The sequence below is a fragment of the Homo sapiens genome, chromosome 7 (assembly GCF_000001405.40).
Source record: "Homo sapiens chromosome 7, GRCh38.p14 Primary Assembly".
In the NCBI taxonomy this organism is placed as follows: Eukaryota; Metazoa; Chordata; class Mammalia; order Primates; family Hominidae; genus Homo; species Homo sapiens.
The window spans coordinates 85,598,793-85,670,881 of NC_000007.14; the positions used below are offsets into that span (position 1 = coordinate 85,598,793).

The 72,089-nt window shown below is 33.9% G+C and overlaps 1 annotated feature.

Annotated features, from left to right (window-relative positions):
• Positions 31,938-32,479: an enhancer, noted in NCBI's record as "NANOG hESC enhancer chr7:85260046-85260587 (GRCh37/hg19 assembly coordinates)". NCBI's record gives its function as "activates a minimal SCP1, AML or CMV promoter by ChIP-STARR-seq in primed H9 embryonic stem cells {active_cell/tissue: H9 hESC(primed)}" and the evidence as "EXISTENCE:reporter gene assay evidence [ECO:0000049][PMID:30033119]".

Here is a 72,089-nt window from a genome sequence, read left to right on the forward strand (position 1 = left end):
TGTTATTTTGATTTCTTACTGTTTAACTAAGGTGTTTATAAAATTATCTCATTTAAGGCAAATAATGGCAAGAATGTAGACATTATTTTTAATCATATGACTCCAAATTTGTCCTTATTTTTAATATTTCATTTGAATAAAAGTAAAACATTCACAGGTAAAATTAGTTGTGACATACCTTGCAACCATACTCTATGTCTCCTGTATATCATATCATACATTTCTATCATACATATTCATACATTTCTAGACAAGTTGAATCATACTAAAAAGTCAAATATACCCCACCCCAAATAAGCTGGAATAAAAGAGATTTATATTAAGTGACTAAAGATGAATTTGAAATGAGAAAATCTAAAAAAGATATTTTTGAATGGATTGTACTCCATAAATGAACAAGTTAATAAGTAGAAGCTTTCAGAATTCTCTTATGTGCAAAATATATCAATTATGGCTATTTCCTTTTAGATTTTTTACATGTCTCTCTATATAAGATATAAAAGTCACAATAATTGAGTAATGGAGGCATAGCTTTTAATTATGACAATATGTTAAAACATGAATTTCACTATAAAAATATATCTAGCTATTTATTTTGTAAGATGGTAGAGTATAAAAATAGACTGAGTTATAAAATATCTAAATTTTTATCCAGTGTATTAAAATTCACTATCAACCCACTAATCCTACCTTGCGTTTTTGAACTATGAGTTTTCCAACTTAGGTACTGTTTACTTACTGAGTTGTCAGTAACTGCATAACCTTGTATTATACATTTTTCTATTGCAAAAGCTGAATTAACACTCTAATCATGCCTTACTGCATTTTATTGAAACTCTCTAAATTAACCTTAAAGCTTATGTATGTGAATGCTTTTGATCTCATTCCTCTTTATGATTGATCCTACCATTGATTCTCTCACTATAAATCAAAAAGCAACTGGCATAATTCCAGGAGTCTTGAATAACATTTAGTATTCATTTAAGTAGAAAATAAGCTTTATACTTTATCAAGTGGTGAATTACTTCCGCTGCCTCATTGCAATGTACCATTATGCAAATGGCATTTGTGGAGTTGTGTGGTGCACAGCCTGAGCAGCTATACACACAGGCAAAAAGCAACAAAAATAATCTGTGTTGTAGAGACTCAGTGTAAATATATTCATTCCAATTCTTTATTTTTTAAAGGCATTGCTATAACTACAATAAAAACTAATACTGATTAGGACACTTACAATGTGCTTGGCATTATTCTAAGTATCTGCAATTGATTCTCTTAATCCTCATAACAATACTATGAAGCAAATATTATTATCCTAATTTTACAAAAAAGGAAATTGAGGTACAAAGAGGCTAAGCAGCCAAGGTCAAACATCTGGTAAGCGGTAAGTATCCTGAGCCTCTTTAGATTGCCTTCACAAATGGATATCATAGGATTTATATCCTTCACTTTTTTCCCTCAATTTCTTAATTTATCTACATACTTTTAACCAGTACTTGGGTCTACTATTATCTATATATCAGTGGGATATTAAATAAATGAATGAGTGAAATCTGGATCTTTAATAAAAGTATTTCCTCTATGCTAGAGACATATACAAATATCCAGCTGCCTGCATTCTATCTGCACTCCTTACAAACGTCTCAAATTGAACTGCCTCGGTTCTAAATGCATTATCTACCCCATCAGCAATAATGCCTCTAGTCTCTATAGAATTGTGCTGTGTCAGAAACAGGCTCGCCTTTTTTTTTTTTTTTTTTTCAAAGAGCCTCTGTGAAAAATCTGCAAATTGCATTCCTCCTTTCCTAATGGGCTTCCTTGTTATACATCTGTGAGTGGCAACACAGGATTTCTTAACAATCTGTTTGCCATTCCTGTCAGCATCATCCTAGCAGCAGCTGGTTCCAGCATCCTGCTTCTCTTGCACCCACAAAACCAGTAGCAGCCAGTATTCTCACTCAGGGATATAAGTCTCAGACCACAGAACCCCTTCTCTGAGCTTCTAGGTTCTGATAGCAGAAACTGCTTCCATTTATTTCTCTCAGATCTAGGGATAGTAGCGCTTCCTTCAATTATATTCCTAGAATATCCTTTAATTATTCCAGCCTCTAAAACCAGTGTAACTAACTAAATTAAATTCATCAGTTAAAATACCTAATGTGATTTCTGTTTCCTGATCAAACCTCCATCAATATATTCATGTATTAGAATTTCCTCTGACTACCCCAGGAAGTTTTCCTTTTATTATTCCAGGCACTTTCTTTAGCCACTCTCGTTGCTTTTTCTGCCACATTCAACTGACTTCCCAAAACTACCAATTATACTCCAGAATATCTGAAAAATCTGTCTTGTTCTTTTATTGCCAATCAAAATGCAGTAGTAAAGAGCAAGGAGTTTTGATTTAAAAAAAAAAAGGCATGGATTCAAAATAACTACTGTTTTCTAGGTCTAAGCCTGAAAGAGACTTGATAGTTGCCTGGTTTAACATCAATAGCCCTAGGAAGTGCTAGTTTAGGGGAAATACTGTGACTGTAACCTCACAGAACAGGCCACTGAAGGAATTACAATCTTTGCATTTTATTTCAGAATTATTCTTTTGTCCCTTTCTATTTTGCAGAGGCAAAGAGAAGGAAAAAGGGCAAGAAAATGAGGGAAAAAAAATAGAGGAAAAGGAAACAAAGAAACCAGTTAGAGAAAGAAAAAAAATAACAGAAGTAGAGGAAGAATTTTATATATGTATACACACACACACACACACATATACATATGTATTTCTGAATTTATATACCCATATATAAATATATATTCTATGTATAGTTTCATATATAAACACAGATGTGCATATATGCTTTTATATGTTATACATATTATTTTATACTATACATAATTTTAATACATTAGGAATATATCATATATATATATACACACCATTGTGTCATCAGCACTCTTGATCTGAGGCTGTCTTAGCTCTAGTGACAAATTTTGCCATCATCCCTTAAAAATTAGGAAGAACTTATAACAAATGCTATGTTTACTGAAAAATAAGTGTTTTCAATTATTCTGTTTTAAGTGTATTTATCCTCTGTTTTCTTTCCTCTTTTAAATAACTTTTCTAAATCAAATAAACTAAAACTATATTCTAGTAGATAAACTAGTCTTCTCTTAAATATACAAGTTTACCAAAACTCTAAGTGGAGGTCTGTGAAAAGATACCAACATACAATTATGGATATTAACTTAAATTTAGTGTGTGGTATATTTATATTGTAAGATTTTGGAATGTTCATCTGGCAAAATGCAGCATTGTGATTAATAAAATTACTGTAAGTTCTGTGCATATGTAATGATAAAATAAATTCACTTATCTAACTTTTTAGAATATTCTTAAAACGTGTCTGTATAATTAAGTTTGGTAGTTATCATTATGAATTGCAATAAGCTGTAGTTGAATTCTAGTGAGTAGATAATTCTGGCGGGTAGAATGTCAGATACACCATTTTTGCTGCTTTGGGCAACATTTGTTGAGTCTTGGTCTCTCATGCCCAGGCAAATGAAAAGTTCTATAAATGAAAACTCTCCATCTGTTCTATGATCTTTGACTTTCTACCTCACAGTGTTGGCATTATTCCCAGGTCTCTCTAGTTATTCATATAATAACTCTATTGAGCTATGGATAAAAGACATTGATATGTTCTTTTTAAAAATCCAATAAAGGAAGATGCTTTCTCATGTTTAAAAGTTCAAAATTACTTTTCTGTTTCACTGTACTGATACGTTTCCACATCTTAATTATTATAAATAAAGGTAGTAAATTTAAAGCTTTGCTTTTTACTAATAGTGTTTTTGAAAATGTTCAATGCATATGTTTTGTGCAACCAGAACATATGGCATATTTTACTAATGTACAGTTATATTCAGGTGTTTCAAATAACTTCCTGGAGATACAAGCTATATTAAAAGTGCTTTACATGAAAGAATACCACACAACAAAACAAATGTTGAAAAGGTTTTAAAACAGCTGTAGGTATTAAAAATAATACTAAAACAGCCTGTTCAAAGTAGACTACATAAAGGGATTATGGACCCAATTGTAAAATAAATTTTTTTAAAAAAAGAATTTGTGGCCTATGACATAGAGAGCCATGTATTGTATATGTATTTTATTTTCCTTACATATCTGGTTTGGCATTCTACACACACACACAAATTTTATTTACTGACTGACTAAGCCGGTGATAGGTCTCTACAGATGGTAGGACTGTCATTCCATTCAATCAACAGGTACTTATTGATTGTTTCAAACACTCGTGAACTGGGGATACTGTATTGGACAAATAAGCATTATGCATGATTCCATGAGTTTAGTGTCTAATGGGGGAAACAAATTTTAAAATAAATCAATTAAAACAATCTAACAGAATGTACAACAATTACTAACATATTTACCAACATGGATGAATATATTTATATACATATATACACACATACATACACATAAACAATAACAAAGACCTAAAAAATTTAAGTGAAAAGGTACATTAGAAATTATTTACAAAACTTATCATGTCAAATAATCAATTATCAGAATATATAAAATACTCATTGGAATTCATTTCTTTTACAAAGACAAATGGCATCAAATAAATAAAAACAACAACAACAACAGCCTGCATTTTTTTCCTTTTACTCTGTTGACCAGGAAAACACACATTTCTTTATAGAAGAATAAAAATTATAAATTATACCCTTATAGTAATAATTATAGAAATAAAAATGAAGGCTTCAATAAGGTATTTTCTCTTTTTAATTCTTAATTTTTGTGGGTACACAGTAGGTATATATATTTATGTGGCACATGAGATATTTTGAAGCAGACATTCAGTGCATAATAATCACATTATAGAAAATGGGGAATCCATCCCCTCAAGCATTTATCCTTTGTGTTACAGACAATCCAGCTATAATCTTTTTGTTATTTTAAGATGTTACAATTAAATTATTATTGATTATAGTCACCCTGTTTTGCTATCAAATAATAGGTCTTATGTATTCTTTCTAACGAATTTTTTGTACCCATTAACCATCCCCCAGTGTCCCCCACCTTTCCATTACCCTTCCCAGCCTTTGTTAACATCCTTCTACTCTCTGTCTCCATAAGTTCAACTGTTTTGATGTTTAGAACCTACAAATGCATGAGAATATGCATCATTTGTCTCTCTGTGACTGACTTATTTCACTTAACATAATGACCTCCAGTTCTATCCATGCTATTGCAAATGACACGATCTCATTCTTTTTTAATGGCTGAATAGTACTCCATTGTGTAAATAGCACATTTTCCTTATCCATTCATCTGTTAAAGGACACTTAGGTTACATCCAAATCCTGTCTATTGTGAACAGTATTGCAACAAGCATAGGAGTACAGATATCGCTTTGATATACTGATTTTCTTTTTTTGGGTATATACCCAGCAATGAGATGGCTGGATCATATGGTAGTTCAATTTTTAGCTTTTTGAACAAGCTCCAAACTGTTTTCCATAGTGGTTGTATGAGGGTTCTTTTCTCTCCATCCTCACCAGCATTTGTTATCATCTGTCTTTTGGATATAAGCCATCTTAAATGGAGTTAGAAGATAGCTCATTGTAGTTTTGATTTGCATTTCTTTGATAATCAATGATATTGAACACCTTTTCATATGCTTTTTTTCCCTTTTGTATGTCTTCTTTTGAAAAGTGTCTATTCAAGTCTTTTACTCTTTTACCCATTTTTAAATCAGATCATTCTATTTTTTTCCTATAGAGTCGTATGAACTCCTTATATATTCTGGTTATTAATACCTTATCAGATGGGTAGTTTGCAAATATTTTCTCCTACTTTTGGGGTTGTCTCCTCACTTTGCTGGCTTTCCTTTGGTATGCAGAAGTTGTTTATCAATGTGACCCCATTTGTTCATTTTTTCTTTGGTTGTCTGTGCTTGTGGGATATTACTCAAGATATTTTTGCCCAGACCAATGTCCTGAAGACTTTCCCTCAATGTTTTCTTGTAGATATTTCATAGTTTGTGGTCTTAGACTTAAGTAATCCACTTTGATTTGATTTTTGTGTATGATGAGAGATCGGGATCTAGTTTCATTTTTCTGAATATAGATATCCAGTTTTCCCAGCACCATTTACCAAAGATACTCTTATCCCAATGGATGTTCTTGGCACCTTTGTTGAAAATGTGTTCACTATACATATGTGGATTTGTTTCTGGGTTTCCTATTCTGTTTCTTTGGTCTGTATGTCTGTTTTAATGCCAGTACCATGCTGTTTTGGTTATTATATTTTTGTAGTGCAATTTGAAGTAATGTAATGTGATTCCTCCAGTTTTGTTCTTTTTGCTCAGGATAGCTTTGGCTATTCTGGGTGTTTCATGGCTCCATATAATCTTTAAGATTTTTTTTTTCTATTTCTGTGAAGAATGTCATTGGTATTTTGTTGGGGATTTCATTGAATCTGAAGATTGGTTTGGATAAAATGGATATTTTAATCAATATTGACTCTTCCAATCCATGAATATAGAATATCTTTTCATTTTTTGTGTCCTCTTCGGTTTCTTTCCTCGGCATATTTTGGTGTTCATTGTAGAGATCTTTCACTTCTTTGGTTAGTTAATTCCTAGGTATTTAATTTTATTTGCAGCTATTGTAAATGGAATTACTTTTTGATTTCTTTTTCAAGATACTTTCTTAATCCCTCAGGTTGGCAAAAATAGAGTTTTTTGATCATACCAAGTGTTTGCAAGCATGTGAAATAACCAGAATCTACATGAATTGTTGGATTGTAAATTTAGAAAAACCCATATGAACACTAACTTAGTATTATCTTATAAACTAGAAGATGTATAGTCCCTACAATCTCCTTTCAATTGTAAGTATATATATTCTATAGAAACACTCACACATTTAAAGAAACAAAACAAACTATTGAACAGCACCAGACACTGGCAAATTCTCAGCAGATTAATTCAATCTCCAAGCACAAAATATTATCATGGCTGAGCCTGGGATATCTTACAGTATTGTTTAAAATAGCAAAAATGTTAGAAACAACCCAGATAATCCATTGTCAAGATAGTGTACAAATAAGTTATGGTGTATTCACACAGTGTAATATATGCTAGTGAAAAAATGAGCCAGTATTACACCAACAAAGTAAAAAACGTTATAAGTAAGTTTTAAATTAAAAAAAACTCATACATATACATACACAAATTGTAATACTATTTTCACCAAATAAAACATATGTTGTTTAAAAATACATATATTTAAAACCATATAAAAACAAGGAAATGTTTACTAAAAATATGTTAGATAGACATTGGAAGGTAAGGATGAAGAGAATTATAAAAGTAGAGATTCAATTATGTTGGTAATGTTCTAGTAATTTTCTTAGATTTTAGGTATATAGGTATTTCTTTCATTAGTATGTTTTAAAAATTACATGTAATTATATGTATAATATTATGTGTAGAAGATACTACAAAATAAATGTTGTTTAAACTTGAATAGAATAAAGCATTTTTTTTTTTTGAGACAGACTCTCACTCTGTCTCCCAGGCTGCAGTGCAGTGGCACAATATTGACTCACTGCAATCTCTGCCTCCTGGGTTCAAGGGATTCTCCTGCCTCAGCCTCCTGAATAGTTGGGATTACAGGTGCCCACCACCAAGCCTGGCTATTTTTTGTATTTTTAGTAGAGATGGGTTTTCACCATGTTGGTCAGGCTGGTCTCGAACTCCTGACCTTGTGATCTGCCCACCTCAGCTTCCCAAAGTGCTGCGATTACAGGCATGAGCCATCGTGCCCAGCCAGAATAAATCAATTTTGAAGGCCATACTAAATTTGAATTTTCTGGAAAATATGCAGCTATTTGAAAGATGTGGCTAGTTAAAAATGTAGAATTTTAAGTTTTGGAAATATATATATTCTATATGAAATTCTAAGATTTTATATATGTAAATATGTATAGTATTCAGTATATAGCATATATTATATATGCACACATACACATATGTGTATTTAAAGAAGAGAAATTCTGGGTAGAAGCCATGGTTCGCACAGTTAGGTGGAGAAAGAGGGCCAATAAAGAAGTCTGAGAAGGACCAGTAATTTCACTAAGAAGTAAACCAGCAGTCAAAAGGTAGGAATCATTTAACAAGAAGGGAGGTGCAAGTGTATAGATTTTTACCAAGAGGATGAATAAAATAGAACCAGAAAAGATGCATGTCAAATTTTAAAACTGTTTTTCTAAAACGTAGAGTACTAGATGCAGAATCCAAATGAAAGTGAATTAAAGAGTGAATGGCGAATATATTGGAATATCCTGAACAAAACTCCACTGTAAACAACTAAAAATATTAGATGCAATTTAGAAAATATGACTTTCTATGTGTTGTTGAACTGGGAAGAAAGTAAACACTGAGTGTCTATGAACCAAACAAAAGTATGGATTCAGTGAGATGAACTAGCCCCTACCCTAAGAGCAGCTTCAGACTTTGACTTTTAGCTTAAGAGCTTCCTAAACAACAGGAATATATGGGTTAGGGATAGCATTAGGGTTAGGGTTAGCATTAGGGTTAGGGTTGGGGTTAGAGTCCAAGCCCCGCACATGAGTCTGAAGCGAGACATTGGCATGAAGCCTGGACTCCAAAAAGACTATATTCTCCGTGGAAGGTTGAACCACAGAAAAAATTGCTTGCAAAGACAGAAAGAACATGCAATTGTCTTTCTGAAATCTAGCTCTGAGTGGAGAGAACAAAATAATCTCCTTTGAGTATTTGTAACCATGAAATAAAGTCCATGAAGATTTGTGTCCTGACCTCATAGTACCAGAATAACACCTAATCATCCTCAAAATGCTCCGATAGACAACATTTATATTAAAGAATTAAGGTTGACCTGGGCTTGTAATGGTTGTCAGTTACTCAGCAAAAGCTAATGCAGATCCTCTCTAATAGAGGGCACCTTGAACACAGGCCTTAAAGAATCTCCACATACAAAAATTCATATGAACAGGAGCTCTTAATAAAATGGAAAAAGCACATACATAAAGAAAAAGGCACAATGAACAAGAACAGGCACATGAGAAAACACAGAATAAAGACTCACAAATAATTCAGATATTAGAATTATGGGACACAGAATATGAAATATGTTATAAAAAGCAGAAAAAAATAAGAAATCATGAAAATAAGATGAAAATTTAAAAAAAGATAATTTTTAAAGAAAATTATGTATACATAAAAACCGATTGAATGGGTTAAGCTGTAAACTGGCAAATTTCTATCTACTATAAATCTAATTCAGTTCTTGAAAAGTATCCTGTACACTCCTAGGAAACTCTGAGACACTTATTTCAAGGAGTCCTAAAGTTAAAATTAGTTTCATAATAATACTACAGAGTTAATAACCTTTTTCTACTGTATTTATATTCACAAAAACAATAGTGGGTAAAATCGCTGACATCTGTGAATAACCAAGGCAATGGCAACAATATATACTAGTAACTGAATCTGTTATTATTATGTACATGCAGTTAAAAATAAAACATAAAATAAAAGTTCAGTTCATACTTAAGGGCATGAACAGAATAAAAACTACTAATTATTTACAATCTCCTCCCTTACAAAAATATACAATCTTTTTTGTATTTTCTGTAGTTACATGGGGAATATGTATAAAACACTTTGCTGCATAAACTACCATAGTTATTTCAAGGAAAATAACTTGTATGATGTTTGAATTTTTAGCTTAGCCAATCAGTTATTCATGAAACCCGTCATTTCAGTTGAAATAATAACTGACAAACTATGGTTATTCATACTTCAGTATTTGCCAAATAACTTCTTGAAAATGAACAACAAAAGCCTGTCATATCAAGAAAAATAGTTGACAGTATTTGTTGCCAATAGTAAAATTGGATCATGGAGTGAAAATTAAAATTTTGTGTAACTTGTATTCACCACTATAACTTGACAGTTTCCCAATTCTAAAAGATTTGTCTAATGAAATCTGTAGCAATAGTAACAAAACTTATTGTTTGATATGTATTATGACATGTCAAAATTTGGAAAATTTGCATACTCCAATCAAGAAATATTTTCCAAATGATCAACTCATGATGTTGCAAAATCATGCTTTTAGCTAAAGTATATAATTAAATTGCAAGATAAACTGATGGATTTTAATGTAACAGAATATAAAATGTTTACTGATAAGGCTTCACATTTCACATTGGAATCATCCTTTAAGATATTACCTACCACTTGTCAGATTTTAGTGCAGTAGCAAAAAGGAATATTTATAGTTATCTGAAAATGTTACTAAAACCATTCTTCTTTTTTCAGTTACATATCTGTATGAACTTTGGTTTTCTTCATACACTCCAACCAAAATGACATGTAGCAAAATTTTGATAAAAAATATGAAAAACAACTGTTTTCTATTATGGCAGATATTAAAGAGATTTGCAAAAATACCACTCTTCTCACTGGATTCCTTCTGTTTTGGAAATATAGTTATTTTAATAAAATATGATCATTTAATTAAACATAGGGTTTTTTTGTTTTGTTTTGTTTTGTTTTGTTTTTTGACAGTCATGATCTCGGCTCACTGCACTGCAGCCTTGACCTCCTGGGCTCAAGGGATCTTCCCACCTCAGCCTCCCAAGTATCTGGGACTACAGGCACATGCCACCATGTCCAGCTAATTTTTTGTATTTTTGTACAGACAGGGTTTTACTGTTAAAAACAGTGGTCTTGAACTGGGTTTGGCTGGTCTCGAACTCCTGGGCTCAAGCTATCCATTGGCAGCTGCTTCTTAAAGTGATGGGATTATAAGTATGAGACACCATGCCCATCCAAAATATAGGTATTTAAAAAATACTTCCATTTATATTAACAAATAATATTTTTATTTTAAAATTATTTGGAGTCAATTAATAATAGCCTAATTTTTTCAGTTTCAAATATACTCAATATTGACTTTGGTGATTATCAGTAATTTTTAAGTAAGAAAAGAGTTCATGAGACCAAAGTACTTAAGACTGTAGATAGACAAATAAATAAATAGATATATTATATTGGTGCAAAATTAATTGTGGTTTTTGCCATTTAAGAGTAATAGCAAAATTGCAATTACTTTTGCACCAACTTAATATATAGCGTTAACAAGCGCAGTTATCAGGGTCCAGTGGAGAGAGGCCATGGGAGAAAAAAATTAATAACAATAAAGTTATGGAGTATAGAATAAGAATTACTCATATATGTTTTTAAAGATTACTAAAAATAATTAAAAATGAATGTGAGAGAGAGAGTTGGCAATATTACAAAACATGTAGGAGAATATGAGGAACTTCCAGAGTTAAAAACACATAAAATTCCAAATTCAGGAAATATAATGGATCTGTCAAGACAAATAAAAAATAATTGATACTTAAGTCATATTGTAATTAAACACCAATATCATATCAAATATAAAGTGAATATTTAAAATTTTACCAAGAGAAAATTATTAAAAAGGACCTACAAGATTGACATCAGAATTCACAAAATCAACAATGAAAGCGGAGGTATTTATACAAAATAAAATGCCATCTAAAGTTAAATATCCATCTAACTCACATTCAAGTATTAGAGTAAAATTAAGATACATCTAGATAACAAATACCACTTGACCCAGCATCTCATTACTGGGCATATACCCAAAGGAATATAAATTATTCTATTACAAAGATACATGTATGCGTATGTTCATTGCAGCACTATTCACAGTACCAAGGACATGGAATTAACCCAAATGCCCATCAATGATAGACTAGATAAAAAAGAAAATGCAGTACATATACATCAGGGAATACTATGCATCCATAAACAAGAATGAGATCATGTCCTTTGCGGGGATGCTGATGGAGCTGGAGGCCATGATCCTTAGCAAACTAATGCAGGAACAGAAAATAAAAGATAACATGTTCTCACTTATAAGTGGGAGCTGAACAATGTGAACACATGGATTAAGGGGGGAAACAACAAACACTGCAGCCTATCGGGGGTATAGTAGGGGAAGAGAGAGCATTAGGAGAAATAGCTAATGCATGTTGGGCTTAATATTTAGGTGTTGAGTTGATAGGTACAGCAAACCACCATGACACACATTTACCTATGTAACAAACCTGCACATCCTGCACATGTACCCAGAACTACAAATTTAAAAATAAATAAAACAACAAAAAAATTTAATTGAATTGACTTTGCACCTTTGTCAAAAATTAGTTGTTGTTGGCTATATTTCTAGACTCTATTTTTTTCCATTTGTCTATGTGTCTATTCTTTGTCCACTACTACAACAGCTGTATCTTTATAGTAAGTTTTAAAACCAGATAGCCAGAGTTCTCCAACTTTGTTCTTTTTTCCAACTTGCATTGGCTAATCTAGTTTACAAATTTTAGAATTGTTGTTGAGATTGTTTTGAATCTAGAGATCAAATTAAATCTGAAAATTCATTAGCCTACTATGTCTCCCTATTATTTAGGTCTTATTTGATATTCTCATTAATGTTTTGTAGTTTTCAGCAGACAAATTTTGCATGCATTTTGATAGAGTAAAAGTGTTTTCTCAGTAGTGTGATGAAAGTAATATTTTCAAAATATCCAATTGTTAATGATACTAATAAGGAACTCAATAGGCTGGGCATGGTGGCTCACACCTGTAACCCCAGCACTTGGGGAATCCAAGGCGAGTGGATCACCTGAGGCCAGGGGTTTGAGACCTGCCTGGCCAACATGGTGTAACTCTGTCTCTACTAAAATTAGCTGGGTGTGGTTTGGGGGTGCCTGTAATCCCAGCTCCTCAGGAGGCTGAGGCTGGATAATAGCTTGAACGTGGGAGGCAGAGGTTGTATTGAGCCGAGATCACATCACTGCACTCCAGGCTGGGTGACAAAGAGAGACTCTGTCTCAAAAATAAAATAAAATAACTCCAATTGATTATTTTATATTGAATGTGCATCTTATGCCCATGCTTAATTCACATATTTATTTTAATAGCCTTTTAATAGGATTTTTTCAGATTTTCTACATTCACTATTATATTGCCTGCAAATATAGACAGCTTAATTTATTTTTAAAATATGTATGCATGTTATACATTCTTTTTGCTCTGCTGAGTTTACTCCAAACTTCAGTACAATGTTAGATAAGATTATTAAAAGTGACTATCCCAATTGTGTTTTTTATTTTAGGAACATACCTAACCAAGGAAGTGAAAGACCTCTACAAGGAAAGTTATCAAACACTACTTAAGGAAATCATAGACAGGACAAACAAATGGAAACACATCCTATGCTCATGGATAGGTAGAATAAATATTATGAAAATGACCATACTGCCAAAACCAATCTAAGAATTCAATGCAATACTCATCAACATACCACCATCATTCTTCACAGAACTAGAAAAAACAATCCTAAAATTCATATGGAACCAAAAAAGAGCCCCACGTAGACAAAGCAAGACTAAGCAAAAAGAACAAATCTGAAGGCATCACATTACCCAAATTTAAACTACACTATAATGTTGTAGTTACCAAAAAAAAAAAAAAGAATGGTACTTGTATAAAAATAGGCACATAGACCAATGGAAAATATCATAGAGAATTGAGAAATAAAGTCAAATACTTACAGCCAGCTGCTCTTTGACAAAGCAAACAAAAACATAAAATGGAGAAAGGACACTATTCAACAAATGGTGCTGGGATAATTGGCAAGCCACAAATAGAAGAATGAAACTGGATCCTCATCTCTCAATTTACACAAAGATCAACTCAGCATGGATCAAAGACTTAAATCTAAGACCTGAAACATTTTCCAATGTTAGAAGATAACATTGGAAGATAACATTGGAAAAACCCTTCTAGACACTGGCTTAGGCAAAGACTTTATGACCCATAACCCAAAAGCAAATGCAACAAAAACAAAGATAAATAGATGGGACCTAATTAAACTCAGAGGCTTCTGCACAGCAATAGAAATAATCAGCCAACTAAAAAGACAACCCACAGAGTGGGAGAAAACCTTCACAATCTATATATCTAACAAAGGACTGTTATCCGGAATCTACAAAGAATTCAAGCAAATCAACAAGAAAAAAAATCCCATCAAAAAGTGGGTTAAAGACATGAATAGAAAATTCTGAAAATAATATGTACAAATGGCAAACAAACATACGGAAAAGTGCTCAACATCGCTAATTATCAGGGAAATGCAAATCAAAACCACAATGCGATACCACCTTACCAATGCAATACCAAGAATGGCCATAATCGAAAAATTAAAAAAAAAAAAACTAGATGTAGTCACCACTCACTAAATAACATATCCATGTAACAAAACACCACCTGTTCCCCAAAAGCCTACTGAAATAAAACTAGTTTAAAAAATTTAATTAAACTTAATTTGAAAAATACAAATGGCAAACAGGCATATGAAAATATGCTCAACATCATTGATCATCAGATAAATGCAAATCAAAACTACAATACAGTGTCATCTCACCTCAGTTAAAATGGCTTTTATTCAATAACAAATGCAGTAATGTGGAGAAAAGGAAACCCTCATACACTGTTGGAGGAAATGTAAATTGATACAATTACTATGGAGAACACTTGAAGGTCCATCAAAAAAGTAAAAGTAGAGTCACCATACAATCCAGCAATCTCACTGCTGGGTATATGCTCATAAGAATGGAAATCAGTATATCGAAGAGATATCTGCACTGCCATGTTTATTGCAGGAGTGTTCATAATAGCTAAGATTTGGAAGTAACCTAGGTGTCCATCAACAGATGAATGGATAGGGAAAATGCTCTACTTATGCACAAGCACTATTCAGTCATCAAATAGAATAATATCCTCTCATGTGCAACAATATGGATGGAATTGGAGATAATTACGTTAAATGAAATAAGCCAGGAACAGAGAGAGAAACTTTTCATGTTCTCACATACTTGGGGGATCTAGAAATTAGAACAATTGAACTTACGAAGATAGAGAATAGAAGGAGGGTTATCAAAGACTGGGAAGAGTAGTGGAAGGGAAGTTGTGAAGATGGTGAATGGATATAAAAAAAGAATTAGAAAGAATGAATAAGATCTAGCATCTGATAGCATAACACGGTGACTGTAGTCAAAATTATTTAATTGTACATTTTAAAATAACCAAAAATGTATAATTGGATTGTTTGTAAAACAAAAGAAAAATGCTTGAGACTATAGACACTCCATTTTTCATGATGTAATTATTGTACTTTTCTGCATGTATAAAAATATCTCATGTACTCCATAAATGTATACATCTACCATGTACTCACAAAAATTAAAAATAAAAATAAAAAGTTTGAGGTCTCTGGCGAGATAGCCGATAAGACACAGACAAGTGGAACAGCGCTCACAAAGAGACAAGATGACTGCTGATCTTTTAACAGATCTTCAGAGGTAAGGCACGGAGAGTAGACTAAAGGAAGACACAGAAGCTGGGCTGAAGTGGGAGAAAACTGGCAACCCAGCACTGGGCTACCACACACAGGGACTTATTTTTGAACCAAAACATCTCTGAGGTAATGGGTGATTTGAACTGTCAAGGAACAACCTGCTGTCATCATGGGCCTTTGGAACCCCAACAGCAGGAGACCCCTCTACCACCACGGACACTAGAAGATGTAGGGAGAGCTGCTTACAGAAGTGGTGTGGGCAGGAAACCAGCTTATGTGGAGCCCAGAAGGCTTGGGGTGTGGGAGCATCTCTAACAGAGCATGGCCAGGGATGCCCATTCTCCCTAGGTTCAACTTGCTCTCATATGAGATTTTAGCCCCAGGGAAACTGTTAGACCTAATCTCTGCAGGTTGGTCTTGCCTATCAGATGGAGCTAGTTTGACCTGAGCACCCCGTGGTCGGCTGGCCTCTCCCTGAACCCCATCCTGGCCACACCTGCTTGCAGGGCAGCCCTGGGGACTGTGCCAGAGCTTCCATGCTGGTGGGCCATGCCTGAGCAGTGGAAAGTTCCAGGCAGCCAGTCCCTGTGACCACGCACCAGTCCGCATGCTGACTCCCAATACTGCAGCTTCCCCTTGGCCCATGGCAACTCCCCACATCACTTTGCTGTTGCACGGGAGGGCTTTGCTTTGCTTGTCTTGTCAGCACACAGGAGTGCAGTTTGCCCCCATTTCCCCACTGACCACCATTGCAGAAGTAGCTTTGGTGGGCACAGAGCCAAAAAGCCCAGCCTCCACCAGTGCCCTTGCACTAACCCTGCATAGAGAACAGCAAATCCTCCCACACACTGAGCGATCACTCTTGCTTGCAGGGTACAGAGAAGGCACCCAGACCTGCATATCTATGGAACTCTCCACTCCAAAACAACAGAATATACATTCTTCTCATCACCACAAGGCACTTATCTAAAATAAATTACATAATTGGAAGAAAAACACTCCTCAGCAAATGCAAAATAACTGAAATCATAGTCTCTCCAAGCACAGCACAATCAAATTAGAAATCAAGACTAAGAAATTCACTCAAAACCATGCGATTACATGGAAACTGAATAATCTGCTCCTGAATGACTTTTGAGTAAATATTAAAATTAAAGTAGAAATCAAGAAGGTCTTTAAAACTAATGAGAACAAAGATAAAACATGCCAGAATCTCTGGGACACAGCTAAGGCAGTGTTAAGAGGGAAATTTATAGCACTAAACGCCCACATGAAAAAGTTAGAAAGATCTCAAGTTAACAACCTAACATCACAACTGAATGAACTAGAGAACCAAGATCAAACAAATCCCTAAGCTAGCAGAAGACAAGAACAAAACAAAATCAGAGCTGAACTGAACTGAACAAGATTGAAATACAAAAATCATTTAAAAAAATCAACAAATCCGGGAGCTGGATTTTTGAAAAACTTAATAAAATAGATAAACCACTAGCTAGACTAATAAAGAAGAAAAGAGAGAAGATTCAAATAAACATCAGAAACAACAAGGGGGATATTACCACAGACCCCACAGAAATACAAACAACCATCAGAGAATATTATAAATATCTCTATGCATGTAAACTAGAAAATCTAGAAAAAAATGGATAAATTCATGGACACATACACCCACCTGAGACTGAATCAGGAAAAAAATAAATTCCTGAACAGACAAATAATGAGCTCTGAAACTGAGGCAGTAATAAAATGCCTACCAGCCAAAAAAAATTTTTTTTTTAAATTAAAAAGCCCAGGAGTAGGTGGATTCACAGCTGAATTCCACCAGATATGCAAAGAAGAGCTTGTACCATTTCTATTGAAACTATTCCAAAAATTTGAGGAGAAAGAACTCCTCACTAACTCATTCTATGAGGCCAGCATCATCCTGAAACCAAAACCTGACAGAGATACAACAAAAGGAAAAAAAAACAAAACTGCAAGCCAATATCCTTAATCAACATGAAAAAAAAAATTCCACAACAAAATACTGGAAAATTGAATCCAGCAGCACATTAAAAAACTTATCTACTATAATCAAGTAGGCTTTATCCTGAGATGCAAGGTTGTTTCAACATACACTAATCAATAAATGTGGTACATCATATAAACAGAACTAAAGACAACACATGATTATCTCAATAGATGCAGAAAATGGTTTGAAAATGCAGCACCCCTTCATGATAAAAACACTCCATAAACCAGGTATTGAAGGAGCATACCTCAAAATAATAAGAGGCATATATGACAGTCACTGCCAACATCATATTGGATGGGCAAAACCTGGAAGCATTCCCCTTGAAAACTGGCACAAGAGAAGGATGTCCTCTCTCACCATTCCTATTCAATAGAGCATTGAAGTCCTGGCCAGAGCAATTAGGCAAGAGAAAGAAATAAAGGGCATCCAAATAAGAAGAGAGGAAGTCAAACTATCTCTGTTTGCAGATGACATGGTTCTTTATCTAAAAAACCTAATAGTCTCAGCCCAAAAGCTTTCAAGCTGTTAAACAACTTCAGCAAAGTCTCAGGAAAAACAATCAATGTGCAAAAATCACTAGCATACCTATACATCAACAGTCAAGCCGAGAGCCAAATCAGGAAAGTAATCTCATTCATAATTGCCACAAAGAGAATAAAATACTTAAAAATACAGCTAACAAGAGAAGTGAAAGATCTCTACAAGGAGAATTACAAACTACTACTGAAAGAAATCAGAGATGACGCAAACAAATGAAAAAACATTTTATGCTCATGGATAGGAAAAAGCAGTATCATTAAAATGACCATATTGCCCAAAGCAATCGACAGATTCAGTGCTATTTCTATTAAACTACCATTGAGATTCTTCATAGAATTAGAAAGAAGTGTTTTAAAATTTAGGTGGAATCAGAAGAGAGTTCAAATAGCCAAGGCAATCCTAAGCAAAAAAACAAAGCTAGAGGCAACATGCTACCCGACTTCAAGCTATACTACAGGGCTACAGTAACCAAAACAGCAGGTTACTGGTACAAAAACAGACATAGACCAATAGAACAGAACGCAGAACCCCTAAATAAGTCCACACACCTACAACTGTCTGATCTTCGACAAAACTGACAAAAACAAGCAATTGGGAAAGGATTCCCTATTCAGTAAATGGTGCTGAAATAACTGGCTAGAAATATGCAGAAGATTCAAACTGGAACCCTTCCTTACACCATGTACAAAAATTAATTCAAAATAGATTAAAGACTTAAATGCAAAACCCAAAACTATAAAAACCCTGGAAATAACCTAGGCAATATCATTCACGAAATAGGCATGAGCAAAGATTTCACGATGAAGATTGCAAAAGCAATTGTAACAAAAGCAAAAATTGACAAATGGGATCTAATTATACTAAAGAGCTTCTGCACTGAAAAGGAAACTTCCAACAGAGTTAGCAGGTGACCTACAGAATGGGACACAAATTTTGCAAATTTTGCTTCCCTAAGGTCTAATATTTAGCACCTATACAGAACTTAAACAAATTTACAAGAACAAAAGCAATCCCATCAAAAAGAGGGCAGAGGACATGAACAGGCATTTCTCAAAAGGAGACATACATGCAGCCAAGAATCATATGACAAAAGCTCAATATCACTGATCATTAGAGAAAATGCAAATCAAAATCACAGTGTGATACCATCTCACACAAGGCAAAATGGCTATTATTAAAAAGTCAGAAAATAACAGATGTTGGCAAGGTTGTGGATAACCAACACATAATAAGAGAAACAAGAGTATTTTTATTTGTAAAATAAATAATTTTAGTAAAAGAAAAAAGTTTGCATAGTACATGTATTATTTTTCTATGAAATATAAATAATAAATACAATGAAGTTGCTAAGTTTCCAAATATCTTGAGATTTTAAAACTATATTTATTTTACTGATTTTTGGCTTAATTCTGCAGTATTCAGAGCACTTATATAATTTTGCTCATGTTATTCAAGTTTGTTTCATAGCCAAGAATATGATCAATTTTGGCAAATGTTCCACATGTACATACTCTTAAGTGCACATTGGTGGGTATGGTTACTGTTAGTTGGTATTGTATATAAAGACAGGTTAATTAATGATGTTGTTCAGATCTAGCATACCAGGAGTTAGCAAAGATTTTTTGAAGGACTAGATATTAAGTATTTTGATCCCATAGATCATATTGTCTTTATCACAACTACTCAGCTCTGCTGTGGTGATGTGAAAGCCATCATAGACAATATGTGAATGAATAGATGCATCTGTGATTCTGTAAAACTTTATTTACAAAATCCAGTAGTTGCTCCATAGATCATAGGCTACTGAGCCCTGGTTTCAGACCCTTCTGGTGGCTGATTTACTTGTTCTATTGATTACTGTATGGGGCATTGACATCCCCATCTATAACTGTGGATTTGTATTTCTTTTTTCAGTTCCATTAATGTTTGCCTTGTGATTTTTAAAGCTCTGCTCTTATGAGCATACACATTTTTGGATTATTATGTCTTCTTCCTGAATTGATGTTATCATTATGTAATATCATTCTTTTATCTTTGAATTTTTTTTTAATTGACGGAGTCTCACTCGTTGCCCAGGCTGGAATGTAGTGGTGCAATCTTGGCTCACTGCAACTTCTGCCTCCCGGGTTCAAGTGATTCTCCTGCTTCAGCCTCTCGAGTAGCTGGGATTACAGGCACCTGCCACCATGCCTGGCTAATTTTTGTATTTTTTTTAGTAGAGACTGGGTTTCACCACGTTGGTTAGGCTGGTCTCGAACTCCTGACCTCAGGTGATCTGCCTGCCTCGGCCTCCCAAAGTGCTGGGATTACAGGCATAAGCCACCACACCTGGCAGAATTGTTCATTTTTTAAGTCTACTTTGTCAGCAAATATAGAAAGTTAAACTTTATTTTCATCAGTATCTTTATGTCATATATTTTTCCATCTTTCTGCTTTAAATTTACTTCATACTTCTCAAACACTTGAGATTTTGCATATGCTAATGCCTCCCCTTCTTTCTGTAGCATATCTCAGTTTATCACAGATGACAATCCTAGCAATTGCTATGCTAATGGATTCCAGGGACTATCAATCATACACCCACCATCAGTGATGAGAACCCGTAATTCAGTCAATGATTGACTGTCCCCATACAAAATTCCAGAGCAAGAAAAATCTGTGGGAACACATGGATTTGTAAGTAAAGGCAACTCCCATTAAACTAAGGGGAAGTGTCCAGAAAAGGGGAATGTTGTAAGCTTTTAGCAGTCTATGTTTGTGGCAGCTGGAGGAAGGATGTCCTGGTTTGTTAAAGGAAATCTGAGGTGAATGCAATGGCCTCTGCTATAAAGGGAAAGCACAGTGCTTTGCACAAAACCAGATTAACTCAATATCATCTGAATGATTGTTAGCCTTTTCTACTTCCCTAAGACTTTGTTCACTAATACCGACATCATGTCCTTTTGTATATGAAACAAAAATTCCTTATTTCTCCATTTAATGATCACATTTCACATTGAATATCCTACAAATAAAATGAATTTCTCCTAACACACTTGTCAAATACATTGAACATGTTTTTTGTGCATATGGCTTTGCCCTTTGGTTGATAGTCCTTCCTTACATGATTTTTAGTATTTTTTGGGGGGAATTTTACATATGAGCTCACTCCAGTTTTAGTAGACAGTAAAATACACATTCAGAAGCCTTTCCTTTACATACAAATTTACAATGAAATTTCTCTCTTATGTTCAGCAATAATTCTACCAGTAGTATTCATTTAGACCTTATGTAATGGTGTGCATTACTACTTACCCATTTTGGGGTATATTTTATCCATGCAATCAGACTAAGTTGCTTGAAACAATGGGACTATAAAGTATGCCTGTTTTTATTCTTCTCAAAATTAAAGAAAAGTGTTTCATCTAAGAGGGCATTGTGTAACAGTCTCAAAGAGAGAAGCCAAATCTATTTAAGTTGTGCCCCCATCATACTGCATAGTCCCTGGCATATAGAAAACTTCACAGTAGCAAAGACTTGGAACCAACCCAAATTTCCATCAATAATAGACTGGATAAAGACAATGTGGCACATATACACCATGGAATACTATGCAGCCATAAAAAAGGATGAGTTCATGTCCTTTGCAGGGACATGGATGAAGCTGGAAACCATCATTCTCAGCAAAATATCACAAGGACAGAAAATCAAACACTGCACGTTCTCAGTCATAAGTGGGAGTGGAACAATGAGAACACATGGACACCAGGAGAGGAACATCACACACTGGGGCTTTGGGGGGTGGAGGGCTGGGGGAGGGATAGCATTAGGAGAAATACCTAATGTAAATGATAAGTTGATGGGTGCAGCAAACCAACATGTGACATGTATACCTATGTAACAAACCTGCACGTTGTGCACACATGTACCCTAGAACTTGAAGTATAATAAAAAAAAGAAAAATAAATTAAGACAATTTATTTCTTCTGGTTAAGCGCATATCCTGGCATGTCTGTCTGTTTGTTTGTTTGTTTATGGGTGCTTATACAAAACCACAAATCTAATAACTTGATTTTAAAAAAATGGGAATATTCTCTGAAATGGCAGTTTTTTTTCTAAATTGCATTAATCTGTTTTTAATTACTATGTGAAAAGTGGTTAGTTTATTCCATTTATAACCCACATAGTGATGAACATTCTTGAATTTATTTCTCAATTTCTTAAAACCACAGACCTACAGATGAGTTTGAATCAGATCCAAAATGTATGGTTACTTAAAACACATGGGGACAGGCTGCAGATTGGAGGGAATTCTATAAGCACAGGCACATGACAGCTAGAAATTAGGAAAACAATTTGAATGGAAAGAATTGAGCCATATCTTTGTTAGAACTAAATTTACTGACTTGTTTATGAAATAACAATTGAGGTAAGTTTCTTAAGAAAATACTGGTGAATGTAAACCAGTTTCATTTATTTATTTTGTGTACATATTTACAAGCCCTTAGGATTCTACATTATAGTCAGAATAATGTGTGTTTTTGTAAGGCTATACAAGAGTAAAAGAAACTGAGCTAGTATTGCCAACATAGCCGAAAGAGGAAGTATCTAAAATCTAACGAGAATATCCTTCCATTTCTGAGAAGTATTGCAGAACCGTTTTGCAAACCTAGGAGATTTGTACAACCTAAGAAAAACAAATATTTGAGTGCTTATTCAGACTGACTCTGTCAAAATGTGCCCATTATTAAAAGACAAATTTTCTCTGGTGGGCTAGATAATTTCTCTTTTTGACAAATGAATTACCACAAGGGAAGCCTGTCAACTCTATTATATGTCCCTCTTTCTCTTTTATTTGACTTCTAGTCATTTCAAAGCCATTTTCATTTGGTCTCTACTACTTTGACATTGACGTTTTTCTCATTTTTCCCCTCATCTTAGTTATTTGATTACCTCCTTAGATACCTTTTAAATTGCCCTTTCATTTTGTTCTCCTCTTTTGTATATTCCTCTTCCGTATAGAAATATACTTCAACCATTTTCCTCAAAGCTGTGGTCACATTTTATTACAATGCAGTAAAATTATACTACAAGCTCAGTGCAAATATGCTTCAGTATTTTGTACATGCTATTCTTTTTTGAATAAAATATGCTCATTGTCCCCCTTCTATCACATGCCGTAAACAATTCATGCTGTATCCTATTCAACCTGTGGCAAAACACTCATTTGTCAATAGTCGGCTTGGCTATCATTACTCTTGAAATATCAACATTTGGTCTGGTTTTTCAGAAAGAAACAATGGAAGAGTATTTGGCCCTTGATTGAAGCTAGCACTAGGGTTTTCAGGAATAAGAATCTATGAGTCTTCAGTCTCATATCACAAATATTGTGACATCCCACTGAATATGTCTTCTTTCTTCTGACATGTCAGCAATTGTTAACATTCTTCTCTACCTTTAGTTTAAATTCCCAGAAAAGAGCATCTTATGATCTGAGTGAATTACTCACTTCTGCTAAGCCAAACTCCTTCATGTCTGACCATATCTTTGCATTTTGACTTGCCTAGGGTTGAGTTATCTTGGATTACATGTCTGCTACTGGTCCAGTCATTGGTGGCATATAACATGGCTAACCAGTGGATAAGGGCTGTGACCTGGCAGTGCTCCTCATTCAAGCATGTGAGCAAGGAGATTGCAGTCACTGACTGACATCTCATTTTCAAATTATTTTTTTGTAGCACAATCTATTTAATTTTTACTTTTTAATTTTTGTGGATACATAGTAGGTCTATACATTTATGAGTTACATGAGATATATTGATACAGGTATGCAATGCTTAATAATCACATTAGGGTAAATGGGGTATCCACCACCTCAAGCATTTATCCTTTGTAACACAAACAATCCAATTATACCCTTGTAGTTATTTTACAATGTACAATTAAATTATTTTTGACTGTAGTCACCTGTTGTTCTAGGAAATACTAGGTTTTAATCTTTCTTTCTATTTGTTGTACCCATTAACCATCCCCATATCCCTCTCACCACCCACATACTCTTCCCATCATTCTGTGAGTTGTCTGTTCACTTTTTAATTGTATTTCTTTCACTGTACAGAAGCTTTTTAACTTGACATGATCCCATTTGTTTATTTTTGCTTTGGCTGCCTGGGCTTGTGGGGTATTTCTCAATAAATCTATGAGTTTTAATTGTTTTAAAACAATTAAATTAGATTGTTTTAATTTTTAGCTTCCCAAAATAAGTGAGTACACATGATGTTTGTCTTTCTGTGCCTGGCTTATTTCACTTAACATAATAAGCTCCATTTCCATCCATGTTACTGCAAATGGCTGAATCTCATTTTTTTTTTTTTTTTTAGTGGCCGAATAGTATTCCATTATGTGTAAGTACCATATTTTCTTTATACATTCATCTGTTGATGGACACTTAGGTTACTTCAAAATATTGGCTATTATGACTAGTGCTGCAGTAAACATGGGAGGATTGCAGATATCTATTTGATATACTGATTTTTTTTTTCTTTTAGGTATATAACTAGCCATGGGGTTGTAAGATAATATGGTAGCTCTATTTTTAGTTTTTTGAGGAATCTTCAAATTGTTCTCCACAGTGGCTTACTATTAATAATTTACATTTCCACCAACAGCGTACGAGAGTTCTCTTTTCTCCACATCCTAGCCAGCATTTGTTACTGCCAATTTCTGGATAAACACCATTTTAACCAGGGTGAGATGATAGCTCATTGTAATTTTGATTTGCATTTCTCTGATCATCAATGATGTTGTGACCTTTTCGTATACTTGTTTGCCATTTGTGTGTATGTCTTCTTTTGAGACATGTCTGTTAAAATCTTTTGCCCATGTTTTCATCATTTTATTCAATTTTTTCCTATAGGTGGTTTGAAATCCTTATATATTCTAGTTATTAATATCCTGTCAGGTAGGTAGTTTTCAGACATTTTATCCCATTCTCTAGGTTGCCTCTTCGTTGATTGTTTCTTTTGTTATGCAGAATTGTTTTAACCTGATACTATTCCACTAGCTCATTTTTGCTTTCATTGCTCGTGCTTATTGGGTATTACTCAAAAATCTTAAGCCAAGATTTTTGGCCTAGTCCAATGTCCTGGAGAGGTTTTCTAATGTTTCTTTGTAGTTATTTCTTAGCTTGAGGTCTTAGATTTACGGCTTTAATCCACTTTGAATTGATTTTCGTAAATGGTGAGAGGTAAGTGACTACTTTCATTGTTTTGCATATAGATACTCAATTTTCCCAGAACCATTTATTGAAAAACTTTCTTTTTCCCAATGTATATTATTGGCATCTTTGTCAAAAATGAGTCCACTGTAGATGTGTGGATTTATTTCTGGGTTCTCTATTCTATTCCATTGGTAGATATGTCTGTTTTTATGCCAGTACCATGCTGTTTTGGTTACTGTGGCTCTGAAGTACAATCTGAAGTCAGGTAATGTGATTTTTCCAGTTTTATTCTTTTTGCTTAGGATAGCTTTGGCTATTCTGGGTCTTTTCTGTTTCCATTTAAATTTTATATATTTTTTCTATTTCTGACATTGATATTTTGAGAGGGAGTGCATTAAGTCTGCAAATTGCTTTGGGAAATATGGACGTTTTAACAATATTGATTCTTCTGACTCATGAACATGGAATATTTTTCATTTCCTTGTGTTTCTTCAATTTTTTCATCAATGTTTTATAATTTTCATTTATAATTTTCACAAAGAAGATCTTATACTTCTTTGACTAAGTTAATTATAGGTATTTTATTTGTAGCTGTTATAAATTAGATAAATTTCTTATTTTTTTCAAATTATTTGCTCTTGGTATATAGAATTGCTATTGATTTTTATATGCTGATTTTTTTATCCTGAAACTTTACTGAATTTATTTATCAATTCTAATAGTTTTTATATGGAAAATTTAGGTTTTTCCAAATATAAGATTATACCATCTGCAAACAAGGATCCCTTAATTTCTTCTTTTCCAAATTAGATGCCCTTTATTTCTTTCTCTTGCCTCATGCTCTAGCTAGGACTTCCAACTCCATCTTGAATAACAATGGAGAAAGTGGACATCCTGCTTGTCCTCCTGATCTTGGAGAAAAGGCTTTCAGTTTTTTCCCATTCAGTGTGATACTAGTTGTGAGTCTGCCGTATGCGGCTTCCATTATGCTGAGACATGTTCTTTCCATACCCAGTTTTTTGAGGGTTTTATCAAGAGGGGATGTTGAATTTTACCAAATGCTTTTTCAGCATCAATTAGCCTTGCATCCCTAGGAAAAATCCCACTTGGTCACGACAAATGACTTTTTAATTTGTTGTTAAATTCTGCTTACTATTATTTTGCTGAGGGTTTAGGCATTAATATTCTTCAGAGTTACTGGCCTGTAGTATTATTTTTTTGAAGTGTCTTTCATTTTGGTATCAGAGTAATATTGGCCTCATAGAATGAGTTTGGAAGTATTTCCTTCTCTATTTTTTGGAATAGTTTTGGTAAGATTGATATTAGTTCTTTAAATGTTTGGGAGAATTAAGCAATGAAGCCAATGGGTCACAGGCTTCTCTTTGCTGGGAGACTCTTTATTACAGCTTCTATCTTGTTACTTGTTATCAGTCTGTTTAGGTGTAGGATTCCTACATGGTCAGTTTGGTTTTAGTTGCCTAGAAATGTGCCCATTTCTCCTAGGTTTTCCAATTTATTGCCCTATAGTTGTTCATAATAGCCACTAATGATCCTTTGAATGTCTATGAGATCAGTTGTGATGTCTTTTCTCATGTCTGATTTTATTTATTGGGTCTTCTCCCATTTTTTCCTTGTTAGTCTGGCTAAAGGTTTGTCAATTTTAGACATTTAGGTTGATTCCACTGACACAAAAAGGGGAACAACAGACACTGGGCCTACTTGAGAGCAGAGAGTGGGAAGAAGGGCAGGATCAGAAAAAATAACTATTGGGTACTAGGCTTAGAACCTAAATGACAAAATAATCTGTACAACAAACTCTTTTGACATGAGTTTACCTATATAACAAACCTGCACATGTACCCTTGAACCTAAAATAAAAGTCATTGAGAAAAGATAAAAAAGAAAAGTTGTTTTATTTATTGTTTTTATTGGTTCATCATTTAGTCTTTCTACTTAAGATACAAGTGGTTTACACACCACAGTTACAGTGTAATAATATTTTGTGTTTTCCTGTGTACCTACTATTTCTAGTAATTACTGTATCTTCACTGCTTATTGCTCATTAACATCTTTTATTTCTGATAGAAGAACTCTCTTTAGCATTTCTTATAGGAAGGGTCTGATGATGAAATCCCTCAGTTTTTTTTTTTTTTTTTTTTTGGTCTGGGAAAGTCTGTATTTCTTCTTAATGTTTTAAGAATATATTTGCCTGTTACAGTATTCTAGGGTAACAGTTATTTATTATTATTATTATTATTTTGCTTTTTTTCCTTCATCCCTTTAAATATGCCATGCCACTCTCTGCTGGGCTATAAGGTTTCCATTGAAAAGTCTGCTGCTAGACCTATTGCAGCTCCCATGTTTATTTCCTGTTTCTTTTTTCTTGCTGCTTTTAGGATTATTTCTTTACCCTAGACCTTTAGGATTTTGATTATTAAGTGCCTTGAGGTAATCTTCTTTGGGTTAAATCTGCTTGATGTTCTATAACCTTCTTGTACTTGGATATTGATATCTTTCTCTAGGTTTCGGAGTTCTCTGTTATTATCCCTTTGAATAAACTTGCTATCCCTATCTCTTTCTCTATCACTTAAGGGTAGCCTCAGCTGATGTTTATGCTGTTTACATGGGATGACACTCTGAGAGTCACTTTTGTAAAGAATAGCATGTTTTAATAAGGAAGAAGAGATCATTCCATTTAAAATGATGCTGAGACATCAAGTAAGATGAACAGAAGATTGTTCATTCACCTTAGCAAGATCACTTGTGGTCTTCATAAGAGCCATTTTAGTAGAATGGGTTGGAGACATAATGAAGTATAGTAGAGTGAACACAACAAGCCTAAATAATTCTTTCAAGAAGTAGCTTTTAAAAAATATTAAAATTGCTTATATCCTTTGGGCAGTGAGAGAAGATATACTCCAGAGCGCAACTGGCAGGTTTTCCCTTAGAACAGAAAAGAGAATTCCCACATGATATTAGAGAAGAAAAATAAAGTTGGTCATACACGATGAGGTCATCAACTCCATCACCAGAGAAGGAATTTTAAAAAAATTACTGGAAAGAAGGGTAAGTTATTTTCTAGAGTATCTACTAGGCTTTTCTGGCAATAATGGATGCCTATTTGAGATTTGTGATTATAAATTTAAAGGGAGACCAGGTAGAGCTGGAAGCCAGTATTGGCTATTAAGTTAACATTGCAACTCTCAAGTCAGAACATTTGAATTCAAATCTTGCTTCTATCACTTATTAGTTGTGTGACCTTGGGCCAATTAGTTAACCACTTAAAAGGCAAACTGCGTTTTATAATATTAATTTAGATGAGAACATGTCAACATTTGATGGTCTAAATACTACTGTGTTAAACAATTTATTGTTCTACTCTAGGTAGATAATGAGTGCCATGTCTCACTTTAATGCTAGGCCTATAGCAGACTTGCCTGAGTCTGATCAAACAAGTAGTGGCCCCGTGACTATAATGTAGTAAGTATTGTGTTTGTTCCTAAAACATTGGGACTCAATCTAGGAAAAAACACAATACGAAGAAGCTTGTGTTCTTGATTTTGTGAAACACTCTCATCCCTGCTTTTATGGTTGCTTTGGTTTTGTGCCATTAGAAAAAACGAGGTCAGATAATGAAAAAAAAAAGAGTCACACGTCTTGGGTAGTTTAATCAATTATTTGTTAAACATCTTTTCTTCAGTGAAGGTTCTCCAGTGAGCATTAAATGTAATTAAAGTATTTTCAAACTTGGGATAATTATTGGAGTAAATTTCATGATCTTTCCCAAATCTTCATTATTATCTAATATTTCTGTCTTGCTACTTCCAAATCACCGACCCACTAGTCAAACTAGTCAAACTTACTAGGACAGTCAGCTTCATCGGCATGTGCTCTGTACAGTCACACAGAACCCCATGCTGAGAAGGGTTCCTGCTTTGTTAATGCTTTGCTTTCACCATCTTGAAATTCTTTAGACTTGAGTTTTCTAAGTGAAGCCTGATGGAACATTATAGCCTGCATGTAAACAGAGGGGACACACTGGGTGTCAGTGCAAACACATGGCAATGGTCCAGCAGCAGTCAACCCATGCTAGCTCAAGCTTGTGGGACCAGTGGGAAGGACGAATGCGTAGCAATTGGCAATGCATGCAAGCAAATGCCTTGGGGATGTTTGTGGTACCATGGGGCTTCAAGGGGGCTGCCAAAGCAGGACCTGCTCCCAGATAGGAAGCAGCAATGGCTACAGAAGCAACAAAAATGGCAGTGGCAGTAGCCACAGGAGGAAAAGAGGCTGTGCTTGTAGTGTCAGGACATGTGGTGGAGGCTGGCTAGCTTGTCTGTTTCCAGAGCCTGTGCCTGAGGCATCTTTAAAGATATTAACTCTCCAGTTTGAGTGCTGGCAGTCAAGAAGCAAACTATATCAGTAAATTATTACAAAATAAAAGTTTATTCTGAATGTCATAATGAAGACTACTGGGATTCCTAGAAAGAACACTTCTAAGCGATTAGAATCTCCAGTATTAATAACTGACACAGCGTTGCAAATTAAATATACACAGGCTTAAATATAGAAATGACATTTAAACATTGAAATATTGGAAAAGAACACTATTTTTATATGAGATTTGGGATACAGTGATATATTTCATAAACAGGCATTTTGAATTATGTACAAATCATGAAGTTGCTCTCTTCAGAAGAAAGTTGCTTTCTTCATAGAAGTGTTTCTTCTATGACCTCCACAGTTATAGGAGTTATCAGAGGAAACATTAAAATGTTTTTGCATAAATTCTCATTTAAATTAAATTCAGACTTACACAAAACTGACTTCTATGAAGAGTTAAATCTTTTTAGAAGAAATGTGAGAAATATCAGGTCTAGAGGTACTAAAATATATATTTCAAAATGATTTGTCAAAAACATTTCATCCCTGTCACACCTTATGAAATACTCTCAATAGTTCCAGAAATTTTCAGCAACAGAAAAAAATTTCTTCTCAAAATTAAAAATTATCAAAATTATTTGAGATCTTGCATTTATCAAGAGCAACTGAAGTTATTTTCAATCATATAAATTGTAAATAAAGTGGTGATAACTATAAATTTTGATAATTTACCAAGCAAATTTATAGAAAAATGAGAAAAAAATCTTATGGTCAATAAATATTTTACAGTGAGAAGTTATTGTTATTTATGGCATTATACATAGAAAAACTGTAAAATGTGTAAAAATTGCTACAACTATAAAACATATTTACAATTTATAAATTAATATTGTTTCTCACGTATCACCGGTATACCTATTATGTTTTATCAGTAACAAATTGTTTTAAAGAAGAATGTTACATTTTTGCATATTTAATAATGAGGTACTAAGCAAACAGTCCCACATTTTTATTTTGCACTGGGCAGTACAAATTATGTAGTGTAACTTGCCAACTACCTATAAATTATTGCAAATCCTACCTCTAGTTAACCTCCTACTCAGGCAGAGTAAACCTTGAAATGTAATGTTTAAAGATCTACTGTTGGGAGAATCTTTTGTTTATTTCTTAAGTGCCCCTGAGAAGGAATGTCTTTCACTGCCCACACAGACTCATCCAGGAAATATTTCCAATCTTTGGGTGTAGATGCCAGATTTTATATCATTGATAACACCCCACCATATTAATTAATGTTGGATGTTTAAAAGCTATCAGGGTAGCCAGTCCATAAGGTATTCAGTGAATTATGCCAGGGCATTTAATAACACAAAAGGGCCAATTAGATCCAATTTTTAGTTTTGATTTCATCATTTTAGAGTTGTATGATCTTGGGGTGGTAGGGGTGGTGACTCTCATGCAATCTCAACATTTTGGGAGGCCGAGGAGGGCAGATCACCTGAGGTCAGGAGTTCGAGACCAGGCTAGCCAATGTGGTGAAATCCCATCTCTACTAAAACTAAAAATTTAAATTAGGCTGGCATGGTGGTGAGCACCTGTAGTCCCAGCTACTTGGGAGGCTGAGGCAGGAGAATCTCTGGAATCAGGGTGGCAGAGGTTGCAGTGAGTGGAGATCAGGCCACTGTACTCTAGCCTGGGTGACAGAGAGAGACTTGGTCTCAAAAAAAAAAAAAGTTGTATGATCTTGGACAGCTCACTTAATTTTTCTCGGCCAAAGTACACTGATTTGTAAGATGATAGATTTGTTCAGATATCTTTTGAACTCCCTTTTAACTACAAAATTTTATATAACAAAAGTAAATACTTCAAATCACAATGATGGTCAACTTCTCAAACATAAATGCGATAACCAGAAAAATAGAGAATTATAATTTTAAAGCAAAATTAATAATAACTTAAATAGTGGAAGGTGTCATTACCTACATACTCCTGGATTGTATCACAGAATCAGTACAGATCAGCTTTATATAATTAAGTGGTCTGGTTTTACCGAAGAGTTCCCATTTTGGCTGAATAAAAATAGCAGCATAAACCAGGGTATAACATTGACAAACTTAGTTACAACATTTTTTTTCTTTTTTAGACACTCTACAATTTGGCCTGTGTTCCCTAACCCATAATCTCATTTCTTTGTTTTCTTTTTTCACTTCTATATGTTGGATTTACACTATATTTCAGAGAGCATATTACCAGGTATCAAAATAGAGGGTTTTTTTCAATTAAATTTAGAAAACCTTTCTGAAGCCTAGTATTCTCGTATTAAGAAAGCCATGTATTCAAGAAATTTCCTGATTTATCTTTACAGCAACATGAAAAATGCATTTGTTTTACCAAAAATAAAGCAACCAGTCGTTAGAAAGAAGTAAGTATTTTCTTGTTCCCAAAGTGTCACAGGTCATTAACTGAGTGGCTAATTGACAGGTATGGTATAGTGTTGTCTGTTCTTAAGCAAATAAGCTTATTCTTCAGTGAAGAGCCCTAAATAGTGTGTTGTGATTGCTTAGTGTGATGGAAATGAACAGCCCTGAGTAATTGATTGCAGTGTTCACAATGCCTGTTTGTTTTTAGTATTCTTTGCAATCTCTGGATCTGTTTATTCTGGGCCTACTCATTCCTTGGTCCCAGACACTCTGCTGGTTTTTGAACAGAGTTCAGACTGTTCTTTGTAACACAGCCTTACAAACAAGGATGAGGAGATGTGCAATAGCCTGGTGTTGATCTGAAACTTCTGAAGGATTCTGTTCAATACTTGGCACACTGCACAGACTTTGAGCAAATAAATGGATTTCAGATCAGTCTTCCACTTCTTAATTTGACTTCATAAAATGGAGGAAACCATGTGGATGAAATTAGGAAATTTAGATTAGAACAAGAAATTATTCTGGAATGGAAGGCATGCTATGCTCTAGAGTCCTCTTTTAGATAGGATGTTGGCCAGAAACCTTACTAAAACTAAAAGGGAAATGCTTAGTCATTTCCCCATCTTAAACTGCATACTATGTTAAAACAAGAGAAAAACAAACCTTCCCTAAATTCGGTCAAATGATAATTTACAAAATTGTTTAATAGAAATCAGTGACAAAATTAATACTTCACAAATGTATATCATGCAAAATGAATCAACTATATAGCATTTATTTTTATTTTAGAATAAAAAGTTCAGAATCATATTATCCAAATTATTTTTATACATACTCTGTTTAAAACTTGAAAAATGTAATTAGCAATTTATCATTGATACTGTCATCTTTCTAAATATCTTCCAGTTTAACAGGCTTTATTGATGAAAGCATTGACTGTTTTTATTTCACAATGCAGTCATATGGAACGATTATTATTATTTATGCTTTTTTAGAAGTCACATGAAAATAAAAATGTACTCATCAATATTGTTTCTCAGCTTATCAGCTACAAAATAGCTAGCAAAAATCGAAAAATTTTATTACCATCGTCAACATTAACTTACTGTAGATTGAAATTTGGGTCATTTAAAAATCATTTTTTTAAAAAAATATTTTAATTACTTCATTTTAAATTAATGTATAATAATTGTACATATTTATGGGGTACATAATGATATTTCAATACATGTTATGTGTAATGATCAGATTAGTGTAGTTAGCATATCCGTCATCTCAAACATTTATTATTGCTTTATGTTGGGAACATTCAATATCCATCTTCTAGCTATTTGAAACTATGTAACATATTATTGTAAACTAAAATCATCCTACAGTGGTATAGAAAAATAGAACTTATTTGCCCTTTCTTGCTGTAATTTTGTATTCTTTTAAAAATCTCCCTATCCACTTTTACCCCTTACCCTATCCAGCCTCTGTTCTACTTTTTACTTCTCTGAGATCAACTTTTCTAAGCTTCCACATGTTAGTGAAAATACGAGGTGTTTAACTTTCTGTTCTTGGGTTATTTCACTTAACAGTATGTCCTCTGGTTCCATTCATGTTACCACAAATGACAGAATTTTATTAATTTTTATGGCTGAATTGTATTTTATTGTCTATGTATGCCACATTTTTTGTCCAGTCATCCGCTGTGGAACAGCACAGTCGATTCTCTATCTTGGCTTTTGAGAATAGTGCTGCAATAAACATGGGGGTGCAGATGTATCTTTAATATACTGATTTTCTTTCATTTGGATAAATGTCCGGTGGGATTGCTGGGTGACATGGTAGTTGTATTTGTAGTTTAAAAATATTAATTCTGCATGTTGCTATTTCTATATAGTTTGTATTTAATTGACCTTTATATATAGTTAATTTCTTGGATCCAAGAAGGTTAAACCTGAAACAATCAAAAAACTTAATAGCTGTTTATTCATGGAATTATGTCCTTCCAAATTAATATGTTGAAATCCTAACTGCCAGTACCCAAAATGTGACTTTATTTGGAGAGAGGGTTTTCACAGAGGTAATCAATTTAAATGAGATCATCAGAGTGGACCCTAATCCATAATGACTGTTTTATTTATAAAAATAAATATTATACATACGGCCAGGCGCCGTAGCTCACACCTGTAATCTTAGCACTTCGGAAGGATGAGTTGGAGACCAGCCTGGCCACTATAGTGAAACCCTGTCTCGACTAAGAACTAAAAATACAAAAATTATCCGGACACAGTGGCCCGCACCTGTAGTCCCAGCTACTTGGGAGGCTGAGGCAGGGGAATCACTTGAACCTGGGAGGCAGAGGCTGCAGTGAGCCCAGATCATGCCACTGCACTCCAGCCTGGGTGACAGCAAGACTCTGTCTCAAAAAAAAAAAAAAAAGGAGTTAGTTCGGAGAGAGATGCGCATATAGAAAGCCATGTGAAGATGAAAGCACGGATTGGGATGATGCTTCTATAATTCAAGGAATGCCAGAGATTGCCAGAAAACGACCAAAGGCTAGGGACAAGGAAAGGAACAGGTTCTTCCTCACAGATCTCAGAGAGAAGAAACCTTGTCAACACTTGATTTAGGACTTTTAGCTTCCAGAACTTTGATAGAATAAATTCATGTCATTTAAACCATCCAGTTTGCAGTACTTTGTTATAACAGCCCTAGCAACTAATAAAATCGCACCATGTCATATATATAATGTGCATGATACGTATTAAAACATATATGCACGTTTATAACTCATATTTTTATCTCTTTATCACACATACTATATATGTATATATGAGTGTATGCAAATGCATGGACAGAGAACATTTTTAACAGTGGTGGTGAGAGTATATGAGAGGGATTGTTAAAGGGTTGTGTTCATCTTTAACATTCTAATTTGTAAAAGGACAAATTAATAACCACTTATGGAATTTAATTATAAAGAAAATAATAAACTTTAACTTTGAACTTGTGTTGAAGTTGTTATTATATTTCATCTGAAAAATTACAAAAGTTTCCTCCTGGTTTTCCTTTATTTAAAATCTCACATAATTTATTATTTCTCCACTAGTAGAAATCCTATTAACACTTCAAGAACTAATCCTTACCCTAACACTGATAAGTAAAAGTAGTTATTCCTTTGATTTTTGGTATAAAACTTAAAAACTTGATATTTTATAGGGATAGTTTGGTACATTTTTGTGTCACTTACTAGAGTGCGAGCTTCTTGGTATGAGAGAGTTTTCTGCAAACATAATATTTATCATTTTGCTTTATAAAAACAGGGATGTTTTAATTATTTTTTGAATTTTACAATATACTGACTAAATGGAGGCTAATACCACAGCATTCAGGAGCATATATTTTGGCACTGGACAGATTTGGACTTTTATTTCAGCTCTGACAGTTACTTGTTCTGTGATCTTGGGCAAATAACCTAAACATGTATCATTTAAATAATGGCACTGAGCTCAAAGGTTTATTGTTGACATTTAATGTGAAATGCATATACAATTTTTTTGGCACCCTGTTCTTAGTGTTAGCTTTTATATAAATACATTTTTGTTTCTTGTATCAAGTAGGTCTATAGATTTTAACTGGCAGAAGATCTTCATCCAGAAACTAAGACTCTACAGCACTATATTAAGATCCATGATGAAGCAAGTAGGCTGGGCACGTTTGAATAACATAAATGGAAATACTAGGGGCAGTGATTATCTGGTAATGCAGGTGCTCATCTCATGGTGATTGTGGAATAATAATTACAAATATATATATATATATATATATATATATATATATATATATATATATATATATACACACACATATATAGAGACAAATATATAGATGCATATGTCTTAAAACCCTTAAAAATCTCTGTAGTTACAGGGGTGGTGGGAATCTTTTGTTCTGTTACTTAATCTTTGCTCCTGGTTCCTGTCACAGGGCTTCTAAATCCCTTGGAATTTCCTAGGTGATAGTGACATATTTTGTTCTAATGAGCTGAATCTTGATAGGCTCCTAGATAAAGCTTCAGGATAGAAAGACAAAAGCATAATAAGAAACTTAGAACTTACAGCTGGACAGAAGTGTTGGTAATCTGGGGAGCCACTACTCATGGTTGGTGTTTGAAGAAGGAGGTAGTATTGTGGTCTGAGCCCTTAACCTGGGGATTCTGCCCTAACTCCAGGGAGTTTGTGCCATAATAGAATTGTATGACACGCAGTTGATGTCTGAAGAGTTGTAGAACTGGTTAGTCTGGGTAAAACTGGCACATCTGGTGTCAGAAGTAGTGAATGTAATAAAGAAAAGAGTTTGTTTTTTCTGTATAGTGATTTACCCACATAAACATTGACAGTGTGTTTCTCTCTCTCTCTCCTTGTTTTGACCTCTACTGGTACTGTTTTAATCCTAAATTCCGTGTGATTGACTTTTTTTTTTTTATTTTTTGATGGCTTCTTTATGCCAGCTCCTGATTTTGCTTACCTGATATCCACAGACCATCTGATTGTTTATCCTGTTTACCCCACTTTTGCTTGAAAATGTGGCTACATACTTGAACTTGGAACATGTTCTCTTTTAGAATCTGCAGCTGGAGAAGGATGTGTAGAAAGATCTGAGAGAGAAGGCAAAGATGGCAAATAGTCTGGAAACATTGTTAAATGAAGAACAGTTGTGGAAAAAGCTAGAAAAGAAACAAAATACTAAGAGACATTAGCAATAGTTTTTAAATATTTGAAGAATTGGCATGCAGATTCTGGAGTGAACTTTATTTCCTGGAGATCAAAGCAAATAGTAATGGTTGAAAGATAGAGAATGAATAGAAATTAATTTCAATATAAGATTCTTTACACATATTTAAATATCTCTCTTTACATTTTTTTGCACTTGCTTTGTTAAATGCATCTGATACATTCTGTCAACTAAGATGCCAGAAGCAGATGGAGTATGATGTGAGTAATCTTGAGAAGCGATTGTAACGACCACCCATTTCAAGCACACAGCATCTGCAGATGCTCTGTTACAGCTGCCAGCCCTACCTTACATATGATGCATTGGACTCCAAAAACACAACAGAACCTGTACTCCTGATGTGAAAACGAATGCTATTTGGGCCCTTTTTCAACTAGGGGCCATGTATGCCTCTCCCTGTTCTTCCTTCCTAAAGTCTCTTCTTTCCTCACAGAATTTTATCTCCATCTTCAGGCATTCTCCCATTTCCCGCCTTTTGCTGTCAAGTACTAGTGACCGAGTGTTTTGTTGGAAAGCATAGTTGCTATTCCTCGGACTCTGGAATTTTAAATGGTATCTTCCTTTTCCTTATGGTGGCTCATTGAATGGTCCATCCTCTAAGCATTTTTGGTAATCCCTCTTTTGAGTACAGCATCCAAATTTCTGGTCTTCATGAAAAAGCCTTCTAGGATAGCTTTCAGATAATATAATTATGGGAAACACACAAAAAAACTGATTGCTTTAATTAAAACATTTCAGCAAAGGCTGAATGCTGTAACTACTAGGGATACTGCAATGCTTACCTTAGCAGGAAATTGAAATATGAAATTTGTATATCTATAGGAAACCTCCTGGACCCACTTCAAATTCTCTTTGTCTGAACTCTTATTTTAGACATTTCTTTATTGACAAGTCCCAGAAGTCTTCATTCACGTAGGTATAACATGGATGTGCCTTGACTCAGACTTCAGCCTCAGTCCCCTCACTTCTTCCCGTTGGTCTTCACTGATACTGCAACATGGGACAGCCAGGGGAATGTAGTTGGCACATTTTCCAGCACATCTATAGGGAATGGGGGTTATTATTCCATTAGACAGCTCTCGATGCTAAGACTCAATATGGCACCGTTCCTCCCAAAAACCAACCACTTGGCAGTGTGTGGATGACCATCATATCCCTTCCATCCTAGAAAGATAAGTAATTCATTCTTAATATAAATAACACAAAAGCCAGATATGGGTTCTATTTCTCTGTGTACAGTGCATCTACAAGCATCATCATCTATATGCCTGCTTTACCAGCATAGTATATAGCACAATATTGTCTCATATCAACTCTCCCATTTTATGTCAATAGAGATGCAATAATAGGCATGAAACTATGGGATCTGCTGGTCTAAAGTACACTCTGTCACTCCAAAGCAACTGGTCTGATGAAATGATGAAATAGTCTGTTATTATAAATAACCTGTTATCCTTTGAAATATAAAATATATTTCTATAAAGACAGCACCAAATCTCGAGCCCACTCTGTATAAGTCTGTCCCAAGGCTGCTCTGTCCAAGCACTCAAAATATGCAAATAGAGAGTGTGAGGAAATTAATATCTCATGGAGCATTATTTTAACATAAGGATAGAAACTGATAAATAAGTATTATTCCTTTTTTTTCTGCCAAGTAAGCGTTCGTGAGGTTTCTTATATGGTCTTAAGAAATCAAGTACCTTGTTTTCATAGCAATGGTCAATTTGATAGCATTGAGTCTCTCCACATTTCTGATTTCCTTGTCTCATCCTTCACTCTTGGTCTCTGGGATTTCTCTCTCAAATAAACTAGTCATACATAATCCTTTGTCTCAGGCACTACCTTCTGAGAAACACAGGATAAGAAATACTTAAAGTCCCTACCAATATTGGCAATGTATCTATTTCTCTAATGGTAATTGCACTCTAAATCTGGCCAACTTTTCCATAATAGCCCAGCAGAAAGATCCTGGGCTCCTTATTCTGAAAGGAGCTGTCACTATTTGCTTTTGATCGAAAGGCCAAGAGGGTACAGTAATAACCTATTTTTAGTCCGTGGCTTAATGTGTACAGTTTTGTGCTATTAATCATTTGAAAGACAAAATAAAACTGAATCAAAATGGCATGATTAACCCAACAGTGCCAAGTTTAGGTATTAGTATTTGACAATAAGGACATGCAATAGAAATATTTGGCAATGGTTGTTGCTGTGGGTTTATGCAGATGAGAATGGACAAGTTTTCTCTGAGGCCATGAAAACCACAACATCATTATTATAACAAAAATAACATTAGACAAAGGGTCTTGAGGATTGTATCTGACTTACTGTGAAGAAATTAAGACATTTTTAATCCTTAAATATTGTTTTATTATTTAATCAAATATAAGAGCATGAGAAATTCTGCCACTTAATCTTCTGATGTGATTAAGCTTAGTCTGTTTTGTGAGTGCTACCATGACAGATGATGACTAGACTTGTAGATTTTGGCTACTGATACACCTAACTGGTTTGCTGTCAGTTGAGGTGAGTTACTCTATTATATTCAGATGAGAGCTGGGTACTTAGGATTGCCACTTTTAACTACCATTTCCTCCTACTTGCAGAGGTTAAAAAGCTAAAACACAAAATTTCCCAGAGTCCTTTCCTGGTTCTAAATGTAAAATGCGTTTTGCTCATTGGATATATTTGATGAAATTTTGGAAGGCAAAAATGAGGTTACACTTAGCTTCCTGTGGCTCTTGACTATCACAGCAAGCTAGCAGTATAGATTTATGGGGCTTCCCCACAGTGGTATTCTAATGTCCCCTCCCCAGCTTCCTAAGTATAATAGATACTTACAGAATGATAGTGGTTGTTTCTTGCTCTCAGTATAGCCTCAGAAGAGTAACTGCTATAGTGGTTCAATGCTGTATTATTTATGGAGATATTCAAGGAAGTCATGCATTCCAGGAGCCTATTTTTTTTTTTAGCAATTATAATGACTTCCTAAGCGGTTTAATTCCTTGAGTCAAATATCTTGCTGCTTAGAATGTCCAGAATGGCTTCTATTTTCTTCCCTGGTCCCTAATGGATGAACCCAGTTAAACAGAACTAAACCTCATGACATAGTAAAGAGTGAAATTTCATGTGATTGAGGAAGTACCATCACAGAGATAAAGACTATGTAGTGATATCTATGTCCACATAAAATTTTTTTTGTAAATACCATGTGTTAAATATATTAGCAAAAGTGAGAGAAGCAAGGTCCAAGATAAAAACCCTTGGCTTGTGTTTATTTTTGAAGGACTTAATAGAGTTAGATGGATTTGGTGACTGGGAAAGAGATGACACTAACCTTTGGGCATATGTGTATGCTGGACTTTAAACCATGATCCTTTCTGTTGACCTTAAAAAAATAACATAATGTCCTTTTTTGAAAAGAAGGGGGGTACTTAAATTTTACCTGACTTTGATTTTTTTAAAAAAATGTAAAAATACAAGATATACCTACACACTCTATGTTCAATTCCTAGCTCCCATTTAATGATCTTCAATTCAGAGTAATATTCTGAGGGAAAAAAACATTTTCCACACTGGGCACTCATGTTTCTTTGATGAATGAAGGAAAGCTGTTATTACAGCCAATGAATGTGCATCCTGGACCCCATAAATTCCTGACACTTCCATCAATACCCAGAAAACACGGTTTATCAACAGATTGTAATTTTAGGAGCAATTCATAGACTCTAGAAGATGAGAGTTTAAATGACACTAGACAACACCTGATTTTCTGAATATTAGCTCTTTGTTAGCTTATTTTTTAATGAGTTTTAAAACAGTACCAAGTCTTACTGGCATTATCATCTGGAATTCATTAAATATAACATGTATGCAAGAACTTTTTTAAAGTTACACATTTTTCAGTTTTAGTAAGTGGTGAAAAAGCTGACTCTTAGAATATATTTCCAATCATGTTATTTTATTTTTGCAGTAAAATATGGATTATTTCCCATGTTCACTCAACAGCTCACAGTGACTTTTGAAATTATGAATGGCATACAAAAACAGTCTCTTGCTCTTTTGTGTTGCAGCTGTTACCACTATCTCTGTTTATAGGACTCTATGCATTTTTCATAATCTTTACTCTTAAATAGTGATTTGCATGGCACAAAAATGTACAAATTAAAATAAATTAAATGGCATAGAAATCCCTCAAAGATACAAAGTTTTTAAATGAAGTCCAGTTATTTTCAGATATCCTGAAGATGCAGTTATAAGAACAATGATCATTAAAACATTCATTGTGCTAAACATACAGTGAATAAAGAGAAAATACACCAAAAACACATCTTTAATTTCTTTAGAAGCAAGAATAAAAATTTTATGAAAAATAAAAATACGGTGATGGAAGTGGCCTGGGCTTGGATGTTGAGAAGTATATTTCTGCTATTTACTGCTCTACTGAATATAACTTCTATGCTTGCTTAGAGTTTGAAAAAGTATGCATGTTGTTGACTTACTGATTATTTAGTACAATGCTTCTCTTAGTGCAGCATTGTCACTGGTGACCTCTTTGTCCTAAAATTAAGAAGATATTAAAATAGATATTTTTACTTAATTTGAATTTTTAATATCTGCCTCTGTCAAGCTGCTTCAATGCCTGCCAAAGAGGAATGGAAATGAATAAATTCTAAAAATATTTCTCTTCCATTGGCCTGAAACATTCCTTTGAGACAGAATTGAAAGTTTTAGGGGTTCCTCTTCTATCACAGAGGTGATCTGTTCATACAGTGAGTTGAATGACTAATGCATTAATGTCTGGAAGACAGACAATGGAGATTTTAGCAGAGCTAGCATGTTCCCTCTGCAACCCCCATGCACTCACACTCCCCCAACACACACACTCACTTTTATAAAAGCACCTATCATTTCAAGTTCATGTGGTAATTGTTTACCAGGAATTGCCTTCACTTAAGGGAACAGAAGAAACAAAGAAAAAAAATTATCTGGCAAGAAGGTACATATGCCATTTATCCCTCTTTCTGTTGCTCTTTGTAGACATTCGAAGGATAATACGATCAAACAAATGCTTTATCTTCTATGCCAAAATTTCTCCAAGGAAATATTTCATTCGGCATATGGCTTTGACTTATCCTGTCAACCACCTCTCTTCTCCCACAATTTTTCCTTCTTTATTTCTTTTTTACATTAATATATTACACAAGGGAGTAATATTTTCACAAAGGAATCAAGCCAGGATTTAGAGCTCTTTCCTTAGGCTACTAATCATTTCACAAAATTAATTGATAGTTGCTGATGATTTTTCTCACCACTACTTAACCATTTGCAAGCGGTTTTCTACCCCCTCCCTAATCTGAAAAATATTTCTATCTTCAAAGTCAACAGTGTCTTTCCAATGGCTAATAACAAAGATTTTCTCTCTGCGTTCAATAATGTCACCCACTTATTAAAAATTTTGTTTCTGTGTTTATTTATGCAATATTATGTATTTAGGCTCTTTTTCTACTTTCCTTTCTTTTCTGTCTCCCAGCTTTCTCTTTTCCTGGTGTGTTTTCCACCATTCCTAAAGGTGTTCACCCAAAGTGTGTATCTCTCTTTGTCTTTTTACTCTTTATGATAAGCTTCTGTGATTTCATCATCATAATTTTGAGAGGAATCTAAAATTATACACTTAGTATTAGTCTTTTCTCTCCAGGTCAAACATATGAATTTAAAAATGGGTATGATAACTCTGCACGAATGATGAGGTATCTCAAATCCAGTATGCACTAAACCAAACTCAACATTGTCACTTCTTATGGCAGGCAGAATTTTAACTGTGACCAACATCTCCACTTTCCTGTCTGCACATCTTGCATAATCGCTGGGACTGTGAATATATGAGGAATTTTACTCCATGACTCAGTTATATTTTATGGTGTATTTGACATTAACAAAAAGAGATTACCCAGATAAGCCTAACCTAATAACACCAAAAACTTTAAATCCGAGTCTAGAGGTCAGAGACAGAGAAAGTCAGAGATATGGGCATGAGAGGGATTCAAAGCAGGGAAGAGTCTTTGTATCTGACTTTGAATATGGAGGGTAACAGCATGACAAGGAATGAAGGCAGCCTTTCAGTGCTGAGTGGTCCCAGCAACAACCATCAAGATAATGGAGATAGCTCTACAACCAGAAGAAGCTAAATTCTTCCTATAACCTGAATGAACTTGAAAGTAGATTTTCCCCTAGAGCCTCCAGATGAAAACTCAGCACAGTGGGACACCCTGAATTCAGCTTTATAATTGCTTGAACAGAAAAACCAGCCATGCTGTTCTTATATTTTAATCTGTGGGAGGAGGGGGTGTGAAGGAGAAAGAGAGAGAGGAGAGGAAGGAAACAAGGAAAGGAGGAAGGGAGGGGGAAAGTAAAGAAAAAATAATGGCTTCCTATCACTTACTAAAAGTCAAATACTTTAGCCAGAAATTTCACATGTAGAACCCTAAACTGGCATGTTAGTGCAATACATTTTAAGCAATGAAATAATGTTATTAAGGTCACAGGATCTGTAGCCAACTTGGGTTTGAATCCCACTCTTTTAACTATTTTCTTTCTATTCTTGGGCAAGTTATTTTATCTTTATGTGTTTTAGACTTTTACCCATAAAACAAGGATGTTAATAATAACACCAATCTCATAGGGTTATTTGAGGATCAAATGAGCTAATATATTAAGTACTTTACAAAGTACTTGGTCCATTGAAACCTTTATATATTTTAGGCTTATATTTTCTCAACCTAATTTTTAAGAATTAATCAACTATAATGTGTCTGCTTTATTCTCTGAATCACTTACTCTAGTGTGTTACAGTGTGTACTCAATTCCAGATTATTGAATGAATAATGATAGAGCAGACACTTTTTCCATGAGGCATAGCCACTCATCCTTCCTTGCCATGATACCTGAGTTTGTTCTGGTGTTTATGTGCTTCAAGAGGTTGGGCTCTTTTCCACCTTCTGTTGAGGAATCTTGTAGATCATAACCAATGGTGGTAACTCCATGCCCATGGCCAGTAATTCATTTAGAAGTAAACATGTGCCACAATTTTGGCCAAGGAAATGTTAGGCCATATCTGGCATGAGAGTGGAGGATGGCGTTGTCAGATAGTGTTTGTTGTTTTTAAAAGAAGGTATATAGAAAGCGGAGATTGTCTTTTCTGCCTCTGGATATTGTCATCTGTAACACCTAACACCTACGCAGCCATCCTGAAACAATGGGTAATGTTTATCTGAAAACAGAGTTAGCTGAAGAACACAAATTAATGTGATGAGGATGGCATAGCAAAAGATAGAAGGAACCTATCTTGTATCATGTCACTGAGCATTAGTAATGTTTAAATTGTCCAAGCTCAAGACTTACTCTTTTGTGAGATAATGAATAGCCTCAATTCTAAGCCATTTACAGTTACAATTTCTATTGCTTTGAAATGGAACACTCCACCTGACCTGATATGTATAAAACTCATATTAGCCACAGGATTAAATAATGCTAATTTTCTAGTTATAAAGTGTTCTCTAACATTAATTTTATATATCTGAAATTTTTAATAAACTGATCAAACCAGGTCTAATTTTCTCAATTATGCTCCTTGCTATAAAATCAGATATTTGTTTTTCATTACAGTTGGCTTTGGGTTAGTTACAGAGATATACTATTTCAACAACAATTATTATGAAATTTATGAAAGCCAAGAAAATGTAATCATCCTGTAGATAAATTAATTATTCTGGGAGATGTTTTAATATTTCAGACTAATTGAAAATGTGGCAAAAAATATGAATATGTGGCTCCATATTCTCAATAAATAAATAATTTTTTAATTGCATATATTTTGCTTGTGTAAACTGACTGTGCACTGAACCCATGCCCCTGTTATCCTAACTACACCCCACCTATAAATGCCTATTGACTTACTGATTTATCCAATTTGGATTCACAATAGACAATTCTTGACAATGGATGACTTAACGATTACTTTAAATGTGCTGAGAGATTACTTAAAAACGTTTGGAATATGGCTTCTGCCATAAATTCACTCAGATTATTTTGAAACATTGATTTTAACCTTACTAATTTGTTAACTAAGCAGAAGAAAAATACTATCCCCAATGGCATAGCATGAGGTAGGTTTAGAAGTAGAAACAGGACACATCCCATGTACATGACATAGTTTCCTGTAGATCGTCTCATATAGCTTAAAATCATGAAGAAAGTGAGATAATTACACTATCTACAAATCTTGAAATAATTTCTAACTCTCTCAGTGACAAATTTCTCTCTTTCCCTTAAATTCCAGATGCTACTCAATATGGGTAATTATTGGAATACTTTCTTTTGCCCTTAATTAAGTTTTCTACTTTTAGATACCCATTTAAAATTTAGTGAGTTTAAATAATTTGAAATTATGACAACACTAAATTTGTATGTAAAGATAAATTAGAGATTGAGTACACCTGTTATGACCAACACCACATCTGTGGGTGATGTTCTGAGTATTTGTAATTACAAGGCCTAAGTCATGATTTCATACTTAAAAATAGAAGATGTTTAAAAAATGAAAATGGCAGATCAGTAAAGCCATGTTTTTAATCGATATTTTTTATTTAACATTTGGGTTGGTCTACCCTCAAATTACCTTTGTTCATTAGATAGTAAAACAAAATTTTAACTAAAGACAGCTCTGTTACTCTTTGCCCTTTTTATTCTGAAAATCTGTTTCATGTTAGCACTCTGTGCATAAATAACAGAGTCAGAGAATTATGCGTGTCAAGTAGACACTCATTCATTTAACACATGTACAACACACTTTGCTCACCAACTTGCTCACCACCACTGGGGTTCAATTCTAGGTCACAAAGGAGATATCTGGGTTTTCTCTGAAGTAAATGGGGACATTTATTTTTCATCTAGGCTTTATTTTCTTTGTAGAAATGGTGCTATGTTTTAAATACCAAGATACAGAAAAGGAAGTTAGAAATTACAACAAAAGTAATTTTGTGATTGCAAGTTAAAACATATAAGAAAAATTAGCAAATGTGAATGAAGTCTGTATGTAAAAATAAATTTAAAACCCCATAATATCCAAATCCATTGTTTCAGTCTTTTCAGTTATCTTAAATTACATTTTATCTTTTATCATAGCAGGTCACATTTTTTGTGCTATTTATGTCAAACATAAATAAGACATTTCATTTAATGTTTGTTTAGTGCTATAGATAGATGCATCTTATTGTCTGGAAACGTGCATAATAGGAAAATCTCAATTAATTACAGCCTAACTAATCAGTATATTTTATAAGTAACAATTCTAGTATTTTATTTTACAAATAACAAAGGCTACTATAATTGCATTTAATTTCATCAGAGAAGTTGAGTATATTGGAAAAGATAAAGAAAGAAAATACAATCTGTATTAATATCTAACATTTATGAATGATACGGTTCTGCTGTTTCCCCCTTCAAATCTCGAACTGTATCTCCCAGAATTCCCACGTGTTGTGGGAGGGAACCAGGGGGAAGTAATTGAATCATGGGGGCTGGTCTTTCTCGTGCTATTCTCATGATAGTGAATAAGTCTCACAAGATCTGACGGTTTTATCAGGCGTTTCCGCTTTTGCATCTTCCACATTTTCTCTTGCTGCCACCATGTAAGAAGTGCCTTTTGCCTCCCACCATGATTCTGAGGCCTCACCACCCATGTAGAATTGTTAAGTACAATTGAACCTCTTTTTATTCCCAGTCTTGGGTATGTCTTTATCAGCAATGTGAAAACGAACTAATACACTGAGGTTCGGCATAGTGACATTTGTAGAAGTTTTAATAAACTGACTAAAACAAACAAACAATCAAACAAAAGAACTTCTGTTGCTATCTGAATAGATTCACTGAGCTGATAGTCATCATGAACAGATAATTAATATCTGTTAGTTTGGATAGTAACCATGGAGAACTCGTAAATCTTCCATCATTCAATATTTTACCTTCAACATGTAATGGGCAATTAAGTCATTTGCACTGATGTGCCTGTACCATTTTCCAATTCAGTGGGGGAAAAATATGTAAAGATATAACAAACAAAAATGAAAATTCATTTTTTAATAAGTCTGAATAACACAGAACTTTGTGTGTTTTTTCATAAATATACAATAGGTGTTTATTTCACTGAAAATTACAATTCAAGCAATGTGAACCTGAGATTTTGTTTTCATCATCAAAAAAAAAAGATGATCTTAAAGTTTACATCTCTTCAGTACAGAGTAAACAGTTAAATGTTGTATAAGCCCATGTAGACACTTAAAGCCAACAAGCTTTTTATTACTTTTTGTTAATCCAAGTCAAATAACCATTTTAACAATATATTAAAATATGAAATTCATTTATATTATATGAAATCAATGAGTAAATGCCAAAATAGTTTATTTTGAAATGTCCACTTTATTAATAATCAATCTCAAGCCAGCATTAAAAAAAGAAACTACTTGAAAATTGCTTCCACCACCACCAAAAGTCTCACTCTTGTAGATGCTGTATTTTATTTTATCTCAATAACATCTAATTTCATTTAGAAATAAGATAGATTTTTTTTTACTTCAGTTAATAAATTTGATTTATCTTTCAAAATGCAATTAATTATAACATGAATAGAAAATACCATAGAGGGGGCTTACAGAAGCACTTCTGATTTTATCCTTATGTGAGTGCTATGATATACTTAATAATATAAATAATAATATGATGAGCAAGATGAATATCCATGGAAAAATGTCAGTGTCAGCTAGGATGAGAGCAAAATATGTCTTTTTTTTTGACTTCTCAAATCTACATCCTTCAATTCCTGAAGCCACTCACATTCCCTGAAGTCACACTTTCTACCTTGTGTTCTGAGGTTATATCATCTGTCTCATTTACTACAAAGTTCACCAAGTGGAAACTTCCCTTAAAATCATTGGGTTTTGCATGCAGATTGTCTTGGCAGAGATATAGACCAAAAAGAAAAAAGTGGTTTAATAATTCTCATGGGTTGTAGACTTAGAGAAATTCGCCAGTAGATCATTACTGATGTGACAAAACTTATACCGTCTATCTTCATGAATAGGAGGATTATATATGGAAGACTTCTATATTAAGTTATGTTTAAGAATAGAGAATAGAATTTTCTTCTCAGTATAATTCCAAATAATATTTTATCCTCTAGTTCTAGTAAGTATTTTGATATTTAGTAACAATATTTTAAAATTTTGATAATTTTCTTATTCATTGCTGTGGCTCTAAATCATCTTTTATATTAGTATGTTTTATCTTCCCCTTTGTTATTTTGCAAGTACCATGTTTCTTAATTTAGAATTATATAGCTATCATTAGGAATATTGTTATAAATAAGAAAATAAACATACTTTTACAATACTTTTATTCATGTAATAGTTATTAGGTGGAAATGCTAATTCAAATTCTCGGTTAATATCTGAGATATAATGGTGATTAAGACACAGTTCCTGCTCTCAAGGAGTTCAGTTTAATCAAAGAAAAATATTAAACAAATAAAAAGCATTCATTGTTATATCTTCTTTTCCTATATGTAAAATGACAGGCTTTGAATCTTTTTTTTTTTTTTGAGACGGAGTCTTGCTCTGTTGCCCATGCTGGAGTGCAGTGGTGCCATCTCAGCTCACTGCAACCTCCACCTCTCGGGTTCATGCCATTCTCCTGCCACAGCCTCCTGAGTAGCTGGGACTATAGGCGCCCACCACCATGCATGGCTGATTTTTTGTATTTTTAGTAGAGACAGGGTTTCACTGTGTTAGCCAGGATGGTCTCGATCTCCTGACCTCGTGATCCGCAGGTTTGAATCTTAAATACTGAAAGCATCACTTATATATATGTTGTTGGTAATGACAATTGTACTCAATATACAATTTATCTTTTCATAAAAACTCAGTGCTATAATTTTAGATTATTTAAATGTGTCAAGTTGCACTATGGAAGCATAAGAAAAAGAACACTAAACTTGGCCTGGAAGGAGACAGAGATGTTTCCTCACTGTATTATTTCATTTTCATGCTGCTGATAAAGCCATACCCAAGACTGGGAATAAAAAGAGGTTTAATTGGACTTACAGTTCCACATAGGTAGTGAGGCCTCAGAATCATGGTGGGAAGCAACAGGCACTTCTTACATGGTGGCAGCAAGAGAAAATGAGGAAGAAGCAAAAGCGGAAACCCATCAGATCTTCTGTGACTTATTTACTATCACAAGAATAGCACAGGAAAGATTGGCCCCCATGATTCAATTACCTCCCCCTGAGTCCCTTCCCCAAAACATGGGAATTCTGAAAATACAATTCAAGTTGAGATTTGGGTTGGGGCACAGCAAAACCATATCATTCAGCCCCTGGCCCCTCCAAATTTCATGTCCTCACATTTCAAAATCAATCATTCCTTCCCAACAGTCCCCCAAAGTCTTAACTCATTTCAGCATTAACCCAAAAGTCCACAGTCCAAAGCCTCATCAGAGACAAGGCAATTCCCTTCCACCTATGAGCCTGTAAGATCAAAAGCAAGCTAGTTACTTCCTATATACAATGGGGGTACAGGTATTGGGTAAATACAGCCATTACAAATTGGAGAAATTGGCCAAAACAAAGGGGTTACAGGGCCCATGCAAGTCCAAAATCCAGCAGGGCAGTCAATTTAAAGCTCCAAGATGATCTCCTTTGAATCCAGGTCTTACATCCAGGTCACACTGATGCACAAAGTGGGTTCCCATGGTCTTGGGGAGCTCTGCCCCTGTTGTTTTGTAGGGTACAGTCTCCCTCCTGGCTGTTTTCATGGTCTGGCATTGAGTTCCTGTGGCTTTTCCACATGCACAGTATAAGCTGCTGGTGGATCTACAATTCTGGGGTCTGGAGGATGGTGGCCCTCTTCCCACAGCTCCACTAGGCAGTGCCCCAGCAGGGACTCTGTATGGGGGCTCCAACCCCACTTTTCTCTTCCACACTGCCCTAGCAGAGGTTCTGTGTGAAGGCCCCACTCCCACAGCAAACTTTTGCCTGGACATCCAGGTATCTCCATACATCTTCTGAAATCTAGGTGGAGCTTCACAAACCTCAATTCTTGACTCTTGTGCAATCACAGGCTCAACACTACCTGGAAGCTGCCAAGGCTTGGGACTTTCACACAGCCTGAGCTGTGCATCGTGAAGCCACAGCCTAAGCTGTACATTGGCCCCTCTCAGCCATGGCTGGAGCAGCTGGGACACAGGGCACCAAGTTCCTAGGCTGCACACAGCATGAGGACCTTGGGCCTGGCCCAGGAAACCGCTTTATCTGCCTGGGCCTCCAGGCCTGTGATAGGAGGGGCTGTTGTGAAGGTCTCTGGCGTGGCTTGGAGACATTTCCCCCCATGGTCTTGGGGATTAATAATAGACTCCTTGCTACTTATGCAAATTTCTGCAGCTGGCTTGAATTTCCCCTCAAAAAAATGGGATATTATTTTCTATCACATTGTCAGGCTGCAAATTTTCTGAACTTTCATACTGTTTCCCTTTTAAAACAGAATGCTTTTAACGGCACCCAAGTCACCTCTTGAATGCTTTGCTGCTTAGAATTTTTTTTCTGCCAGATACCCTAAATCATCTCTCTAAAGTTCAAAGTTCCACAAATCTCTAGGGCAGAGGCAAAATGCCACCAGTCTGTTTGCTAAAACATAACAAGACTCACCTTTGCTGCAGTTCCTAAAAAGTTCCTCCTCGCCATCTGAGACCGCCTCAGCCTGGACCTTATTGTCCATATCACTATCGGTATTTTGTCCAAAGCCCTTCAACAAGTCTCTAGGAAGTTCCAAACTTTCCCACATTTTTGTGCCTTCTTCTGAGCCCTCCAAACTGTTCCAACCTCTGCCTGTTACCCAGTTCCAAAGTCTCTTTCACATTTTCATGCATCGTTTTAGTAACTTTCCACTCTACTGGTACTAATTTACTGTATTAGTGCATTCTCACACTGCTGATAAAGGCATACCCAAAACTGGGAGAAAAGGAGTTTTAATCGGACTTACAATTCCACATGGCTGGGGAGGCCTCAGAATCACGGCGGGAGGTGAAAGACACTTCTTACATGGCTGCAGCAAGAGAAAACAAGGAAGAATTAAAAGCAGAATCCCCTGATAAACCCATCAGATCTTGTGAGACTTATTTAATATCAGGAGAAAAGCATGGGAAAGACTGGCCCATATGATTCAATTACCTCCCCCTTGGTCCCTCCCACAATATGTGGGAATTCTGGGAGATACAACTCAAGTTGAGATTTGGGTGGGGATACAGCCAAAGCTATCACTCAGGGACTCAATGTGTTACTGAAATGCTAGGCATTCAGTCTAGTTCCTCTTGCTTGCCCCACAGAAAACCAATATTAGGACAATGAGCATTGCCAGGGAAAGAGAATTTAATAGGATGGTGCAGAATGAGCATCGCCATGGAAGCAGAATTTAATGGGGTGCTTTAACAGGGTGCTGCAGCCAAGAATATGGGAGATCAGTCTCAAATGTATCTCCCCAACCAACTAAAATTAGGGGTTTATAAGGCAAGGAGAAATATAACTACATGTGAGAAAATAGGAATTAGGGAGGGGTAAGGAATAGGAGTTGGTCAACAGGCATCAAGTGGTCGATTAGGCAAACATGACAGATGAGGGATCTGACATCTTATTGTCCAGATGAAATGATCTGGTAAGTTTCAGTTCCTTGATACTATCAGTGAGACCTGAAGGTCGGTTTCCTGAGCAAGGAACTCAGATAAGACGAATGCAAGTTTAAAGTTTTAAGGCCAGGAGGGTCAAATTTCTGTTTATCCAAAAACCAAAAACACTAGTCCTATAGTGAAGGTGGGCAGGTTTCCAAAGTCCCTGGGTTGTCTTTTGACTGAATACATTGAAATAATGTTAAAAGTAGCCTACTTTAAACATTCTAATTTAGCTTTTCTGGAATAAGTTATCAAGAATTATACGTAATTAAAAATGTGTAAACTGATATGTTAAAAAATTAAGTTTTTATCTTTAGTTAGAGACACACAAGTTCCTGTTCCCAGATGCAATTGTTCTTACTAAATTAGTGGGTTTACTTCCAGAAATGCTCACATAAACTGTTTCTCTCTCTCTCTCTTTCTCTCTCTCTATGTGTGTGTGTGTGTGTGTGTGTGTGTGTGTGTGTGTATTTGTGTTAAACTTATGGATACATAGAGTTGTATAGTTTATAGGTATACAATTTATTTAAATAGTTCTAATAATAAACATCTATATAGTTTCTAAACTTTGCAAAGTTTTTTTCTTTTAAAAGATTGTTCAATTCTTACCATTGACCTGTGTATATGCCATATCAAGCTATTTAATGACTAGACTTTCATATTTTAGTATCTGATAAAAATAAAGATCAGATGTAATTTTTAGGAGTTCCCTGAATTTTTGGTTATTTATTTTCCTATGAAATCTTCGTAGTCTTTTAAAAATAGTAGTTGCATTTGAATAATTTTAAATTGATAAATTACTGTAGTGAGAATCACTATTTTTATCTTGTAGAGTCTTCCTAATGAAGAACTTTTTGATCTTTTGGAATGTTCTTTTTGTATCCTATCTTTCTTTATATAGAAATGGACAACTTCATGTTAAATGTATTAACAAGCATTCTAAATCTTTGTTATTCCTAACATGGAATAACTTTTTCTACATTTTATATGCCGATTGAGTCTTGTTTGATTTCTACAAATGTATACTCTTAGATTTATCAGGTAAAAAACTATTTCATCTTTAAATAACAATATTGTGCTGTGCCCTACTTCTATAACTTTGTTTGCTCTTTTTTGCCTAGTACTATTAAATATTATTATTGATTTCTAAAAATTATTTCAGTAGCAATTCTTCCATAGTTTTCTTACTAACTTCAATGTTGTATTTTGTGATACAGTGGATGTATTTTATCATGTAAAAAAACTATTCATTCATTCTTGTTTATTGAGAGTTTCAGTCGAAAGTTTTATTGATTGTTATAAATGACTTCACAGAATTTTTTCAGATATTTTAATTTAAAAATTAAAATAAATAGATATGGTATAAGATTGATAGCCTAATACTAATTCTGGGATCATTGCACTTTTAGACTAAACGTCATTGTGTCATGTAGTTTTATTATTGTTTTAATGTGATGAATTTTTTTTGTTAGAATTGTATTTAGGAATTTCTTCATTGATATGCAAATATGTTACTTTTGTGTTGACATCCTATGTAAGATTTGGGGAGCTCCAGTGACCCAGTTGGTTAGGGCACAGTACTTATATGTTAGATATGATATAAAACTTGCTCCATCAAATACCTAAATGATTTAATCCCTTTTTTTTTTCCCAAGTATTGGATAATGCTAAATGGCATAGAGTGAATTTGTCACTTAAAGTCTCTGTGAGATGTTCTTGTGAAAAAATTCTAACCTGGTTCTTTCTTGAAGAGAGAATCTCTTAGATAATTTTATTTACTCAATACGGTCATTTATTTTTTCAGTTTCAACTTCCTATATTCTGATTTAGTTTCGAAGTTTATATTTTTATGAAATCATCTATTTTATCCATGTTCACTAATTTACGTCATAAAGTGGAACAAAGAACTTTCAAACCTTTTTTATAATTTTTTCTATATCTGTGGCAACTTTCCACTTAACTACCTTTTTATTGTATACAATTTTCTTTTTTTCTATCTTGATTTAATTTCATCAACACTTTATATGTTTTCCTATTTTGTTATGTAAAGAAGGATTCTTGGTTTTATTCATTACTACAGTAATTTCATGGTTTTGAATTACTCAATTTTTGTTACTTTTATTGTATTTTATCACTCTTTGATTTATTTTGTGGTTTTAAAATTATTTTATATATTGGTTGTTCAATGATTTTATTTTCATTCTTTCATTTAACCTAACACAATTATTTTCTACTAGCATCTTTCTCTAGGAACTGTTTTAGTTCACTGACCTAGATTGTGATATAAGGAATTTTCATTGTAATTATTTGCCTGCATATAAACCTTGAAATTGATTTTCACTTTAATAAAAGCTTAAGAGGGAAAGATTGTTTCTCCCACCCAAATAGGTAATTATTAACTGTTGTCATTTTTTTAGATTAATTTTAGTATTATAATTTCTTATACTATGTTTTCTGTTCTATTTATGCTGGCTATAATTAGATTTTATATTTTTTCTTTAAAATATTCCATGAGTACTTGGAAAAAAGAATGTGTTTTATATGTCTAGAGTAACCTTCAAAATATGGGCATCATTAAATAAATGAATTATATGTGCCTTATTAACTATATTATTAGGTATAGGAACTTTGTTCCTCTTGTTTAATTATAGACTGATAAAGGTACATTAGAGTTTACTAATATATTGAGTTTGTTCTTTTTTCTTGTGCTTTGTATCTATTTTGCTTTATGAACCACATAATGATCTTTTTGTTTTAATATGTGATATGATATAGCAGAATATTTGATCATGTCTATCCCATTTTATTTTTTGTTTTATAGCATTTTTCCTTTCATTATATCATGTTTGTTATATTTTGTGTCAGTTTCCTGTCACTATTTGAGAGGTTACTATTTTATTTCATCTTCCTCTTTATCTATAATGTTATGGAATATATTTAGCCAACTATTTAGGCAGTGTCCACTGATTTTCTACTAGGTGTAATAATAAAAAATAAATATTTTCTAATGTTTTCTCCGTATCCTCATTCTATTTACTTTCACGTATTTATAAGTATCATTTTACTTTTGGGTATCAGAGTTTATTTTACACTTCTGCTAGAGTTTACTGAAAAATAATTTGCTGAAAAATAATTACCCATATATGTGCTATTTTATTAGCTTTAAATAATTTTTATGTGTGCGAAAAAAGAGGAAATAACATTACCTACCAAATTTTTCTTCTCCTTTCCTGACATCTCTCTCTATTTATATATTTTCCAGTTTAAAGGTTTATAGTAGTCACACGGTAATTTGTAAACCTAAGCTCAATATCAACTTACTCGTAGCCACACATTGCTCTCGCCATAGTTTCAGCATCATCTCAGGGTTGTCTGAAGTTCAACCTCAAATAGTGTGTTAAATAAAAGCTTATGAGCAATATGTCAGCAATATATTCCCTGAGTTATTGTAAATTCATAAAGATCTTGTACCTTTATATTTGAATGTATTTGGGTTTTGTATAAAGTCATTGAGCCATGTTTTCTTTTTCTTTCCCGGAGCACCCTGCAGGCATCGTCCAACTGTCTTTTAACAGTGAACATCCCTAGAGACAATGCTGAAACCATTTTCATTTTCCTCTGTGAGTTCATCTTCTTGTGTGTTTGTACAATAGTTTTTATTTTCTTTTATATTTAAAGCCTAGTACATTTATTAGGCTGTGTCTTACTGTGTGGGACTATTTATCTTTTTACTTTTCCTGATATTGAGTGTGACTCTATTCTCTGGATAATAAAATCTCTACTATTTAGTGAAGGTTTCCTCAAATTATATTTAAAAACATTTTTTCTTATATTATTTTGGTGATGTTCATCAAGGAAAACGTGATTTACCTACGGAAATCATGAGATATACACATATACATGTATATATACACACACATACAACTACATACATGTGTACATTTACTGTATGTATATACACATATACGTACATATACACGCATATATATATATACACACACACACAAACACACAAATGTACATATATATAAATCTAGTGAAGCAGTGGAATGTGGTGATTAAACATAAGACTCTAAAATGGACATGATTAAAATACAGACTTTGGCTCCACCATTTATACATTGTGAGACCTGGGAAAATCATTTAATTATTTAATTATCATTGTATCTCAGAGTTTTTCATCAGTAAAATGGGAATGATCATATTCTTAAAAGTTTTTTTTTTTTGTTTTTTGTTTTTTGTTTTGGGACAGAGTCCTGCTCTGTTGCCCAGGTTGGACTGCAATGGCGCGATCTCAGCTCACTGCAATCTCCGCCTCCCAGGTTCAGGCGATTCTCCTGCCTCAGCCTCCCGAGTAGCTGGGATTACAGATGTGAGCCCCTGCACCCGTCAGAGGTTGTTTTGACAATTAAAGTTTATATGGTTAGATTTGGTGGAGAGTAAAACATTCAGCTCATATTATTATTCATATAATAATTGCTATTATTATTGATACTTTCTAATACATTGCTAATTTTCATTTCAATTTGTTCAGTTTTCCTAATACTAGGCACTCCATTATTAACGGTTTTCTGCTCTATCGTTTATCTTTTCTTTATGTTGCTTCCAGTGTGTCATTCCTTTATGGATTTGCATTTTTAAAAATTTTTATTAAAAGTATTATATGTTGCATTGTATTATTATGCTCTTGTTTTGCAGTACCATACGTGATTTCTTGTGTTTTATTCTGACCTTTGTTTCATAAAAGCGATTTTTGTTATTAAAATCCTTTTAATTTTTTTCATCATTTTTATGTATTATTTTAAAAATAATAGTTTTAGCTATCTCTTTGGCAATTTTACTTGTAGTAATTTTGCATTAATTTCATTGCGGTTTTTAAAATTTAATTGAATTGGATTTCTCTGCCAGTATTTCCAACAGCTTTATTTTGGAAGGGCCTGAGTCATTTCCAAGATAATGAGATTTATTTTTATGAGAGGGTTGTGTGAGCGAGTTCTTTTGTCTCTTACTTTTCTCAGGCAACCGAAAGTACTGCTTCCAGTTCCGTCACTGCCCCATCCCAGTCACTGCCCCGAGCTCCATGACAAAATGCAGCTCTCATAAATATTGCTCATCTGTATGACTGAAAACCCAATCAAGTCCTAGAAAGCTCCTTCTGCTATCCCAGGGACCTACTTTCAGTGCATGTAAACAAAGTTGTATTAGTTTGCACCTTTGCTTGTACCCCTGTCTTTAAGAAATGTAAGCTGCTGCTCAGTGTAGCCTTGGGCCAGCTTATTGCATCTTCTTGGACACCTGTTTGACTCTCACTGCATTTGGGATTTCTTCCAATGAACTTGTGACATAAGGTTTCAGGTTCTTCCATAAGGTTTATCAAAGATGGAATTTACATTTTTATTTCTCATTCCTTCTAGAATTTTGGAGTAAATCCCGAGAAGAGATAAGGAAAAATACAAACAAGTTCACTCTGATAAAACCAGTTTTAAAATATACTTTTATTATTTTTCAAATAGTAAGCTACATGGGATGCTATTAAAATTGTATTTGTAGAGTATTTGACTTAAAATAATACTTTATTCTTCAAATTAAGAAGATAACAGATACATCATTCTATTTGGCATTACGAGAAAGAATTAGTAAAAGTCACAGGACAAGAAGAAAAACCAGAAATAATTTCGCACTGATTTATTATGTTTATATGTCCCCTTTTTCAGTTTAAAAGTAATGGTAATTTTAATGCATTCATTAATTTGTAGAAAATGAATTACAATAGATAGTCTATATTTATCAAAAATTAAATGTTTGTGTTTCAACTTGCAGGTCAAAATTATAGAGCACGGTTCTATGTTCCATATATCTTAGTGTATAAAATAACTCGAACATAAAAGCAACATTCCCCCTTTATTCTTTTCATATTCTTCTAATACCTTAATTAGAATTAATTAATTCTAATTGTATTCAGAATTACATTCTAAATAAAATGAATATAATAGTCCAAAAGATTAATTTTCTAAAATATGAATTAGTTATTTTGAAGTCAAATATTTCAAAATATAAAGATGTGGTTTTAAAAAAGACATATAGGTTGGGCATGGTGGCTCTCACCTCTAATCCGAGTACTTTGGAAGGCCAAGGTGGGTGGCCTCAGCCTTCCAGCCTGGCCATCAGGGTGAAAGCATGTCTCTACCAAAAATACAAAAATTAGCCAGGTGTGGTGGCATGCATCTGTAATCCAAGCTACTCAGGAGGCTGAGGCAAGAGGATCACTTGAACCTGTGGAGGCCAAGGTTGCAGTGAGCTGAAATCGTGCCACTGCACTTCAACCTGGGCTGTCTCAAAAAAAAAAAAAAAAATAAAATAAATAAATAAATAAATAAATAAAACAGACATGTAAATTATTAGTATGATACAGCTGGTGAAAAACTCATTTTATTTCCATGTGGTCTTGGATTTTTTGTTGTTTTTTTTCTTTTATGCAGTGTTGTTTTTTTTTTAAGTGATTTTTCTTTTTTTTTTTTTATTATACTTTGAGTTTTAGGGTACATGTGCACATTGTGCAGGTTAGTTACATATGTATACATGTGCCATGCTGGTGCGCTGCACCCACTAACTAGTCATCTAGCATTAGGTATATCTCCCAATGCTATCCCTCCCCCCTCCCCCCACCCCACCACAGTCCCCAGAGTGTGATATTCCCCTTCCTGTGTCCATGTGATCTCATTGTTCAATTCCCACCTATGAGTGAGAATATGCGGTGTTTGGTTTTTTGTTCTTGCGATAGTTTACTGAGAATGATGATTTCCAATTTCATCCATGTCCCTGCAAAGGACATGAACTCATCATTTTTTATGGCTGCATAGTATTCCATGGTGTATATGTGCCACATTTTCTTAATCCAGTCTATCATTGTTGGACATTTGGGTTGGTTCAAAGTCTTTGCTATTGTGAATAATGCCACAATAAACATATGTGTGCATGTGTCTTTATAGCAGCAAGATTTATAGTCCTTTGGGTATATACCCAGTAATGGGATGGCTGGGTCAAATGGTATTTCTAGTTCTAGATCCCTGAGGAATTGCCACACTGACTTCCACAATGGTTGAACTAGTTTACAGTCCCACTAACAGTATAAAAGTGTTCCTATTTCTCCACATCCTCTCCAGCACCTGTTGTTTCCTGACTTTTTAATGATTGCCATTCTAACTGGTGTGAGATGGTATCTCATTGTGGTTTTGATTTGCATTTCTCTGATGGCCAGTGATGATGAGCATTTTTTCATGTGTTTTTTGGCTGCATAAATGTCTTCTTTTGAGAAGTGTCTGTTCATGTCCTTCGCCCACTTTTTGATGGGGTTGTTTTTCTTGTAAATTTGTTTGAGTTCATTGTAGATTCTGGATATTAGCCCTTTGTCAGATGAGTAGGTTGTGAAAATTTTCTCCCAAATCATGAGTGAACTCCCATTCACAATTGCTTCAAAGAGAATAAAATACCTAGGAATCCAACTTACAAGGGATGTGAAGGACCTCTTCAAGGAGAACTACAAACCACTGCTCAAGGAAATAAAAGAGGATACAAACAAATGGAAGAACATTCCATGCTCATGGGTAGGAAGAATCAATATCATGAAAATGGCCATGCTGCCCAAGGTAACTTACAGATTCAATGCCATCCCCATCAAGCTACCAATGACTTTCTTCACAGAATTGGAAAAACCTACTTTAAAGTTCATATGGAACCAAAAAAGAGCCCGCATCGCCAAGGCAATCCTAAGCCAAAAGAACAAAGCTGGAGGCATCACACTACCTGACTTCAAACTATACTACAAGGCTACAGTAACCAAAACAGGATGGTACTGGTACCAAAACAGAGATATAGATCAATGGAACAGAACAGAGCCCTCAGAAATAATGCCGCATATCTACAACTATCTGATCTTTGACAAACCTGAGAAAAACAAGCAATGAGGAAAGGATTCCCTATTTAATAAATTATGCAGTGTTGTTTTAATGCAAGTGTTTGAGAATATTGATTTATAGCTACTAGCAAGATGTACATGTATAACTCACGTATGTGATCAATGTCACTTACTCATTACAATGAAGCAACAATAAATCTTACAGGAAATGCTGGAGAGTAATATATATATTAAAGACACTCATCAATAAAAGTCACAAAATTTCTGCATTTAGCAAAATATTTGTTAAACAACATTAAAAGAAAATTTGATCATATGTGAAGAACCGCATAATTTTCAAATTATGTATCTTCTGCAACCATATGAAAGAAAATACTATATAGAAAGAATATCAAAGGCAAGAAAACTTGAAAAAATATTTAAACACATTTCTCTAGCATAAATCTTGTTATGAATTGTAATAAGATTTTCAGCCTCCTACTTGTAGGGATATTTCATCTGTCAATACCTTAAACTTAAATTAAAAACATTGAAATATGAGGGCACATTATTTTGTTTAGAACTTTTATAATATCTTGGACATGCTAACTTATAAAACTGGAAAAAAATATGAACTTAAGAGTTTAGTTAGCAAATATAATTTAATGATTTTTTCATGCTAAATGTTTAATATATTTTGCAATGTGTGAAATTGAAAGTCTTTATTTAGAAAAATATATTTTTAGAATACTTTATATTTTGTTTATATTCAAGACACATGTATTCATGATCTAAAATATATGAGGCACCATGACACCAGTGAGAATTGAAAGACAAAACAAATACCTGATATTTTTGTTAAACAATAAAATATGTTGTTAGTAATTCCTAATTTCAATGTCCTTTTCAATTGAGATATCACTCACCTGCAGTGAACTGCACTCATCTTAAATACACATTTTAATGCATTTCTACCTGTACTTTCACCCATGAAATCATCTTCCAAATTAGGATGTAGAATTTCTTCAGCATCAGAGAACCCTCCTCCTTGCCCTGTTTAACAATCAATATCATACACATGCAACTTCTATTTTGTTCTCTGTCAACCACAAATTAATTTTCCCTGATTGTGAACTTGCTCCCACTCTTGCCAACACACTTGATAAAAGTATAGTGAAGGTATATGAGTGTGCTATGGCTTAGTTACCATTACTCAACAAGTCACACATTGCTATCCCTTGCCTCATCACATCCCACTGTGGGAACTGGTGTTACCTCAGTCCCTTGAGGCTTTTGCCAAATGAAACAGGAGGTTGAAATTTTACAACTCTCCCTGACAAATCCTTCAGGTACTTTCAAGAAATTTGTTTTGCTGTCATAGCTTCTGATACTTTCTCTTCATTTTCTTTTTCCAGTTTGAGCTTAGACACTAAACAGAATTTATATTGAGTTTATACACTAAATAGAATATAACTTTTTGTGATTGTATTACTGTCTTAAGAGGGATACGTAATAAGTATTTGTGGCTAGTCTGTCATGTTTATTGGAAAATTTACAATGTTGTTAAACATTATTCATCATATATATGGAGGTATAATGAACGTAGAGTAAAATTTCACCTTTCTAGAGTAAAAATTCTGAGTTTTTACACTCATATATTGCTGTGAAACCACTATTACAGTCAAGGTACAGAACATTCTTAACCCCAAATTATCTCTTGCACCAACTTATAGCTAAACATACCCCAACTCCCAATCCTTGGCAACCTCTCATTAATTTATAAATTTACTTTGTTCAGAATGTGATATAAATGTAATCACAGTCTTCTGGTTTGCACCATTTTTAATGAGAACATTTGGAATGTTTCCAACACAAAGAAATGACAAATGTTTGAGGAGTTTTTAATTCTTATCGCTATTCCTCTGATTGTAATGTGTCCTTATTCTATTACCAGTTTTATGATTTTTTCATTATTTTTGGGTTTACATAAACTTGAATATGATGCATATAGGTGTTTTCTATTTGTTTATTGTTTGTTTATTGCTCTTTGTCCTGCTTGGGAATCAATACATATAGTTAATGTTGAAGCTTACTGGTATTTTTGGACAATTATTGGTCATTCAGTTTTTTAAAATTTTTATTTTAGAAACTTTTATTTTATTTGTATTTTTTTTAATTTGAGACGTAACATTCTATGTTTTTATCATATACGACATGATGTTTTAAAGCATACATACATTGTGGATGATTAAATCTAGTTCATTAACAAATTCGTTACTTCATATAGTCATCATTTTTGTGATAACACTCAACATCCACTGTCTTTATATTTTTCAAGAATACAATATGTCATTAACTATAGTCACCTTGCCATAAAATAGATTTGTTGAAATTTATTTCTCCCATTTTATCATTCAATCTTTAAATATTTGTTCTCTCTTTTTATTTCTCACCTTCTCCTTCTGGAATTTGCACATGTTACAGAGTTTGATATTTTCATCCAAATATTTGATTGACTGTTTCTTTTAAAATTATTTTAAAAAATTTCTCCATGTGTTTTAAATTGTGTGATTAATACTGACTAATCTTCAAGGTAACTGTTTTTTCCCTTGGCTATCTTTAGTGTACCTATGAGTCTGTCGAAAATATTCATCATCTCCTATTGGGTATACTATTTTCTAGTACAGACAGTCCTTGACTTACAATAATTTGACTTTCATTTTTTTTGACTTTATGATGGTGCAAAAGCAATATGCATTCAGTAGAAACCATACTTCAGATTCTGAATTTTGATCTTTTCTAGGCTAGCAATATGCAGTATGGTAATCACTCGATTCTGGGCAGCGGCAGCAAGCTGTGGCTCACAGTCAGTCATAAGATCATGATAGTAAACATCCAATATAAAGTACAATATCTCCCTGAAGTACGCCATCTCTGCTAACTCATCAACTATGATGCCTCAGTGCCTTCTATCAGCTCTTCTGAAGCCTCATCAGAAAAGAGAGAAATTGATGACCCTGCATCTGTAGCATCCCCATCATCCAGCAATTAATTTTAGTTTAACACTTAAAATGTTATTCAGGCCCAGTGTGCTTTCAGCTGTGTTTGTTAATAGTGAGTACACATGTAACCATTCTGTTTTTCACTTTCAGTACAGTATTCAATAAAATACATGAGATAGTCAGCACTTTATTATAAAATAGGCTTGTGTTAAATGATTTTGCCCAACTGTAAGTGAATGTACATGTTCTGAGTACATTTAGAAAGCCTAGGCTAAGTTATGGTGGGTTTTCTGGTATCCATTGAAAGGTGAGGAGCATCTGTGCTTCCATTTGATCCAATTTCATACATATCAGCTTCTTGCTGAAATCCTGCCATCAGTTTATGCAGGTTGTCTACATTTTTACTAGGTTTTTAATCCTATTATTGATTGTTATTTTCAATTCCGTGCCTTATAGTAACAATATTTAGCTTCTCTCTGAGTTTTATCTATTGAATGCATTATATCTTGAAAGTGGGTTGATTTTTCTTTCTTTTATCAGTGACTCATAAACTTTGATTGTATGCCAGACATGTATAGGGTATATTTGAGATAGAAATAAACATATTTGTGCTTAGAACTGGGAGTGCCTCTTTCTTTTTCTTATTTTTTATTATTATACTTTAAGTTCTAAGGTACATGTGCACAACGTGTAGGTTTGTTACATATGTATACATGTGCCATGTTGGTGTGATGCGCCCATTAACTCGTCATTTACATTAGATATATCTCCTAATGCTATCCCTCTCCCCTCCCACGACAGGCCCGGTGTGTGATGTTCCCCACCCTGTGTCCAAGTGTTCTCATTGTTCAATTCCCACCTATGAGTGAGAACATGCAGTGTTTGGTTTTCTGTCCTTGCGATAGTTTGCTCAGAATGATGGTTTCCAGCTTCATCTATGTCCCTACAAAGAACATGAACTCATCCTTTTTTATGGCTGCACAGTATTCCATGGTGTATATGTGCCACATATTCTTAGTCCAGTCTATCATTGATGGACATTTGGGTTGGTTTCAAGTCTTTACTATTGTGAATAGTTTCTCCTAGGTCAGTGGTTTATGCCATTCTAGTTAGAAGTTGAGATAACTTTAAATTTATTTTATTTTATTTTTTATTGCCATCTTCAAAGCACCTTTGAGTTCAAATTATTGCAGTCTTACTCTAAACTGATTGCTTGAGGGGTTTTTTAAATCATTGTTCTGCTCCATTCTCTACTCTCAGTTTCCTTTGTATGCTTATGTCTCAGAGAAAGTCTGTTTTGAAGATTTTTCTCCTCCCCTGCCATATGTTACTTGCTACTTACTAATCTGGTGGTGCTGTGAAAGAAGGAGTTGTGGCTGTCTGTTGCCTTAATCCACCCTAAGTCTTAGGCAAATATTGTGCCTCTGGATATCAGGGGTTCAATATTTTCCATAATCATGTCCCCCTTCTCCATGGGAGAAAAATTCTGCCTTAAAATATGTACAATAGGGAGTTTCCTTCTATTTTCCTAGTGGTAGGAGACCTCTATTGGCATTGTTTCCTGCCTCTGTCCTAGGGGTAGAGGTTTTTTCTCTCTTCCCTTCTAACAGTTGCATCAGGTCTTCACCCGTGCCTTGGGAGTGACAGAGTTTTCCGATTTTCTCTAGAAACACAAAGCTTTTGCTCCTCAGAGTGAGATTCTATGTGGGGCTTTATGCTTTTCCTACAGCTGTGGCTTCAAATGAATCAGGCTTTTTCTAATGCCTTATCATATGATTGTAAGAAGAATGAAAATAACATATTTACCCAAAAACATCTCAAAGGAACACATGGTAGTATGTCAGATAGTTTGTACACAAGAAACTAGCTCCATGGCCTTAAATTTTTGTTTCAATATGGCTGTCTTGCTTAATGCAGTGAAAATCATTTCAAAGGAAGGGAAATCAGAAGAATCTATCCACTATTTTTAGGAATTTTCCCATCAAGCACAGTCAACAGATACACTGAAAAGACAAATAATATATATATTCCTTAAAAGGAATAAGATCTAGTCTTAACAATAATCTATTGTGTATTTCAAAATATCTAGAAAAGAAGTATTTGAATGTTCGCAGCACAAAGAAAAGGTAAATGTTTGAGGTGATGGATTATTTTGTTAAACTATTTAATCATCATGCATTTTATAAACACACCAAAATATCACATGCACCTCAACAATATGTTCATATATTATGTATTAGTACAAAAATAGTATTTCATAAAATCACACACAGATTAGGTAAGTAAGACTTATCATTGGGATAGATTGGATTCTTAGTGTTCAGAGAGAGAGAGAGAGAATATGAACATTTTAAGTATAAGATAAAGTAAAAGTAGCATTAAAGGCATAAAGCACTTTTAGAGTGTTACAGATTCCAACATAGGTGAATATCAAATATGGTAAATAAATAATGAGAAGTAGTGCTTGGAAGAAAAGTTGTGGACCAAATCATTCAGGACTTTTGTTTCACAGACAAATTATATCACTTTGCTATGTATCAAAACTGTTTGGAACAAACAGTCGAGGTGTTCTCTATACATAGAAAATGCTGCTTTGCATCATATTGTCTTACTACCTTGATTTCAGCTGATCAAAACACAAATTAACAGCAATCTCCAAAGCAAGGTATTTACAGGCTCTTGGCTTTGATATGGCTTGGCCTGAGAGAACTGTCAAGCTTGTGTACTCTAAACTGTACGATGTCTGAAAATCTTGATCAATATCTCTCTGATATTTCTAATGTTAATATTCAGATAGAGAAAAAAGACCACAGTGTGGGGGAAGCATGCATGATATAGAGAAGATAGTGAACAGAATCAATGAGATGCAAAATAATTAAGAAAATATAATCTGTATGGTAGAAAGAAAAGGAGATCAAATCAGTAGAGAGTGACTGGAAAACCAGGAACAAGTGAGAGATAAAATGAGAAGGCATAGACCCTAGACTGAAGGAAAACAGATACTTTATTCTAATGTGATAATTATGTTACTTTTGAGTCAACATAACTATAACTGGTGTATAGAGCTACTATTGATATCTTGAAGTCCATTAAATTTCCATCTGGGCTGGCAGCATAATGCCTGATATTATTTTGGAGTTTCTTTTCCTATTAAAGCAAATTTTATTGTGGGGGGTTCCAAATCCATACTGAAAGCTTTCTTTTTACTGCATCACATGATAGAGAATGGAAAGCGAAATACCGTACTCACTTTTCCAGTCTTACAGCCAGTGAGGACAACAAAGCTTTGTTTTAATCTCTGAATTATAAGTGGAAATATGCTGCAAGGGCTTCTGGATGTTTTTTGTAGTTTAGATGAAAATAGCAAAATGCATCTGGAGAACATTTGCTACCTACTTTGTGCCATTAAGACAGAATTTTTGACATTACAATGGCCATCTTGGGCCCATAGAACTGTAAGCCAATATGCTAAGAATTGTAGAGCTGAAATGCAGATGAAAGCTGACTCTTTAATATTGTTGAGCTACTGAAACAATCATGAAATTTCTGCACTTTGACTTTTTAAAAAAATTAGTGTTGAAGAAATAAAATATTATTCAAATCCAAATTCTAAATTCAATGATTCGTACTTCTAAAAAGAGTTGGAAATATAGATATTTCAGATAAATAAAAGCTAAGACATTATGTTACCAGTAAATCGCACTACAAAAAAAAGCTAAATAATGTTTTTTTTTTTTTTTCAGAATGAAGGAAAGTGATACTGGATAGATTCAAATTCAAAGAGAGATTGAGAGCACTAGAAATGGTAAATAATTGGACACATATAAAATTTGTGTGTAATTCATAGCAATATTTCTTTAAAAGGCAAGTAACTGTTTAAATAAAGAATAATAACATGGTAAGACAGAATTTTTGACATAGATACAAATAAAAATTATGACTAAAATAAAAATAATAGTGGTTAGGTAAATGAAATTACATAACTTTATAATACTTAAATGGGAAATATGAAATGTGAAGTAATAAAATATTTCATTTAAATAAACTTTGATAATTCATGCATGCAAATCTTATCCAAAGCTACCAATCAATGTAATTAACAATTAACTTTCTAAAAATTAACTATAGTTGTATAGGCTGGAAACAAACAACTATATTTTAAATGGCATTAAAATATTTAAACTACTGAAGAATAAACATTTTAAAATGTGTCTAAAACCTGTATTTTGAAAACACAAAATATTTCTAAGAGGAATTTAGGAACCCTAAATAGATTATGATGTATACTAAGTTCATGAATAGAAAAAAAATTATTATTAAAGTAGCAAATTTCCCCCAATTGATCTATAGATTAAAATATCAAGGAAGTTGTTTTTCCTTTTTTGTACATACTGACACGCTAATTATATTATTTATATGGAAACTAAAGAACTTAGAAAGTCAAAACAGTATTTAAAAAGAAAATTTAATTGGAAGACTGACACTATCATCTTTGAAGACTACTATAAAGCTATAGTAATCAGGAGACTGCAGTATGTTAAAAATATGGACACATAGGTAAATGATACAGAATAGAGGTTAGGACTAGACTGGTATACATATGGGCCACTAATTTTTCAAGAAAGGTGCCAAGATAATTCAATAGAGAAAGAATAGTTTTTCCACCGAATGTTCCTGAAACGAGGTATCTGTATGTAAAATGTAAACATTGACCACTTATGTAATATTATAATTCAAAATTAAAAATGAATAGTATCCAAAAATATGAAAGTTAAAACCATAAAAAATAATTTTATGAGTAAACATTTAATAAACTTGAAGTAGACAAAGATTTATTGGAGAGAACACAAAAAGCACTAGCAACAGGTGAATTCATAAGGTGGACTTAGTGACAAAGTATTTCCTTTTGAAAAGCGGCTGATACTGTAGGATAAATCTGTTTGAAACATAAATCTGTTAAAGAGCTTATATCTAGGATACATATAGATACTTTAACAAATACATAATAAAGAGGCAAACTTTTTTATAAGTGGACAAATGTCTCCAACAGACACTTTGTAAAATAAGATATATAGATTGCCAGCAAGATCAAGGAGAGGTGTTCAGCATAAAACAAGAGCTTAAAACTAAGACTACAATGAGAAATCATTTCACATTCACTAGAATTGCAAAAAATTAAAACCAGTCACACAAGGTATTGGCCAGAATATAAACTATTTGAACTTTCATACATAATTAAAGAATGACTTCAAAATATATTTTGTCATTTCCTGTAAAACCCTAAAATTTTTTGGTATTTTTCCAAGATAAATAAAATCATGTCCAATGTTTTATATGTTCACCAATGACATATACAAATAGTTTTATTTGTAATAGTATCAAACTAAAAGAACACAAATGTATATAAACATGTAAGTGGAAAACAAACTACTTTATCAGAGAAAAGGAACACTTTTTTGCTACATTCTACAACATCCATGTCTTTCAAACATTGTGATGAGCAAAAGAAGCCAGAGACAAAATAAAAAAAAAAAAAACATACTGTATAATCTCTTTTATATGAAATCCTGGGAAATATAAAAATAAGTTACTATGATAGAAATCAGGTTAGTTGTTGCCTGGCGTCAGGGTACGGGTGAGAATTTATTGAAAGAGGGGCATGAAGGAACTTTCTGCAGTGAGGGATGTCTTTACTATCTTAATTGTGGTAATAGTTTAAAGGTGTTTACAGTTGCCATAACATTAAACTATGCAATTAAAATGTGGGCATATTAATTATGCAAATTATACCTCAAAGAATTTATCCAAAATATTATAATCAGAAAGATAATTTGTTAATGATGTTTATATGTAGTGACGGTTAGGAAGTAGGGGTTAGACAGATTGAAGGCTGGTAGATCGATTAAGAGAGTATTGTCATAGCCTATACAAGAGGTATGGAAAACTTGTCAAGGAAAGCATAAATAAAACACTCCCAGCACTTTAGGAGGCCAAGGCAGGCAGATCCCCTGAGGTCAGGAGTTCAAGATTAGCCTGGACGATATGGTGAAACCCTGTCTCTACTAAAAACACAAAAATTAGCCGGGCGTGGTAGCATGCCTCTAATCCCAGCTACTTGGGAGTCTGGGGCAGGAGAATCACTTGAACCTGGGAGGTGGAGGTGGAGGTGAGCTGAGATCGTTCCTCTGTCTCAAAACAAAACAAAACAAAACAAAACAAAATAACAACAACAACAACTTACAAAGGGAAATATAATAAAATAATTGAGGAATTTAGTACTTTGCTTTTGTTGGACTTCTGAACTTGTAGAGTCAAATCTTTGAAATACGTAGCCACTATATTTTCTTGTTTGAAGTTATTATAATAATAGTATACTTTATGCTATAGAATGTTTGTGTCCCATGAATTAAGAGACTGAAGCTTATCCCCAGTATGACAGCGTTTGAAGGTGGAGCATTTGGGAGGTAATTAGGTCATGAAAATAGAGCCCTTATGAATGGGATTTGTGCTCTTACCAGAAAAGACAAAAGAGACTATCTCTCTGTTCGTGCCATGTGAGGACACAGCAAGAAAATGTCTCTAAACCAGGAAGACAGCCCTCCCTAGACACTGGATATACTAGTCCCTTGACCTTTGACTACTTAATCCCTTAACTGTGAAAATTAATATTTGTTATTTAAACCACTCAGTCTATTGTGCTCTGTTAGAACAGTCTGAACTAAGACACTTCACAGAAGATTTGTTAATCAACAAAATAATAGCCACAGTTTACTCCATGGCTACACTGGAGCAAACCTAGAATATGAACTACATATTTACCAGTCTATGCTACTTGTACAGCTGTTTTCTTGTTATAAGTGGGTAGTAATATATGCTAACACAAACAAAAATATTTCTGAAGTATTCACTCAACATGTCCAAATACTCTGTCAAAAACTATCACACTTGCATTGAAAGTCCTGTGGATCCTTGGCTTACCTGTAATGCTTGGGGAGATTTATTTGAAAAAAATTGACAAATATAGCGGAAGTACATATAAATCCTTCATTTGGAAATTTTTCAGCAATAACCTTTGCAGCAGTAATGAACTATCATGTTCATGCCCTATTAAAGGCATTTAGACTTCAATATATTAAATAGTGGATTTTAATTGTACTAAGAAAAACTAGACTACAAACCTGGTTTTGCAGAATTAAGACTTTTTTTCATATTGCAAACATTTTATAGGAAATACTCTGATTCTTTTCTTACTTTGCCTAATTTACATGCTCTTTCAGTAAAAATGAAACTCTGTTACAGAAAGAAACAGCTGGAATTTTTCTGTAAGGTGAAATAGAAGTATTTTGACAAGATTGCCACGAATTAAGGTGAACTGTGCAGTGAAGGCAGAAGTAGCCAACACAAAGGAGATGAATATTCTGAGAAAAGGAAAAAGAGTCTTATAGAAAGAGGTTAAGGGTTAAATACCATAGTATTTGAATGTTGGCCAAACAATACTCTGTAGTTTATATTTTAGTTCAAGTTCTGAGGTGTAACCCTTTCCTTTTGCCAAGAAAAAATGATAATAATAAATAGGTTGTGTTAATATATATTTAAAGTGAGGAATTTAGAGGAAAGAGATACTTGAATTTTAGAAAGACAGGAGGAGATACTGGGACATGGAACAGTCTATGCTCTTGCAAGACTTTAGCGAAGATGCTATCTTTAGGGAAAAGTTCACTTAATGAACAATCCTTTTTCTGTTTTTAGTACTTTCTAAGTCATTAACATTTGCATTTTTAGGCAGCAAGTCTTAGAAGATCACAGTTATAAGTTATAATCACCCAGCCTCTAGAATCATGAGAATAAATACTGTACTCTAGAATCATGAGAATAAATAGTCTAAAGCAGTTTCTAAATCTCAGGATGAGAAAATTTATCATCAGAAAGTTAGGGATGTTTCTAATTTAATTTAATCTTTCCTTATGTCTTTTATAAAAATGCATAATTGCACAACTTAGTCATCCACAGAATTTTAATTTGTGTATATCTATAAGTTTACTTTTTGTATGTGCGTTTTTTTCCAGAAAGCTGTGGGTTACATAAAATTCTTTTGTTTAAATTATGACAAATCACAGGACCGTCTCTGAATTCCTAGACTAGTTTTGACACCTCACACTGGGCATTTTATTAGTATCATCTGCTACTCTATTATTGCCTTTGTCATATCACAATATGATCTCTGGTTTGTCTATACCCGACTATTGTAGGTTCAATGAAGGCAGAGGCAAATTTTCAAGCACAGTGCTTGGAACAGAAATATGTGTTCAGTATATATTATTAAATGAGTTTTTAAATTGAGCACATTGAAAACCAAAGGTCTTCAGTTGACAACATTTTAAATAAATATACATAACGCCCTTTAATTAACAATAGTGAAGTAATAAAAGATATAACATATTTGAGCGATAAGTTAAACTGTCTTCTAATTTTTAGCTCCTTCTTTCCTACTATGTGCACCTGGTCTGACATCAACGGTTTTCCTTAAGTCTCCTTAATAAAAAGGACACTGTTATACTAGCCGCATCACTGACTTTTACATGCTTTCAACATAATCCAACCCAGAAAATTGTTTTGTGAACAATTTAGAATACAATAAAAGGATTTCCTGATAACATTCTAGTTATAGGAATTGTACTGTTACCTAATGAGAAGCCAGAAAGTAAAACAGTTTTGATGAATTATATATTTTCACCCCTTTCTATTGCTTACAAAAAAATCCCTGAGCTTTAAATAAGCTCAAAGGGACATGACAGATTTAAAATAATATTCTAGTACTAAGCAGTTTTTCCTCAATGTCCTCCAGGTAATTAGAGAACCTTTGATTTTTCCCTGGTTGTTTCCCCTGTTTTAAGAAAAAATTAATCATTGACTAATTTGAAAATGTATTTTGTAAATGTGATTTATTTTCTGATGGCACTAAAATACATATTTCCGAAAGGGATCTCCAGTGTTCTGTTCATGTTTTCAGATATGAAGAAACTTAGACAGAAAAGTAAACTTATCTGAGCTAGCAAGGAGACTGAAAACCTGGCTCTGCAGCCAGCCTGCCTGAGTTGGTGTCTGGGTCAGCACTGAGAAGCTTTTTTACATAAGGCAACTGATTGAAACTCTTTTCATTGTTGTAAAATGTGGATATTAGTGAAGCCTAAACCATAGAATCATTGAGAGGATTAAATAAACAAATGTGAAACACTTAGAAAAAGTAGAGGATAGAAAACAGAGACAAAAACTAATTTTCATGATTGATCTAAACTACAACGTGGTAAATAATAAATGTCTACTATTTTTTATTTTAAAATCTGAAATCAGTTACTGTTAATTAGTCCAAAAGAGAATATTTAACTAGATGCAGGTTTTATTAGATAGCAGTTCCAATAAGTGGTGTCAGTATAAAATGTTAAATAGATTAATTAATCTACTAAGTAGTTATCTCTTTTGAATGAATACATTTTCTTAGTAGCATACAACTAAAATTAGCCATTCCATTTCCTGTATTTAACATTTTATTTTTGTTTAGGAA